This window comes from Antechinus flavipes, chromosome 4, assembly GCF_016432865.1.
Source record: "Antechinus flavipes isolate AdamAnt ecotype Samford, QLD, Australia chromosome 4, AdamAnt_v2, whole genome shotgun sequence".
NCBI classification, from domain to species: domain Eukaryota; kingdom Metazoa; phylum Chordata; class Mammalia; order Dasyuromorphia; family Dasyuridae; genus Antechinus; species Antechinus flavipes.
In genome coordinates this window covers 258194836-258266924 of record NC_067401.1, presented here as the reverse complement: position 1 = coordinate 258266924, position 72089 = coordinate 258194836, and the positions used below count along the sequence as shown (strand labels likewise).

The 72089-nt window shown below is 35.3% G+C and overlaps 1 protein-coding gene across 1 annotated transcript; it reads left to right on the top strand.

Moving 5' to 3' along the window:
* Positions 1-23414: 23414 nt before the first annotated feature.
* CGA (glycoprotein hormones, alpha polypeptide) lies at positions 23415-47908 on the top strand. Its single transcript, XM_051997360.1, has 4 exons — positions 23415-23615; positions 45240-45346; positions 46625-46809; positions 47552-47908. The coding sequence occupies exons 2-4, from the start codon at positions 45247-45249 to the stop codon at positions 47627-47629; spliced, it is 363 nt and encodes a 120-aa protein (XP_051853320.1). The 5' UTR covers positions 23415-23615; positions 45240-45246; the 3' UTR covers positions 47630-47908.
* The last annotated feature ends 24181 nt before the right edge of the window (positions 47909-72089 follow it).

Here is a 72089-nt window from a genome sequence, read left to right as displayed (position 1 = left end):
AGAATTGAGTGAAAGGTAGACACTTAAGGTGGATGAACAGCCCTGAAAAGTATTTAGCAAGCCCTTATTTCAGAGGTGCTAGTTCTCCCTGAACAACCCATACATCTCTACAACAATTCAGTGGAAAGAAATATCAGGCAAAAAATCCAAGGTTAATTTAACAAAATATAAAGATTACATATTATTCGAATAAAGAGATATGAGAAGACATCTCCAACCCATCGCTTTGTGGTGGTAGGAGGTCCTCAAATGTTGCATATTGCATCTGTTTTTAGACTTTTAAAATGTACCTCACTTGGATTATTGCAATAGTGTGCCTGCCTCAAACCTCTTTCTTCTCCAATTCTTTTTACATTAAACTTTTCCTAAAGCCCATATCATTCCATTATTCAATAAACTCCCTATTGTTTCTAGGATTAAATACAAAGTACTCTATTTGGCATTCAAACTCCTTCATAACCTAGCCCCCTCCTACCTTTCCAGTCTTCTTATATTTTATTTTACAACATGTACTCTTTGATCCAAGGACACTGGTCTCCTGGTTATTCCACAAATAAAATAGTTCATGTCTCTGCTGTGGTCATTTTCTCCGATCAGCTCCTAAACATCCCTGCCTTGGGGATCCCTGTACCCACTACTAATTATACTGCTTCCTTTAAGTTTCAAGTAAAATCACATCTTCTACAGGAAGCCTTCATTAATTCCTCTTGACTTCAGTGGCCTCCATCAATACTAGCTAACTCCATCACAAATACATCCAGGTTCAATGTATGTACTTCTTCATGTACATTCTTCTTCAATAGTGGCTGCATGTACAAATTGTGCCTGGAAACCAAATAAATTAATAATTTTATCCTCTTTTATTAGTTGGGGAATAATTAAGAATCAAAGACAGCTGTTTGTTTCATGCATTACTGTACACCCATCCATCTTTACCAGGGAAATTTCAACCATTATAACTGGTGGAGCCTGATCATTTTTCTTCCTCCTAAGGAATGATGGTCTTCCATCCAAGATTTTCTAGACTATAATGCTCTGTCCCTAGATGAAACATAACCATATGGAGTCCCTCCTCTTTGACCAAAGAAAGAGGATGTGTCTAGGTCAGAGTTCTTAACATGGGGTCCATGAACTAAATAAATCATATATTTTAAAATTTTGGTGTAATTTGTTTCCTTGGTAATTTTATATATTTTATTTTATGCATATACATGCACTTTTCTTGGAGTCCACAAACTTCAACAGGAGACCATAACACAATATAGTTAAGAACTCCTCATAGATATATCATAAATAAACTACTGTTTTCACATAATCTTCCATGTACTTGCCTTGTCCAATTCCAGAAGAAGCTCTCCTTAAGCAATCATCTGTTGAGATATATGCAGGATGGGTATGGATGGTAATCCACACAAAGCTGCTACCAGAATACTGTTTTCTGAAAGTTTTTGTGTCATCTTTGCAGTGGAATGTAGTTCTTAGGTCAATTATGACATGAGAAGCTCTGACACAGGTAAAAAAGTTTACTAAAAACTTTTGAGTAGTATCCCTTGGGCATAAGAATCTGCAAAAAACAAGAGGAACCACTTATCATTTTTGATTTTGGGAGAGTAGACCACTATAGACTACTTATAGCTAGTTTCCAGTTTTTGTATATTTATGCCTTTTCAAAGACCCAAATTAATTTGGAGCTTTGTGCCTGTACTGAGTACCCTGGTAAAAATGGTTTCATTCCATTTCATTTCATTTCATTTCATTTCAAGTATGGTCACCAAATAATTTAAAGATGCTTGAAATTATTTCTTCCTCTATTGATGGCCAGACCTTTTGAATTCATGCAAACAACTGTGTAAGGATCATTGCCTTTTCTCCTGACCATCTGACTTGATCTGGTATCCATATCCACATGCCCTTGCTTAATACTCAGTGATACCTTCTTGGACAGTTCTTAGACAAAAAAATAAGATCTCTATAAATAATTCACAATTTACTAGATCAACCTTTAAGCCATCATAAATCTATATGCATCTTCATTATATTATAGCTTGAGAGGGAGGAGAAGGAAAGCCCAGTATGTTCAAGATCAAATGGCTTTTGTTTATTACTTTTTGATGTTTTCCTACCTTATTTACTCATTTGGTACTCCAGATAATACTCTTATAATATTACTTCAGTCCTGGACTATCCAAGTCTCAATCCGACTCAGAAGTGATCCTCAATCAATCCTCTTGAAACCCAAAATTAATCTGAGCACACAGGTTATTCAAAATCCCATCTACCTGACAGTTTCCACCACTGTCTCTCTATTTGGTCTACTTAATATTTTAAATTTGCATTTTATTTTATTTTAAGATTTTGTTGATATATTTTTTATTTCAATCATTTGTAGCTATATAATACTACCATTATTAGTCCCTACTACACAGTGAGCCTTTCCTTGAAACAAAGTAAAACATTTAAGTAAAACTTATCAACACAGCTATTGCATGGCAGTATATTTTAATATTCCACATCTATAGTCTACCACTTCTCTAAGAAAAAGGAGAACCTTTCTTCATTTCCTTTTTAGGGCCAGGTTTGATAATTATTATAAAAGTAGTTCTTATCAGTTACATTACTGCAGTCATTGCATTTGTTGTTTGTCCAATGCAATGCATATATGTCTTCCCAGGTTTCTCCAAATTCTTTAAATTCATGTTTCTAAGGCACATCCTTTTTTTCATTTATAGACCATAATTTGTTCAGCCATTCCCCAATTGCTGAGTGACTCAACAAACATGTTAGTAGAAAATGCAAATTTTATTATTAGGCAGCAGATACTTATTCTTTATCTTTCTTTCCAGACCCCCAATTTATTGCCTCAACTACATTGCATTTTAATATCAAATGTGTAGAGTGTACATGCAATAATTGTTCCATGTCTGTATTCTCCAAATTGATTGTCTGGAAAGCTTCTTCAAAGAATGCCTAAAAATTCAGTGTTGACCTCCTCTGCATAGGTAAGACTCTTTCTTTTCCACCAAGGACACCTACCAAATGTTCCCCTGATAATTGGTTTCATGATGAAACCACATTAATAAGCCCAATGCTTATCTCATTATACTTTGTAATTCTCTAAGTACAAATTCAACCAAATTTAGTCTGTAAAGAAATACAATTAAAGACAAAATGTAAAATATAAAATAAAGATTAAAACAGCATTTTACCATTTACCAAACTTTCCTATCATCAGAAAAAGAAAGTTCAGGTATGTCTTATTTTCCCATACTATAAAGAGAAATGCTCCCCACAGATAAACATTATGACATTCAAATTTGCTTAATCCATGGAGCCTTTGACTTCTTTTAATTTAGGGTCTGAAATAGAATACTATATGAATCAGACATAAGAAGGCAAATTGACTAAAACTTTATAATTAAAAGCTAATTCCATCATAACTAAATTCACAGGAATCACGAATTTCAATTTAAATCAATGGTCATTTTCATCTCTCCATTCGAACTAAACCTGGTGGAATTTCATGATGGATTTTGTTTTCCTCCTGTTTCGTGAAAGTGTCAACATTACTCACTCTCCTCTATCCCCCACAGAGAGCCTGATGTGATTTCTAACTCCCCTAAATTCACTCCTACTTTGTCATTGCTAAAGAAAAACAAAATGCTGTCTCCAAACCACATTAACCCCAGATATACCAGTTTATGTATAAACATTTAAGCATATACACATACAGCACATATACACACAAAGGAGATTTACCACTTAACCACATAAAACTTTCAGAATAACCATTTTGCTTAAGGAAAGAATCAAATTCCATAGTTATAGTTTGAGATGAATTTAATCAATTTTTCCAAATCTTTATCAGGAAGTATGGAGTAATGGTTAGAGCTCGAGCCTTAGAACTGGAAGTACCTGAGGTCAAGATTCTGACACACATTGGCTATGTTATCCTGAACAAGTCATTTAACTTCTCAGGTTTTTGGCTTCTCAAAAATCTAGAAGTGGCAGAGAAAATTCTAACTTCAATTGGTGGAGAGTAGGGAGCTCTTTCCATTAATGAAGTCTGGATCCTCAGTCTCCTCTACTCTATGAGATAGAGTTCACAGGTTCACACAGCCATCACTACCAATCCTATTATCAACATCATTTAATAGTAATTTAATTTAATACTAATAATTACTGACATTTATGTAACACTTTAGTCAGTCAGTCAGCAAACATCCACTGAGAATTTACTATGTGTCAGGCATTGGTCTAAACACTTTACAATTTACAAAGTACTTTACCTATATTATCTTAAAAACTAGAATTATTAATTAAGAATTAGGTACTTCCCTTTTTCAGGGATGTGCTAACCTCTGGAAGCCAAGATATATTCATCAGAATTTTTCCTTAGGGATCTTACCATCATCCCAGTTATGTCTTTTTAGATTAAGGACAGACTGCAGGTTTCCAAGATTTCTCTCACTACTTTATACCTCTGTTTTTTAGTTAGCTGTATGAATTTTATAGCATATTATACAAGACTTTCTGGGTGTCACTCAGAATGTAAGGGTGCCAGCCTTACCAAACTCTAGTTCATTTTCCTCTTCTACCTGGATCAGTTTCTGATAGTACCCAGAGTTCACTGTGATCTCTTCAATCTAATGATATATGAGAATATGTTGTTGCTCCCCTGTATCTTCCAGCCTATGACTATACTCTCAGAGATTTAACCAGGATCTCTTGCCACAAAGCACTGTCTTCTTCTACTCCTTTCACCTCTTATTGCTGGTAAGAAAATCCCTTTTTTCTTCCCTTTGGGTAAGATTTCCTCCATCCATTCTTTAGTCCTCTAGCTTATACCTGCAGTTCTCATGGAAAAAACAATTATTCCCTACTAGGATCTCTAATGAGATTCTCTTCTTTTTCCCCTTTGGGGTTTGCTCTCACCTATATGAAAGGTTTATAAAATCTCTCTACCTCTTTTCTAAGATACAACAGCCTATTATACTTGTGCTCTCAGAGATGGGTGAATGAATGATAAAGAAATAGATCACTGTTTTGAAGTATAATACTCCTGTCCCTGATAGAACCTATAAAACAATTCAATTATCCTCCTTTGGGATTGCATATTAGGTTTGTAGACAACCCCTTTGTCCATTTCCTAATATTCTTGCTATCAACACCCTTACCATACATGCCTTCTAGATAGTTCTTGCAACCTCTGAATTTCAAAATAACTGCTCATACTCATCCATCTCACTGATTCCGATAACCAGAATACTTTTCCTTTTCTCTTTGAGGTTTCTTGTTATAGTAGCAAGCCTACATAACCCATTCTCTAAGATCTTCCAGACAATTCTTTTGACTTTGAGATCAAAGGTCTCCAAAGACAAAACATTAGCCTGGCAACCAGGCCCCTTTCTCTTCCTTTTGGAGTATTCCTCCCCTTAGGGAAGCAAAAATTCTCTGTCTATTCTTTAAGAACCTTTCATGTCAGGCCAAAACCCCAAAATGGGCTCCTCTATCTTTTCATTTCTTACCAAGATCAGCATGTATTTGCCTACATATTCCCTAGGACATCCTTTCAGAGAATGGAGACTGGATCTTCTCTTTTTTTTATACTGTTCACCATACTAAAATGTTATAAAGTCTATAAACTGCAACTGAACAGCTTTGTCTATCATGAGACAGAGGCAGACTATTAGATTCAAGTCGGGGGTTCAGAATTAATAAAATTTTATATCTATCTATATCTATATCTATATCTATGACTGGCAAGCTCACTATCCTGACTGGCCAATAGCAGCAATGGCAACTGAATCAGATGCAGAATCCAGAGAAACCCTGACAGCCTTTCTAACCCCTCTTTCTCTATAATGAACACAAACATCTTCTCATTCAGATTTTCTTCACAGCATTATTCTGTTTTGGTTTAGAAGCCCCCTGTGTTAGTAAGATACCAAAGGTTGTATTGGACAGCACTGTTACTACATAAGAACTTAATCCACAGGTTTATTATAGTGCATTTCAAACTGGATCTCAAATTTCCACTTATTTCTTAGCAATAGCTCCCCCCCATTCTCTTTGCAAAATAATTTTTTTTCTTAAAGCTTTTTATTTTCAAAACACATGTATAGATAATTGTCAACATTCACTCTTGCAAGACCTTGTGCTCCAAAAATTTTTCCCTCCCTTCTCCCTACCACTTTTCTTGGATGACAAGTAATGCAATATATGTTAAACATGTGCAATTCTTCTAAACATATTTCCACAATTATTGTTCTGCATAAAAAAAACAGATAAAAAGGGAAAAAAGGAGAAAGAAAACAAAATGCAAGCAAATAACAAAAAAAGTGAAAATATTATATTGTTATCCACACTCAGTTCCCAAAGTTCTCTCTCTGGGTGCAGATGGCTCTCCATATCTCTCAGAATTGATCATCATATAATCTTGAATAGCTTTCATTCTTAATTGTCACAATCTTTTTCTAAGGCTTCTTTCAACACTTTGTTAAGTCAGTTCATTTTAGTCCTAGGAAATCAGTAATCTATATCTGGGATTCTATACAAAGCACAAAGAAAGGAAGAAACAGAACAATCTTCCCTTAAGCCTATCTAATATGTCTTTCTTTCCTTGAGTCTTCTTCATCACTTTCTTAGGTCTACCTTGCTCATCCCAACCTTTCATCTGATTTTATTTTGTAGCCACCATAATATGAGCAACCTATAGAGTTGTATTTCCATATAAGGACAAGGACTTAGAAAAAGGTCATGTCAGCTGATTAAGTTAGTTGTACAAAACAAGATATTGAGACATTGAACTGATAAAAATAATTTTAAAACAAGAAATGGATTAAAGGGAAGTGCAAGCACTGAGTGTACATGCTTAATGAGTTAATTAATATTAACTTTCCCCCAGAGGAGGAGTTTTCAGTCATTTTTGAACGTGGGTTGTATGGTAAAGGAAGAGAAACATGTCAAAGAGGAACATTTAATGGTAGGACCACGAATCTGTTAATTTTATCATTCCCAGCTAATTGAAGGGACAAAGAAAGGACTTTGCACTTTAGGATAGGAAATAAAAGGCTCATTCCTCTGTCTACAGGTACAATTCTACCCAGGGCCTGGGTGGAGTGCTCCTTTTTTGTAAGAACTGTAAATAAATGCATTTATTTTATGCATCTCTGAGTTCTTTTTATCTCTGTAGCATATTTATCACACATAATATAGAAGAGAATAATTTCTAAGTGTTAGACACAGTATGATAAACAATAGCAAAACTCTAGTAAAGGGGTCAGAGGATCTGGGTTTGAATCCTGGAGCTAGTAGGCAAGTTACTTAAATTTTTTAGATCTCATCACTATGATCATTATCAATAAGCTTCTGTTGTGTTTATTATGGGCCATATACTGTGCTAAGTACAAAACCACAGGCATTGCACTCAAGGAGCTCACACTTCAGTGAAAGAAAAAAATATATAAATAGCTATGTACCTTACCTATGTACAGGGTAAATGGGAGATAATCTCAGAGGGAAGGCATTAGCAGTTAGGATTTGGAAGGAACTAGAAGGAGATCCTTGCAGAAGAAAGTCTTTTGTTATTTTTCCTTCATTTTTGAAGAGGAACAATGATATCACCGGTGATATCCTGATTTGTATGTGAATTGGATTTAATTGAACTAGAATTGCACAGTCATCAGTCTCACTCTCTCTTCCTGAGTCCAGTGGCAAGCTAAAAGCCAAGACAATTGATGATGACCTGGGAGACTGGGGGTTGCCTTAAGGTCTTTAATACCTGACTAACCTCTAAGAGTTCTACTGTACCTATTTCAACTACCTTTATGGCTTTTGGAATAAATTATTCTCATCTACCCTTTTCACCAGGTCTTCACCTGCTTTGGCTAAACATCCCCTTAACTCATCAATGGATTTGAGGCCTTTTGGTTACCCTCAACCTTAGGGGAATTAACCTGTCTGTCAAGGTGATTTACCAGGGTATGGCCACTGCTCATGCTGTTACAACAAGATGAAAGTTGAGTGCCAGATTGTCCCCAAAGGTGGATGAACAGCCCTGAAAAGGGCTTGGCAAGCCCTCATACCAGAGGTACTAATCCTCCCTGAACACTTCATATGCCTCAAGGGCTTTAAAATCCAATTGGATCCTGGAAGTAATAGGAAACCATGGGAAGTGTGTGTGTGTGTGTGTGTGTGTGAAAGAGACAGAGAGAGAGAGAGAGACAGAGAAACAGAGAGAGAGATACACAGAGAGAGAGAAAAACAGAGAGAAGAAAGAGAGAGAAAGAGAAAAGAGAGAGAGAAAAGAGAGATAGAGAGAAAAGAGAGAGAAGAGAGAAAAGAGAAAAGAGAAAAGAGAGAGAGAAAAAGAAAAGAGAGAGAGAGAAGAGAGAGACAGAGAGAGACAGAGATAGAGACAGAGATGGGGGGTGGAGAGGGAGACAGACAGAGACAAAGAGACAGAGACAGAGACACACAGAGACAGAGAGAATTAGACCAATGCTTTAGGAAAATCACTTTGACAGCTGAATGCAGTTGATCTTTGTAGTTAAACTATAAGATCCCTTCTAGATCTAAATTCTGTGAAAAAAATAATATGAATATGCATAAGATATGCAATGAAAATAATGATACACAGTATAATAATAGTTCACATTTCTATAGCTCTTTGAAGTTTGCACAGCATTTTTGGTATATCCTCTCATACAATTTTCACAAATGCCTTGGGACATGAGTGCTGTTATCACTGAGGAAAAGGAAACGCAGAGATATTAAGAGCATTACTGTATTTTTACATTAGGAATAGGGTTTGGGATTTATTCAGGGATTGTAAATCATACCATCTTCATAATACTGGGAAAGGGTTGGTGGTATCTTTGTGAAGGGTGGGGTCTCCCCACTATATAAACAACAAATAGAATATTGAGAACTGGAGATCAGGGAATATGGCTCCTCATTAAGGGAATCTATAAAAACATAGCTCTAAAAGTAGAAAAAAATCTGAGGTCATTTAGTTCCCTATGCTTCATTTCTACAGATAAGGAAATTGAAGTCCAGAGATATTAAATGTTTTACCCTGAGGTGGCAAAGATAGTATTGTAGATAGAATTTGAATTCAGATTCTTTGACTCCAGAGCTGGTATTCTTTCCACAGTACAAGGCATATTACAAAGTCAAATCTATATTCAGACATGTATTAACTGTGTGACTCTGGGCAAATCACTTAACTCCTGTCTTCCTCAATTTACTCATCTAAAAAATGAGGGTAGCATTGTTGTGAAGATAAAATAAGCTAATATTTGTAAAGAACCTTGCAAATTTTAATGCTTTATGCAATTGTTAGCTATTATATTCAGAATTATTTCTCTCCCTTCATAACAAGGTATATTTGAGAAGTCCTTGAAGGTCAATGGAGGACACTAGGAGTGAGAAGAAAAGATACCTGCAAAAATCAAGAAGAAAAAGAAAGAGGAAGTGAATTCTTTTATAAATCTTGAGAAGTAGTGGAGTTACTGTTGAAATTTTGTGATGATGAAAATTTTTATGAAATTGAAAATCATAACCCTTTATACTACAGCCCAGATAAGATGTTTGTATACCCTGGGTAAAGATAGAAAATGGTAGCTCCTTCTGCATTTGAAAATTGTGCTTCTGGCCATATGGGAGGATTTGGATTGTCACTGTAACACATGCAAATTGTTACAAAATAAATACCCACATGCCTTGGGAAATAGAATTTTCTGGTATTAAAAATATGTACAGATATAAAATATAGTATTAAAAACCATTCCTTGTTTAACTTCTCCTCTCCCTCCCCCAGGCAGCTGCCTAACTTTCACACTTCTAGTCCCATCTTTTCACTATGTAGACATAAAGGGAAAATACATGGAGTCTCCTTATGATAGCATCTTTACTTGCCTCTTCAAAGTGACCAGCCATTCCCCTTTTAGAAAGGAGAGACATTTGATAAATCTACCCCTGGGAGACTTCTAACTTCTCACAGCTCTTTTTTTAACTACACTGGAGGTGAGATCATCTTTGTCTCCTTTTATGTAGTACTACACATAGGAATTATTCCATCTATGAGCTTGCTTCCCTTTTTGTTTTTTTCCAGAAAACCCATTTCTTCTGTGAAGCCATTCATTGAGATTCCATTACTGAAGACTTTATGAAGTGGAAGTAGGAAGAACTTTGTATGTACATTGAGGGAAAAAAAAGAAACTGAAAAAGGCTAAGCAAATTATTTTTAACTCAAGAATTTTCTTTGTCTTCTCCTAGTCTTATTTGCTTAGGCTACTGACATTTTAGACTGCAGGCAGATTATATATAATTGGAACAGCAGTTCCTCTCTTTGTGTGGGTTAAAGTGACAGAGATTGTTAGCCTGAAAAACAGGATGTTTGCAGGATTTATCAGGATTTACTGTTTTGACTGAAATGACAGAAAAATCTCTGGACTGATTTACATGTCACTCTGTTCCCCTTCATATTCATGAGTTTTTCATTAAAGATATTAAGTTTGTGAGAATAATTAAGTTGATGTCTTGGAAAAACATTGTCTTGGAGCCTTCTTCTATGATTAACCTTCTTACCTGGTGATGCTGATTAAAATGATATCTCTAGGATGAAGAGGTAATTATATACTTTAGGTGTTGTGGCCATAGTGTAATTGAGTGTTCCAGATGATCTTAACAATAGATACAGATTTCCATGTGGCTGATTTATTTGTGCTGAAGCTGACTATTATTATAACTACAGAGAAAAACAACTATCACAATTTGGTTGGGCCACAGAGGTGTCTTAAGATGAAAATATTGTACATTCTCCCTTGATTATTTCTTTCCTCCCTCTTTCCCTCCTTTCCTTTCTCCCTTCCTCCCTCCCTCCCTCCTTCCTTCCTCCCTCCTTCCCTCCTTCCCTTCCCTCCTTCCTTCCTTCCTTCCTTCCTTCCTTCCTTCCTTCCTTCCTTCCTTCCTTCCTTCCCTCTTTCTTTTCTTCCTTCCTTCTTTCCCTCCTTCCTTTCTTCCCTCTCTCCTTCCCTCCCTCCCTCCTTTCCTCCTTCCTTCCCTCCCTCCTTCCTTCCTTCCCCCCTCCCTCCTTCCTTCCTTCTTTTCTTCCTTCCTTCCTTTCTTCCTTCCTTCCTTCCTTCCTTCCAAGGATTTTATTTTCATTCCCTTTAATTTGACTTAATTGTTGCAAGGAATTCTCCAGTAAGGAGATTTTCCTTTTCAATGCAAATGAGTAACTATTCTGCAATATTTTTAGTCTTAGTGAGCTGCTTATGAGCGAGTGAGAGGTTAAATGACTTACCTAGGGTCACGCAACCATATATGTCAAAGACAGGACAAGAACTTAAATTTGTCTTGATTCTGAGAGCAGCTCTATATCTACTATATTATGCTACCTCTTTCTTCTTAAAATAGCTTTAAAATAATTTTTAATATCAATGTTATGTTCAAATGCCTTGCTTATAATGCAGAAGTATAAGTGAGCAAAAAAGAAATCCAAATACATTCACCATATCTGACTATATACACTACATCACATATCCACAGTTTATTTCTGCATATAATTCTTGTCATTCCTTTGAGTTTGACTGGACATTGCATTGATTAATTCTGATATCTTTCAGTATTATTGTCCTCTGAATTATGTAAATTGTTCTAGTTCTGTTTGTTCCACTCTGTATCAGTCCATATCTCTTCCAAAGTTTCTTTATATTCATTTTTTTACATTCCAGTGATAGTCTGTTACATTCATATATAACAATTTGTTCAGCTATTACCTAATATATGGCAATATGGTACATTGGAAAGAGTGTTGTCCAAACAGGGTCAGGAGATCATTATATACTTCAATAACAATACTATATGATGACCAATTCTGATGGACCTGGCCATCCTCAGCAATGAGATGAACCAAATCAGTTCCAATGGAGCAGTAATGAACTGAACCAGTCACAGCCAGCGAAAGAACTCTGGGAGATGACTAAGAACCATTACATTAAATTCCCAATCCCTATATTTTTGCACACCTGCATTTTTTGATTTCCTTCACAGGCTAATTGTACAATATTTCAGAGTCCGATTCTTTTTTGTACAGTAAAATAACAGTTTGGTCATGTATACTTATTGTGTATCTAATTTATATTTTAATATATTTAACATCTACTAGTCATCCTGCCATCTGGGGGAGGGGGATGGGGGAAGGAGGGGAAAAATTGGAACAAGAGGTTTGGCAATTGTCAATGCTGTAAAATTACCCATACATATAACCTGTAAATAAAAGGCTATTAAAATAAAATTTAAAAAAAAAAGGAAAAAGTGTTGTCTGGAATCAGGTTCAAAATCCACTTATAATGCTTACTAGACATGTCATTTTGAACTACTCATTTAAGCTCCTAAGTTTCAGTTTCCACATATGTGAAAGGAGGAAACTGAACTGGGTGGCTTTGAGGCCACTTTAAGTTTTTCTTCTTTATTACCAATTTTTTTCCTACCACAAAGGATGTGCCATAAATGTTTTTATTTTTATGGTATCTTTTTAACCTGTGACTTCTTTGGGATATTTACCCAAGTAGTAATATTGTTAGAAGCAAATGGTATGTATAGTTTAGGAACTTTTCCATAGAGTCTTTGAGAAGAAACCCTTTAAAAAATATCCATTTGCATTTCTTCTAAAGTTACTCTTTTACTTATCTGAGGTTGTTCCTCAAGGTTCTGTTCAATAGAACAGAATGCTATTTTCTCTTCTCCTCTTCTCCATCTTCTCTCTGTTTCTGTTTTTGTTTTTTTTCTGTCTATCTCTGACTCTTTATGACTGTCTCTCTCTGTTTCTGTCTGTCTGTCTCTCTACTCACTAGCTTAACTCTCACTTAACTAGTTTATCATTTCTATAGGGATAATTATAATATAATATAGCATGATATGATATGTGGCACAGTATAATATAATATGATATGATATCTGATATGAGATACTACAACATGATATGATAGATTAGAATATAATAAATGACATGATGTACAATATAGTAGAATATAAATAAATAAAATATAATATAACATAAACAACTATATCATACTATACCATTCTATTCTATACTGTATTATACTATACTATACTCTCTCTCTATACATACCTATATATATATATATACACACACATATATACAAATACATATATGTATTCATATCTATATATATATACATATACACAAACACACATATTGTCTTTCCCTGAACTTTAATTTTGCATGATCAATTACCTGTTAGATATTTCAAATGCAATGTCCCAGAGACATTTAAAATGCAATATGTTCATTATCCTCCAAAGTATCCCATTTTCAAATTTTTCTATTTCTGTCAAATTTATTACTATTCTATTCAGCTGTATTCATAATTTTAGCATTATCCTTGATTCTTTACCTTATTTTATATACACACATATATATGTATGTATATATATATATATATATATATATATATATATATATATATATATATATATATATATAGTGATTCTTCACCTTATATATCTGATCAATTGTTGTTTCTAGATATTCAGATGGCTACCACCTTAGTTCAAACCTTCATAATCTCTTGCCTAGATTATTTTAATAGGCTCAATTTATCTCTCTACCTCAAATCTCTCCCCATTACAATCTATACTATCTTTTAAAAATTTATTATTATTATTATTATTTTTGCTAAGGCAATTGGAGTTAAGTGACTTGCCCAAGGTCACACAGCTAGGAAATGTTAAGTGTCTGAGTCTAGATTTGAACTCAGGTCCTCCTCACTTCAGGGCTGGTGCTCTGTCCACTTCACCACCTAGCTGCCCCCCATCCTATCTAATAGAATACTTTTCCTTAGAAGTAGAAATGACTTTGTTAACTCTCTTAATCAACCAACTTCAGTGATTTCCTATTCCCTTTAAGATTAATTATGCTGTTTACCTTTTTCATAATCTAGCCTAAATTTATTTTTATAGCATCTTTGCTCCTCTTTCTTCCTCTATTCTCAATTCAACCAAATTGGAATTCTCTCTTATTTATATCCAATTTTTTTCTTTCTCATTTCCTTGCCTTTGAAAGGGCTTTTCTTCATCCCAGGAATGCTCTTCCTTTTCATCTCTATCTTATCTCTACTTAAGAGGCACTTTAAGTATTTTTCTTCCTAACATGCCCTGGGTTTAACTATTTTGTTTCTATTGGTATTTCTTTATATACTTGTATACCTACTTGTGGTCTTCCCTTTTCTTTGGATGAGTATCCCCAATAACAATATAATTGTTAATTACTTCTTGTTGATTCTTTTGGTTTTCTTTGCCTTCTCTTAATACATAGTATTTCTTCATTATGTTATTTTTCTTCTGCTTATCCAACCTCATTTCCTGGATTTAGACTTTGGGCTTAGGTCAGTCTCTGGTTCCTATCCCTACTGAAATTTAGATGCTGTGGCCAGCTTGCTACCACTGTTTTGAATGAAATGACTGGGTACTGGACCAACCCTGATCAGGAACATGAAGCTATGCCTTGAACCGAGTCTAGTAAAATTCTCTGCCTCAATCTTTGGCTTCTGCCTGCCTCCCTCTGTCTTTTGGTGGACCATTGTGGTTCCAGTTTTGTTCAGTCTTATGGTCTTGCAAGGCTCTGACTGAATTTACCAAATTATATTGGATTCACTTTTGGAAGCCCACTGGGTGTCTCTTTTATCTCTGTTCCTTTGAACAGTCTCCTACTAGGAGGTGGCTGTCACTGGTACAGTCTTGGCAAGATATTAGAACACTTGCTGGTTTTAGTCGTTCTGAAAGACCTGGAAGAATGGGCTGCCCAGGTGCCTTTGCTTAATGTTTCTCTTTGAATAATTACTGGGAGTCAGTTTTGTGTTCTACTATAATCTAGACAGACTAAGATTCCACTTGTTTCAATCTCAATTTAATGGAAATTACAATGGCTTTAGGTCCTACCCTGTTGCACTTTGGCTGCAACTTAAAAGCCTCTAATGGTCTTCTGGTATAAGTATTAGACTATATGGAGAAAGTTTTTGGTTTTCCTTTCTCATCCATCAATCAATGCTGAATTTGGCACCCTTTCTTGCCTCTGCTTAGGCATTTCTTATAGATCTATACTTGCTAAAACCTTTCATCTCACCATCTTTGCCAGAAATCTGAGACTTTTTCCTTAGGCACACAACTCTTTCCATTCTTCTTCTTCTTTTTTGTTATGTGTTCTTTTTAGTTAAGGTGACCGTCCACTTAGAGCTTTTTGGATTGGTGAAAATCTCATTTCTACCAAAATGTTTTTCATTCATCCCAGAAGTTCTTGTAGAACAGAAAACTTTTGTCACTCTAAATAGGCTTTTCAGAAAGCCATGCAACAACATACATTATTATGTCATTGTGTTATAATTGTGTAGTTTCTTGCCTGGGATATAGAGAAAAGAAGCTTAAAAGAAGAGAGCTGATCAAAGAGCATAGAAAAATCTAAGAAAGGCAACAAGATGAGAAGAGGCAGTTAGTTGCTCTTGTAGAGTTCAAATCATCATATACAGATAAATGAGCTGATAATAATGAGATGATAGTTCATACATATGTGACAATTAAAAGTTTATAAGTTTATTTATATATGCTGTCTCCTTTGATTCCCACAATAACCCCATAAGGTAGATGTTCTGAAAAAATCGTGAGATGTGATTGCATAACCTCCATCAGTGATGCTTGTAAGAATGCTATAAAGAAAAGGTATTGGCAAGCCTGGGAGTGTCCAGAAAAAAGGCAATAGATGGTGAGATACCTTAGGATCATATCACATAAGAATTACTTGAAAGATTTGGAAGACTTTGATAGAAATGGGGAGAATGATGATAGCTTTTTTCAGATATTTGAAATATCATTCTGTTTCACTCTAGAGGGCATCACTAGAAGCAATTAACTATTCACATTGTTTTAAAGAAAGAAAAGAGAAAGAGGAGAAGGGAAAGCACAAAATATAAAAAGGAAAGATGGAATGAAAAAGGAAAGGAAAGAAAATGAAGAAAGGTGGGAAAAGGGAAAACTTTCCAAGAAATTTTAAAGGTTCCAAAGAAGTATCATCAGAACAGGAGAGGAAAAAAAATTTCAGAAATAAGAAGCTTATATATATAAAAAAAAGGACACTGCCATCAGTACTTTGAACCTCAAATATAAGTGAATAAGAGTAACTAATTGATAGTCAAATGAATGTTTATTAAGCATGTACTATATAAAATTACTGTTGCATAGTGGACAAAGAATCAGTATTGGAATCAGGAAGTCTTGAATTCAAATATGATTTACACTAGCTTTATGATCCTGGAAAAAACACAACTCTCTCAATGGCCCCCAAACTTGCTAAGATTGTAAACTGCAGAACAAGTTGCCAGTCTTCATGGGTAAAAGGAATTTCTTCATCAGGACTTCCCTGACAGAATAACCAGTCCAGACCAAAATGAAACAAAGCAACAAAATCCATACTAGGTTCCAGGGAATACAAAAACTATAAAGTCCTTTCATTCAAAGCTCTACTAGTAAAGTGGAGATTAAGATGGATATATAGATAAATATGGTATTGGGTAGAGTGTGATAGGAATAAAAGAGATCTAGGCAATAGAGTTTTCAAAAAATAAGAAATTTTGAAAAGTAGAAATCAAAGTTAATAGAAAATGAAGGAAGACTTCTTGAAGGAATTAGAAATTGAAACAAGCCTTGAAAAGAGAAGGATTTGAATAAGTAGAGATGAGAATGACCCATATTTCTGGAATAGCAAGGATGAAAGAACCTGAAGGCACAATTCTGGGGAACATGTGTCATAGATCTACTAAAACCTTCGGGGGACTTCAAAAACATGGTGAATCATTCCTTAACTGTTTGATAGTGATGAATTTGCTGTCTGTTCCTGGCCTTGTGGTGTCCCAGGACTGAAAGGATTTGTATTTTGATATGAAATGAAAGACCTTGAAGAGTTTCTCACTCATTCCTGTATTTTCTTCCCACTTCCCATCTTACTCACTTTCTTCCTCCCCCAAAACCCAAATGATTTTCTGCCCTGAGTCTTCAATGTTAGCTTTAAAACTGATTGTCATTGTAGTTATAAGCTACTTGAATAGCATTCTAATTATTAATACCATGATTATAGATAGCATCATGGAAACAATGAACATGAACTTGGACACAATTGAGTGACTGAACAACAGCCATGATTATTTTATCCTTCCATTCCTCTTTCTGTATAGAAATAAACATCTCATTACATACCAGATTCATGCTGTGCACTGAGCACCTTTTAGGTCCTAAATTTGAACCATAAGTAAAACCATCTCCCTAGTAGCCAGATGCAAAGTTTGAATCTGAGGATGGTAAATTTACTCCCTTTAATGAAAAAAAATTAAACCTGAAACATGAAGTGACTCCAGTCTTTTTGGGATCAGCTGCAGAGGCTCTATATTGGACTTGTATGAGGAGGGACTACCTGTGAGAATCTAAGGAGACAGGAGAATGAAGTACAAAGTTGGGAACAGCAAGTAGTAGTAATTTTAATGTGAAAAAAGGCTAGTATGAAATAAGATTGGTAATAAGTGGTATTAGATTTTGGAGTCTCTTAACAAAGTCTGCATTTTATCCTATCAACAATAAAGGTTTTGCAGATAGGAAGTAACATAGTCAACTTTTATCAAGAAGGAAATTTGTGTGTAGTGGAAAGAACACTGGGTTTGGATCAAACTTGGGTCTGAATCCTTGCTTTGCTACTTATTATTTGCATTATTTATAGAAAATTAATAATCCTTGATTTCTTTTTCAGTAGAAGGAGGGGATTTTCCCAGATGAGGTATAGTGGAAAGCACAAAAGATTTGGAAACAGAGGACCTTGGTTATAATCCTGGTTTCATGTTATTTCAGTTATAATACTGATTTCATGACCTTGGGCACTTAACTTACTTCTCTGGATCTGAGTTTTCTGTAAGATTAGGTGGTTAGATTTGATGACCTCCAATTTTCCTTATTTATAGTTCTAAATCCACGGTAATATGATCTCTAAAGTCCCTTCAAGCTCAATCTTATGATTATTATGTGGATCTGTACCCATACAAAGGGAGAGAGAATAAAGTCAGAAAAACTAGTTTGGAGGCTATTAAATTAGTCTAAGTGATAGAGGGTAGATTGAGCTAATATAATAAAAATGATAATTCTACCTAAATTACCCTATTTATTCAGTACTATACCAATCAAATTGTCAAACATTATTTTATGGAGAGAAAAAATAGCAAAATTAATCTGTAAGAACCACCCTAATTCCAAATGTCTAGCTGTACCAGACCTAAAACTATATTATAAAATGGCAATCATCAGAGCCATTTGGTACTGGCTAAGAAAGGGAGTAGTGGATCAGTGGAGTAGATTAGGTACTTAAGACACAATGATCAATGACTATATTAATCTACTGTTTGATAAATCCAGACTCCAGCTTCTGGGATAAGAACTTACTGTTTAACCAATACTGGGAAAACTGGAAAAAGAAGCAAAGCATAAACCAATATCTCACACCCTTTACCAAGATAAGGTAGAAAAAGATCTATCATTTAGACATAAAGGATCATACTATAAGCAAATTAGGAGAGCAAAAGATAGTTTACCTTTGGAGAATCTTAGGATCTTTGGAGAAGGGAGAAATTTATGATCAAACAAGAAATAGGGTAATTCTGATTATGTTAAACTAAGAAAAGTTTTGACACAAACAAAACTAATACAACCAGGATTAGAAGGGAATCAGAAAGCTGGGAAACAATTTTTACAGCCAGTCTTTCCAATAAAGGCTTCATTTCTAAAATATTTTGAGAACTGAGTCAAATTTATAAGAATACAAATAATTCCCCAATTGATAAATGTTCAGAGACTATGAACAAATAATTTTCAGATGAAGAAATTAAAGCCATTTATAATCATATGAATAAATACTCTAAATCACTATTGATTAGAGAAATGCAAATTAAAATAACTCTGAGGTACCACCTCACACTTGTAAGATTGACTAAGATGATTGGAAAAGATAATGATAAATGTTGGAGGGGATATGGGAAAACTGGGACACTAATGCATTGTTGGTGAAGTTGTGAACTGATCCAGATACTCTAGAGAACATTTTGGAACTATGCCAAAGGCTATAAAACTGTGCATACCTTTTGATTCAGCAGTGTTACTACTGGATCTATATTCCAAAGAGATCATAAAAGAAGGGGAAAAACTCATGTGCAAAAATATTTGTAGCAGCTCTTTTTGTAGTGTAAAGGATTGGAAATTGAGTAGAGAACTATCAATTGAGGAATGGCTGAATAAATTATGGTGTAATAATGTAATGGAATATTATTGTTCTATAAGAAATGATGAACAGGCTGATTTCAGCAAAGCAGGGCAAAACTTGCATGAGCTGATACTAGGAGAACATTGTATATCATAGCAGCAAAATTATGTCATGAGCAACTATGATAGACTTAGCTCTTCTCAGCAATGTGGTGATCCAAGAGTTTTCCAATGAACTTGAGAGGGAAAATATCATCCACATATAGAGGTAGAACTATGGAGACTGAATGTGGATCACCTCATTTTTTTAAAAAAAAATTTCCCTCTTGTGTTTTCCCCCTTCTGTTCTGAGTTTTCTTTCACAATATGACAAATATGGAAATATTTTAAAAATTATTATACACATATAACCTATATCAGATTGCTTGCTAGTGTAGGGAGTGGAAAGGTAAGGGAATGAAGAAGAAAAAAAATTGGAACTCAAAATCTTATAAAAAAGAATGTTGAAAATTATCTTTACATGTAATTGGACAATTAAACTACTATTGCAAAATAAATAATAGTCTAAATGAGAGGTGAGGGTATAGGGGCAATGTGAATAGAGAAGATGTTTGGGACAGATATTGGAGAAATAGGATGTGGACCATTGAAAAAGAGTGGAGTAAAAATATATAAGTTCCTTGTGAATAGGGATAGTTTTTTTTTTTTTGAGGGGGTATTTGCAGTCTCAATGCTGAGCAGAGAGACTGGCACATAAATACTATTGATTAACTGATGATTGAAACGTGAACTTGGATGGTGCCATCAACAGAAACTAGAAATCTAGGAAAAGAGACAGGTTTTTGAAGGATAGATATTAAGTTCAATTTCAGAAGTGTTAACTTTCAGGTCTTTGTGTAGATAGGGATGTTCATTAGACAGTTGGAAATACAAGACTGGTGATGAGAGTTGGGTAGAGAACATCTGCATAGAAATGATCATAGAAGCCACAGGGAATGAATAAGATCACCCAGAGAGAGAGTGTAGAGATAGAAAAATTGTAGGGGTCACCCACACTTAGGAACCTAAAAGAAGAACAGGAAAAGAAATCAAGAGTGAATTGCAAAAGGTACAGACCTAGAACCAGGAGAGAGAAGGATTGTAGAAGTTAGGGTCGCAGAGAGCATCAAGAATAAATAGTGGCAAATATTGTCAAACACTGCAAAAAGATCCAGGTGCTGAGGTTTAGAAAAGGGATTTGGTGATAAGGAAATATCTAGTGACTTTGGAAAGATTTGTTTCATGAAATTATGGCAATAGATGATAAAAGACTGAAGAGTTGATGGGTAGTGAGAAAATAGAGGCAGAAAATATTAATGGGGGTAAGTACCTACTCTACATACTTAGTAACTAAGAGGAGGATCCATAGATGATGTTATACCTGGAAGCAGTCATGGAAAAAAGAATGTGAGAAGAAATAGGCAAAAACATTAGACTTGGGAGTCAGAAGAACTGAGTTCAGAACTCTGGCTCTGTTACTTCCTGCTTATGTGATCTAGAGTAAATCATTTATATTCCTGGGTTACAATTTCCTCATTTGAAAAATGAAGTAATTGAGTTAGGTGATTTTTAAGATCCCTTCTAATTTTGACATTTGTGTCTTTATGATCCCATGATATAAAAAGATTTCAGAAGAGGAGAAGGGAAAAACAAATAGGAATCAAAAGTATCAGTGGAGAGTTTAGCCTTGGCTAAGAGGAGATTTACTTCATCCTCTGAGAGAGGCAGGTAAAGAAGAAAGAATGGGTTAAGAGGTTTTGCATTATGGAGAAATGGAGATGAGAGATCTTAGGACAGGTAATTTTAGTCTTTTCAGCAAAGCAGAAGGCCATGCCATTTGCTGAGAGACACCATGGATGAGGTTGGTTTTGGATACTTTAAAAGGGAGGGGAAAGCTTGGAGTAGTCACTCACAAGAGGAGTTGTGATAGAGCGTCAAGCAGAAATGAATAAAAGAATTGCCTTGCACTGGTGAGGGCCTAGTTGCAGTTAGGAAGCATGCCCTTCCTTCCTTCCTTCCTTTCTTCCTTCCCTCCTTCCTTCCCTCCTTCCTTCCTTCTTTCCTTCCTTCTTTCCTTCCTTCCTTCCTTTCTGTCTTCCTTCCTTCCTTCCTGCCTTCCTTCCTTCCTGCCTTCCTTCCTTCCTTTCTTCCTTCCTTCTTCCTTCCTTCCTTCCTTCCTTCCTTCCTTCCTTCCTTCCTTCCTTCCTTCCTTCCTTTCTTCCTTCCTTTCTTCCTTCCTGCCTTCCTTCCTTCCTTCCTTCCTTCCTTCCTTCCTTCCTTCCTTCCTTCCTGCCTTCCTTCCTTCCTTCCTTTCTTCCTTCCTTCCTTCCTTCCTTCCTTCCTTCCTGCCTACCTTTCTGCCTTCCTGCCTTCCTTCCTTCCTCTTTCCCTTCTTCCTTCCTCTTTCCCTTCTCCCTTCCTTCCTCTCTCCTTCCTTCCTTCCTTCCTTCCTTCCTTCCTTCCTTCCTTCCTTCCTTCCTTTCTTCCTTCCTTCCTTCCTTCTTCTTTCTTCCTTCCTTTACTTTCCTTTCTACAGGCACAGTCAGTAAGGTATCATGACTTTTTCCAATCGCTTTTACTGGCTTGGGAGTGCAATCACTGAAAACAGATGTTTAAAGATGATACAAGGTTAGGGATTAGCAGCACAGGAACATTGAAAGGGCAAGAGGATGAAGCACTTAGAGGTGGAGGACAGGATATGGTTGTTATGACATCAATTTTCATAATGCTCAAAATCAATTTGGTGAAGTATGAGGGGTGGGCAGAGTGGATAGTAATCTCTACAATAGATAGAAGAAAAAGAAACTAAGTCAATAATTTGAATAGGAAGGAAATGGATAGCTAGGACAGATAATCATTTTATTTTCTATCCTGGCCTCTAGATCATTGGATCTCAAAGCTTCAGAGGGAAGTTTTGCAAAGGATGGATTGAGATTTGGAAACATCATACTTATTCTTTCAAAACAGATGAAGAAAATCTCCAACAACTCAAACTACTGCAAAGTGGGTTTAGGATTTTAGAATCTGTGATCCTTAATCATATGCATGGTTCTTGAACAAATGTATTGGTTTGAGTTTGAAAATGACCAAATATCTCTATAAATACAAAAAAAAAGAAAAGAAAAAAAGAAAAAACAGCCATAAACAAACCTTCAGTCAAATTTGTACCATGATCTTTCCATGTCCCTCTAGGTATCTGAGAGAGAATTTAATTGATTTGTGATTCTCAAAGTAGGAGTGTCTCCTTCAATATCTACAATTAATAATGTTTTCCCCTGTTTTTCAGTGTTAGATGTCAGGGAGTGAATCCAATTGAACCCTGCTGGTATGGATCCACAGGCATTTCTCTTAAAAATAAAAACAAATTCTTCTACCTTATCAAAACACAAATAAAAATGGACTATTTGGGGATCTTGGGGTCATAGTTTTAAGAGTTAGAGGAGATTTTGTAGACCATCTACTTCAGCTTTCTCAGCTTATAGATGAAGAAACTGAGCCCAGGAAGGTTAGATGATTTGTTTGCCAGAGAGGTCTACTAAGCATCAAAGGTAATATTTCATTTGAGTAAGGTTTCCACTTCAAATGAGATAATGGAATAACAAACTTTGTGAACTTTAAAATACCATATAAATGTGTACTGTTATCATTGTCACCATTACCACTACCACCATCAAAACCTTTCAAACTTTTATGTTTGTACTTTTTTGATTCTCTATTAGAATAATATCAGGATTCAGGAAGTATTTTAAATTTAATTGTTTGAAATTTACAAGCTTCCTATTGCTTTAAGTAAGTAGAATATATTTAATTAAGCTAGATGCTTTTAGGACCTTGTTTATAGGAAAATATCCAATTTCCACATGCTCCACGTAAGTTTTGATAAAATGGGGATCAGATGGTGGAGGTTAAAGGATAGAGAACAGCAGCATTCATAAACTGACCTTGATGTCATGGCCACCTTAACAAACGTCAAAACAAAAAATGATTTGAGCCCCAAACAAGAGATAAGGCCAAATTGATATGCCAGTGATTATATCAAGGACCATTCAATCACCGGGCAGACTTTACAGTTGATCCTAGGGCTTAGATTAGGTGGGCATATGGGATTGAACACTGCTTGTATAAAAGGTAGGAAAGAACTTTATTAACTATGGATACTGAAGGGAAAGCTTTTGCTTTCAGAATCCCAGGCAGAAATCTAAACTGCTTTTTCAAATTCTGAATCAACTGTCCTGTCTTCATCCTGCAGAAAAGACCAAAGGAAGGTAACATAAATGAAATGTCTTTTAAAATTCTCATTGAATTGGGGGGTGGTAGAGGTGAAAAGCTTGAGACTAGAAGCAAAATAGGATTTTTTTTCTTCTCTGAAAACTGTCAGGGCAAGATAAATGGAATGAGGAAAGGAGTTAGGTTGAAGCATTTACTCAGACTCTCTAATGCACTTACAGTTGAACTCCCAAGTGAAGTCTGGAAAGCTGGGATCTGTGATCATAGGCAAAGATGACATTATGTCACAGAGTCTAACATGGAGGAAGCCAGCAGTTTAGTTTCCCTTTCTGCTGGGATGTAAGTGTGTTCTTTGGTCTCAGAATTCATTCCTAGAAGAGTCTTTGATGTCAACTAGAAGGCCTTTGTTAAGTCACAGCTTCTAAGGGTCAAGCAGAAGAGAAAGAATTAAATGGAAGCTTCAGAGCTTTGTAGATTGTCAGGCTTCAAACTAGTGAAAGGCCTTAGAACTGACCAGAGGAAGAAAATTTCATAATTTCAGCATTGAGAACAGGAGCTCCTGATAATTTATGATCCAGAATTCCAGACTGGACTTAATGAATGAGTAGAGGAGGAAGTTTCTGGATAACATCTCTCTGATTATTTTGCTAGTTTTATGAAATTATTAAAATATTTCTGAGTGACCAATATTTCCTTAGGGGATAGTGACTATTACTGACATAGAACCTTTCCCTGATAAATTACTTTGGTCACCAACAGAAGCAAATTTAAGATTACTGGCATGTCGAAGAAATTCAGTTTCAGGGTGAGATGATGTTGGATTAGTGGTAGCACAAGTATGGCCTTAGAGGAGAGAGCTAGAAACAATCCAGTTGAATGGAGAGAGGGAACATTCTTTCACCCATTTTTCACCCATTTCTACTGGCCTATGACCAGATTCCCTCATTCTCTTTCTGCATCTGTCCATGGAAATTTGAACTCCAATAGGAATTTGAATGTTTTAAGGCATAAAGACAGTCTGTTAATCAATAAGTATTGATTAAGCACCTACTATTATGTCAGGCTCTGTAGGTGGGATGGGAAACTTTTTCCCAATCCTGTGCCAGATATTAGCACTTAGAGAAAATCTCTGCCTGTTCTGCCCTACTTATGCTCTGGTCATCAGGGATTAAATAGTTAGTTGGTCTATGGTTTGAAGTTAAAGCTGGTCTCATTTAAATTTTTACTAAATAACTGTTCTCATTTAAAAAAAATCACTATTACATCTCTATAACCTTGGTTGAAAAAATCCCTTTAGAGAGCTAGGGATTTGAAAGCAGATATTCAAAAGTTCTCTTTTCCCCTATCTAATTAGTTTTGAAGAACATGAGAAGGGAACATGCAAAATATTGTGAACTGCACATACATTTTGTTTCTGGCAAGTGCAGAAAATGTGCTTCAATTGTGATATATTTCCTGTGTCAATTTTAAAAAGCCCTTTACAAATTCCAAAGGAAAATGCTTTACAGTGAAATACATATTATTCCTTAACAGAGAATATGCCTTTTAAACATCTGTAGATGGTTTTAAAAAAGAATTAAAGATAATTTATTTTAGTGCATCTCAGAGTCAATTATTCAAAATACTGCAGTACATTGTACTTAGCTGTCACCATAATATATTTTAAGAAATGTGTCTTTTTTCATTATCAAAAACTTACTAATTTTTATTTTAACTTCAGGCTTAAATCTTCTGAAATTTATTTTTATCCAGTAATCAAATAGGTTTTGAGTGAATAATATTTCCTGTTTCTTCCTACTTTAGCAGCAGCATGGCGTAGTGGACAGAGGACTGGGTTTAGAGTCAAGCAAGTCCTCAACTCACATCTAATGTTAGGTACTTGCTATCTATGTGACCTCGGGCAAGTCCGTTAAGTTGGAGTCTCTGTTTCCTTATGTGTAAAATTATGTTTACCTTACAGAGTTGTTATGAATATTAAACAATACTAGGTGATGCACTTTGAAAACCTAAAAGTGAAATACAAATGCTAGCTACTAGTATTATTATTTTAAAAGATCAGATCTCAAACATTTTAGGAAAGGAATTGATTACATTTTAGAATAAATTCTCAATTATATATATATATACTCACACATATTAGTGTGGAACTCTAATTTACAAGAAAATTCTGAGAGAAAGAAAAATATGCATCTTGTTCAGGAAGAAATACAAGAAATCCTAAACTCCATATTACAACAAAAAGCTTCACAGTTGGAAACTTTAATATTAATCAATTAATATTTCCATTTGCAACAGTATGACATAGCCTATTAAGTTGTAGTTATTCCTAATAATAGGTCTTAGGCTATTTTCACTATATAATCTATGCATAAAATTTTTTACTTTTGTTTTTGGGAGTTTCATTTCAGAGCCATTGTTCTGTTTCACAAGAGTAATCCCTTTGTAAAAATCTTTGAATTCCTCAGCTGAGTGACACACAATTCAGTTGTCTCTGAGGCTTATATAGATTCAACTCAAGGGTAAGACCTATAGGGATCAGACAGAAATGATTTTACCTCCTGAATTCTGATCTACTTTCAGTCACTCATTACTTGTATGACTTCATTTTACTCATTGAGGAATTTTAGTTAGATGGCTTTTGACTAAAAACTCTGTCAGTTTTAAATCCATGATCTTATAAATGAAACTCTTGTAAGATGAAATCAGGCTAATGGAAAGGCTGATTATTACAGAAACCAATAAAACCCAATAAAAAAACCTGATATTTATATAGCATCTTGCTCTTTGCAAAATACTTAGAATAAATTATCTTATTTGAGCCTTACAGGAGCCCTGTGAGGTAGGTGTTACTATTATTATCTTCATTTTATAGATGAGAAAATTGAGGTTTAGAAGATTAAACAACTTGTTTAGTAACACAAGGTTGGACTCAAATATAAATCTCTCTTGACTCCAAGTTCAATGACTGTTCCACAATACCACACTGTTCCCAGGGAATTGTACAAAGTATGTATCCTTAGGAAAGTTTCCCCAGAGCATAGGAAAAAGCATTGCAACCTAAGAGGCTAACTGAGCATATATGTTATTGACAACATCAAAGAGAACAGAAGAAAAGTAGAGAGCAAAGGTGGGAGACCCAAGGACCCCTATCATTATAGATTTGAAGCTAGAAGTAACCTCGAAGATCACCTAATCCAAGCCCCTTCAGTTTACAAGTGAAGAAATTGAGATCCAGAAAAGTCAAGAACCGTGTCCATGTTTAAACAAGGAGTAAAAAGTAGAAATAGGATTTGAACTACGTGAAGTAGCACAAAGTGGCTCAATGGAAAGAACTCTTGAGTGTTCTTTGAGTCAGAAAATTTGATTTCAGATCTCAACTCTATTACTTGCTCTATATGTAATTTCAGAAATGAGGGGTTTGGACTAATGATTTCCAAGGCCCCTCCCAACTCTAAATCTGTGATTCTCTGTCCCCAAACCCAGTGTTCCTTTTCCTTTAGTAAACTGAGAAATCCAACTTATTGGGAGATAACAATTAAAAGTTACCAGTGACAAAATCAGGGAACTTTCACATTGGGACGATCATGCTTTGATTTTATCATGGAAATAATAATTCCCTGGAAATGTGAATATACCTCTATTCATAATATAATTTCAGCTACTTGATTGGTAAGTGACCTTGGACAAATATGTAACCTTTTCTATGATTCAGTTTTTTAAACTACTCATTTGCTTTAGGAAAGCTAAAATCATAATAAACCACCAGGCAAGTATAAAAATGGGAAGAAGGCTGCTTATCATTAATAATAATAATAATAATAATAATGCCTGCATGTGACTTTTGACTCATATAGATGGTAGTGGGCTACACTGAAACCATATCATAATTTATTGCCAGAAGCACTTAGTTCATTAGGTTTACCTGTTCACTGGGTATTCTGGAACAACAGACATTGTAAATGTTCATTAATGAGGACTGAGAACTGTGCTTTATAATGCATGGTTTTTTCTTTCCCATCAACATTTCTCATTGATTTTTAGCTCTTAGATGCATTGTTCACAGACTTTATAAGAACGGCTGTAAAATCAGGAGAGTAATGAAAGAGCTAGTCTTCTAATTATATAATTATATCAGCATCACAAAGTAGTTTTAACTAATAATTAAAGTAGCAGTAGTAATGGGATCCCCCTGAATGGAGTCAAATTAGGAAAAAACAAACTGATAAACATTTGTGATCTTTATAACAACAATCAGAAGAAGCATTTTAAATCATCCTTGCCTTCTACAACCCCTTTAGTTTCCTGCTAGTCATTGTTAAAATTTTTCTTTTTTTCTTCTTTCCCTGTGTAATTGTCAAAACTCTAGTCCTCAGGATCTTACCGATTTAACAATTTAGCAATAGAAAGAACACTGAAATTGACATTATATGGACTGAATCTCAATCTTGGTTATGCATTTACTACTTTTAGGACCTTGGGAAAAATCATCCAGTCTCTCTGGGTCTCAGTTACTTTATCTGAAAAATGAGGGGGTTGGATTTGATGACCTCAGCTCTAGATCTATGATGTTGCTATGGTTTCATCATACTTTAACTCCAGTCCAGTTGAAGATAACAAACACAAAACAAAATTCCGAATACTTTTAAGTATGTAAGACAAAAAGCCTGCTTCCATAAATCAAGAAATGTGACTTTTATTCCTGGTATGGTCACTATGATTTATGATCCCCTTTCCTTATCTAGCTATCTGTTTTAGGGATGATGATGAAGGGGGACTTCAAAATATTTTGGAGTAGTTAGAAGGGATTTCAGAAATTGTTTATACTAATGGCAAACTCTAATAGTCATTAAACCACACATATAAATCCCAAAGTGACTTAGAAAACCACGTATTGTTATCTATGTTATGTAGTATTTTTATTTATTTTATTAAATATTTCCCAATCACATTTTAATCTGCTTCAGTCTAAACTCAGGAGTATTGCATCCCACAATACCGCAGGTGGTTGAGTGTATAGACCTCTAGTCTAGAGCACATTCTCTTTTTTCTAGAGATGAGGCAACTGAGGTCCAGAGAGATTAAGGAAACTTTTCAAGGTCATCCAGGTAGAGCTGAGAATTGAACACAGATCTTTTGACTCCAGATTCAACATTCTCTGGGGAAGTTGTGAGTTAATGGACATTTGGAGCTCTTTGGATAAATATCATTTCATTCATATATCATTTCACATTTGTGTTCATTATTCCATTCAATTCTTTATTTCTTTAAATCATCTTCTTCATTTTAGTCCCTACTGGACTGATGAAAACAGTAATTCGTCAAACAATAGAAATAATGGTTTTGCGCACCTCACTTCCATATTAATCCAAATGATTAGGCTATTGATTTATCCTCAAGTTTTTGGTCTCCGTGCCAGCTGTTTCTGTCCACTTTTAAAGTTGAAACCATCTATTTTTAGTTTTGTCTTCTTTATTGCTATTTCCTTCATTTTGTTGCACTACCAGCCTACCCTGTTAAGGATCTGTTATTTCAACTCTAACCTCCTACACAAAGATCTGATTCTAATCTCCCCAGTCATGCCAGCAACATGCTGTTCTCTGCGCTTTTTATTTAGTGAAGGTTTTCTGAATTCCAGAGACCCAGGAAGCAATGAAAATTAGAACCATACAGCTGAATTAGAATGGATTTTAAAATTACTCTTTTTGGAATGGGAGGAGTGGTAGGAGAAGTCATTGACCTAACCTGATATTGGAGCCAGTGGTCTAGCATTACAAAATACTTTAAGCAAAACTCTCTTTACTCTCATTCATTGATGCTGTCATTGGCACAGTCATCTCTTCTCATATCTCTAGCCAGAAGCCAAGAAGAACCCTGTTAGAGAAGAGTCAAGTGTATAAACTTTTGAGGTAGGGATGGAGTTTGCAGGTGAGCAGCTAAGGTGAAGAAGGAAGGAGAAAGGGAGACAAAGAGAAGGAAAAATAGAAAACATAGGTGCAGGAAAGAAAGATAGAAGTTCCTAAAAGAAGTGAAGAAAAAATGTGGACAAAAATGAGCCAAAGAGAGGTTCACCTCCAGGACTAGTGCAAAGTCCCATCTTTAGGAGTTGAACTCAGTCTTTGAAATTCCTTTCGCTTCTATGCAAGATACTAGTGGGAAAGAAGGAAGGAAAAGTTCCTCAGGGTGGGTTCCTAGTGTGAGTCATTATGGGGAGAGGCCCTGGGAAAATGGTAGAACAGCAAAAAGAGATGGACATCAGGCTAAATCTGCTGCTAATTAGGCTTTGGCCCTAACTTGGAAAGGTTGATGAGTCTTAAGCCAAATCCATGAAATTCCAAATCTGTTATTCATTAGGAAAAAATTAAAAATAAAATAAATCCTACGCTTCTTCATTTAACATTTGCAAAGAATTCCAAGAATAGCATAGTAGAGTGGTGAGAGTTTTTGGAGTAAAAAAATCTGGATTGGAGCCATAGTTATTGAACTGTGCTAGCTGTGTGATCCTAAGCAAGATGTTTCATCATTTTACTCTCATTTTCTCATCTGTAAAATGGAGACAGTCATGCTTCTACTTTTTCAGAGTTGTTGTGAGAAGAATAGCTTATAAATCCTAAAAGTGATGGGTATATTGAGATATTATTGTGCTCAACTGGCTTCAAAGGTGAGAAGTTTGACTAAAAGGCAGAAGGTAAGAAGAAAGAAAAACAAAGGCTGACTGTAAGAAAACATCAAAAGACTCTTGGTGTATTTGTTTGTATGAAAAGGGATGAAATTGTATCTGTTTTTTAGCAGATTTTCCATGACAGGATTCTCTTTAAATATTGGGTATATAGCTGCACAGCTGGAATGGATTATGTGTGTTTTACTATCATTTGTGGTTTCATGCCTTTAGACTTTCCATTAGATGAAAAAGGCCAACTAAGTTGAGGACCCAATATTTCTTTCTTCTGTTTATCCAGACCTACTTCCTCTCAAAGTGAGTCTAATCAAAGTATGGCAAGGATAAGGCAATCAGTGCTGAAATTTATAGGAAGCATTGATAGTAATTTCAAATTTTTTATTTCATTTTTGAAAAACTTATTTAAAAATATTTTCCCCCAGTTACATTCAAAACAAAAAATTTACATTTGTATTTAAAATTTTTGAGTTTTAGGTTCTCTCTCTTATTCCTACTCATAAATAAAAAAGACACTTTTGAAGTTATGCAAAATATTTCCATAAAGGTTGTGAAAAAATAGATTTCCCACCTTAATGAAAATAAGCCCCCCCCTAAGAAAAATTCAGTTAAAAAGAGAGAGAGAAAGAGAAAAGGCTTTAATCTATATTTGGACACAACCAGTTACTTCTTTGGGCATGGATAGGATTTTTCATCATAAATCCTTCAGAGAAGTCACAGATGATTGTATTACTGAGAATAGCAGTCATTAACAGTTGGTCATCCCAGAACATTGCTATTATTTTGTATAAAGTATATTTCACTTTGCTTTTCAGGGTTTTTTTTCTTCAAAGCATCCTCCTCATTGTTTCTCATAGAAAAATAATATTCCATCACAAACATATACCACTGTTTATTGAGCCATTCCCCAAATGATGGGCATCCTCTCAATTTCTAATTTTTTTTGCCTGAGAAGAGAGGTTCTAGGAATATATTTTTGTACATATGGATCATTTTCCCTTTTAAAGAAAAATTTCTTTTGGTATTCATGCCAAGTAGTGGTGTTGTTAGGTCAAAAGATGTGCATGAATTTATAGCCCTTTAAGCATAAATCATATCTTTTGACCATTTATCAATTGGGGCATAACTTTTTTTTTCTACAAATTTGACTCAGTGTTCTCTATGTTTGAGAAATGAGGGCTTAGAGAAACTTGCTTCAAAATTCATTTTACAATTATGATTGCTAACTATATTTCCTCCCTCTCCCATTTAGTCTCTCCTTTCACCCTGTCCTTCCTCAAAAGTATTTTAGTACTGACCACTCCCTTCCCCATTATGCCCTCCCTCCCTTCCTATGTACCATTCCCCTCCTATTTTCTTGCAGGGTAAGATAGATTTCTATACTCATATTGGTTATGCATGTTATTTTTTCTTTGAGCCAGTTCTGATGAGAATAAACTTTACCCTCTTCCCCTTTCTTCCTCCTTTCTCTCCACTGCAAAAGCTTTTTTCTTGCCTCTTTTTTATGGCAGATAATTTGCACCATTCCACTTCTTCCTTTCCCTTTCTCCCAGTACATTCCTCTCTCACCCCTTAATTTGATCATTTTAACAAAAGATATTTGTTCATTTTCAACTCACATATTCAACTCACACCTGTGCCCTCTGTCTACATAAATTCCTCTTAACTGGCATAATAATGAGAAAGTTTTAATGAGTTAGAAGTATCATCTTCCCATGTAGGGATATAAACAGATAAACCTTATTAAGTTCCTTATGCTATCATTTTTCTGATTATCTCCTTATGCTTCTCCAGAGTCCAGTATTTGGAAATCAAATTTTCCATTCAGCTCTGGTCTTTTAATCACAAATCCTTGAAAATCCTTTATTTCATTGAATAGTCATCTTTCCCCTTGAAGGATTATAGTCAGTTTTGCTGGGTAGGTGATTCTTAGTTGTAATCCTAAGTAATCTAAGCTCCATTTTCTCTGGATTATCATATTTCTAGTCCTCCAGATCTTTAACGTAAAAATGCTAAATCTTGTGTTATCAGACTATGGCTCCATTATACTTAAATTGTTTCTTTCTGGATGCTTGATTATTTTCTCCTTGACCTGAGAGTTCTAGAATTTGGCTATAATATTCTTGGGAGTTTTCATTTTGGGATCTCTTTCAGGAATTGATCAGTACATTCTTTTAATTTCTATTTTACTCTCTGGTTCTAGAATATCAGAACAGTTTTCCTTGGTAATTTCTTGAAAGATGATGTCCAGTCTCTTTTTTTTTGATCATGACTTTCAGGTAGACCAATAATGTTTAAATTATCTCTCCTGGATTTATTTTCCAAATCAGTTGTTTTTTCAATGAGATATTTCTCATTTTTTCTATTTTTTTCATTTTTTAGTTTTGTTTTGTTGTATCTTGATTTCTCATAAAGTCAGCTTTCATTTACTCAATTCAATTTTTTAAAAATTATTTTTCTCACTGAACTTTTGTGTCTTCTTTCTCAATTGGCCAATTTTGCTTTTTAAGGCAATCTTCTCCTCATTAGCTCTTTGCATTTCCTTTTGTATCACTCTCAGTTCTTTTCCTAATTTTTCCTCTATGTCTCTTACTTGATTATCACAATTCTTTTTGAGTCCTTCCATGGTCTGAGCCCAATTCTTATTTTTCTTGGAAGCTTTGGATGAAGGAGCTTTGACTATTATCATCTTCTGAGTGTGTTTTTTGATCTTCCTTGTCATCATAATAACTTTCAATGATCAGAAATTTTTTTTTGTTATCTGCTCATTTTCCTAACTTATTATTCAGCTTTTAACTCTTTGTTAAAATAGGGCTCTGTTTCCAGCATAGAAATTTCAGAGGTTTTGTGCAGCTGTTTTCAGAAATCCTTCCAGGAATCTGACCACAAGCAATCTTCTACCCTGGAGCTTTTAGATGTGTCCCTGCCCCATTTTAGCTGTAAAATCCAGTGTGTTGGCCAGGGACTGAGCTGCTGATCTGAGCTGAGCTGAAGTGGACAGTGCTAGGATTGCCCAGCTGGGTTTCCATCCCATTGTCACAGACCATCTCCACTGACCTTCCAAGTCCTTCCTGATATTTTTGGGCTTGAGGTCCAGAAACTTCTAGCACTGCTGCTGTTTCAGAGGTCCTATCTTACTGACACTGGGGTCCAGACTAGGGTAGATCCAGTCCAGGCTGGGGCTGGGACTGGGGCTGCATTGGCGCACATTGCACTGAGAATACATGCTACGTTTTTCACCCTGGTTCCACAGACCTTTTCTGCTGATCTTCTAAGTCTTCTTTTCTATTTCAGTTCAATGATAGAGAAATGATCATGCTGAGTACCTAGTTAACAAAGATAATTTATCCAAACAGGAAGCTGCTTTGTAGTTGCACCCTGGATGAACCCCTCTTTTATCCTAGTTATGACTTACCTTCTATTCCTAGCAATGTTTGTATAATATTTGGGGGGTCTCTACCCCTCCCAAGTAGGGGTATTTTGGGGTTCCTTTTGCCTTGGGTACAAAATTGATAATGATCATTCTCTTATTAATCGTGTTAATCCTTAACATTTATACAACATCCTTAAGTTTGCCAAATACTTTACTTAATTAAGTATTCTATTTATGGTTAATATTCGGTGATGCTGGCAAACTTCAAAGCTGGTAAAATTGAATATAAGATTTTTCATTTTTTATATTAACAGAGGCTGCATGCTATTTGAATATAGCATTTTATGGTTATCTCATAAAAATCACACTAAACATTGCAAAGTAGGGAGGGAGGAAGAGTAAAAGAAAAAAAGATGCTAAATAAGACAAAGGCTACATGTCTTCTAAAGTAGTCATTCTTCTATTCAAAACTTGAGTGCCTTAAGATAACAGGAGATAATTTGTTCCTCTGTAGAGTTTAGCTTATAGAATGGAATGGGGATTTGAAGCCTCGTCTATTCAAGTATTGGTGAAAATGGATTGTGAACTCCTAAAAAGCAGAGAATATATTTTTTCATTTTTGTATTCTTGTACACTTTTCTCTCACCCATGAAGCAGTTAGCTCATTTTTTTTTGTCCATTGTTGTTTGATTGTTTCAGTCATGTCCAACTCTTCATGACCTCATTTGGGGTTTTCTTGACAGGTACTGGAGTGGTTTGCCAATTTTTTTGCCGGCTCATTTTACAGATGAGAAAACCAAGGCAAGCAGGGTTAAGTAACTTCTCCAGTCACACATCTAGTAAGTGTCTGAGGCTAGATTTGAATTCAGATCTACCTGACTCTAGACCCAGAGCTTTATCCACTGTGCCACCTAGTTGGTAACAAGTAAATGAAGCTGAAGGAATGAGTGAAATTGTTCAATATGCTCCCTGCAATTTGATCAAAGTTGGGCTTATGTATGGTAACCTCTTATAGTCATAAAAATATCTGATAATGCTTACTCAGTGAGGATTTTTTTCTCCTACCTGTTGAGTTAGTAACAATAGCTAGCAGAAGTGGCTCTGACCTCAACTCACCATAGCTGTTATTGGGCAGAGAAGTCCTGGAAGTTGCCAAAAGAGTTGATATTTTAGCTGAGTAAAGAATTTATTTTGCCTAATGTTGTCTGCTCCAGCACTAGGTTTTTGCTTCTATTCTTCTGTTCAATCAACTCAATTATTTGAGTTTCTTTTTGATAATTCAAAATCTCAAAATTGAACATCAAAAAGACATATTATCCATGTGCCTGTACCTCAAGCCCTGGACTTAGAGAGACTAGTTCTGATCTTGGGTGGAGGCAGGGGATGGTGGGATGTTGAAGTGGGGGAGAAGAGGGGAAAAGATATAACATAAATATTGTTCTCTCTTTGGCTCATTATGCTTCCATTCAGAATTTACTGTGGGAAAATCACTGAATATAGTTTGTGTTTAGATTTTCACATATGTGGGTAAAAAGGATCCACAGCTTGAGTACTCAAGGCTAACTTGAATGTAAATATCATGAACAAGAAAGCCTTATTTTACTCCAAAAACATGTAAAAGACTCATAACAGTTCACAAAAGAATTTAGAATACTACAACAAAAGGCATTTGCAATAGCTTATAAACAAGTAGCATCTCCATCCCTCTCCATTGGGTCTCACTTTTCCATCAAAATCTTAAAATCTTCCTGCCTCAACATTAGAGTTAGTGCTGTCTAGGAAATCCCTTATCTTTGAATTTAGATACTATAGATGACATTATCTAGGCACTCCTTTCTTGGGACACATGGGTAAGCATGTGCTCATGCCACAAGGTATCCACTAATAATTGTGTATGTGTGTGTGCGCTGGTGTTCTTCAATATTAAGAGTTTTGCAGGGGAATCCTCCCTATCTATTATGATTTCAATACTTTTCCAGAAGAAAGGTGGAAAACCAAAGAATTAAGATAGAATAGGTCTGTTAATTAATTCCCTTTTATAGTCCAGCAAATACTATACTACTTGTTGAGTCCTACAAGACACCATTCTCTTGAGTCTGGGCTAACCAATTCATTGTGAAGACTGTACAGCCACAGAATCTTAATTAAGGAAAGTCTTTTGACCTTTCAACAAGATGCCTTATGGGCATATTCACATGCTCCATAAGGAAACACTTTCAAAAAGTTCCAAAGTCACCTCACTTATAAGATCACTAAACTAATCAAGGAAGTCTCTTTTTCAACCATTATCTGATGGGAAGACTTGTAAAAGATTAGAAAAAAAGATATTTTAAGTAATATGGCATTTGGAATCTTGTGTAATTTCAAAATTATTTCAAATTTTTCTTAATGACTAAATTTTATTTTTCTGTCTAAATGATTTTCACTTCTTTTTTTTCTCTTCATTCAGCCAAAATCTTTTAACTACCTACTATGTATGCTGCCCTGTGCTAGTTCATTAGAGATAAAGAAATAAGTCTTGGTCCCTGCTCTCAAGCAGATTAGAAGCTAGTAGGTGGAGATACAGCACACAGATAAATAACACATAGATGAGAATATCAATTCAGGGGAGATATGTAAATATTTACTAATCTGATGAATCTTATTCATTTCTATTTCTCTACCTCCTTTGGTCTCTGTTAATATTCCCATTAGTCTTCCTATCTTTCAGACAATCAAGTTGGATATTAAATTTCACTCCTTTCACATTGGAACCAGAGCTAAATCATGCTAGTACAGCACATTTAAAATGCTTGCTTTTCCATTTCAACAATTCAAGTCTTTGAAGACCTTTGCAAAAATTGGATATACATAAAAATTTGTCTTTGACAAGCCTTTTCTTCCTTTTCAAATCATAGGCCTTTTTGTCCATTACTCTGTAAGGTCAGCTCTTTCCTGAAGTGTTTCCTCCTCTCTTTCCTAAACCTATTTTTTTCTTCTGATATTAGTAAGGTATTAGAAAGAAAGTTCCTAAAATGAATATATTAAGTCATAAATGACTGTTAGCTTCCTTAACTTTAGTGGAATATTTGAATTTCAAAAGAGGATTAAAAAAAGAATATATTTCTAATTTATGGAATTTCAGGCAATATATGGTTATATTTTTGGGTGAAGGGTCTTGCTGAGTATATCTCCCAATATTATCTACCATGTAGGTAATTATTTGGTCTGTGAGTGTCTTCCTTTCCTAAATGGTTATCTTCAATCCCTAAGACTGCTTCTGGATTACCATCTCTGTTTAACTCTATATGATGATCATTGGTGGTTAAGATGCTGATATCTTTGATATCTTTCCTTTTGTTAGGAAAGTTATTTACTGAAGTCCAATCCACTCCTTATCCTCTTACTGATATGTTAATCATTTAAATAAAGATAATGCTACAGGCTCAATTCCCATGGAACTTTTTGGTCATTTCATCCCTTTACTATCACATATTACTGAAAAGGGTTCTGAGGTCAGATGGGTCACCAAATGGTTCAAGTATGGCTATCACAGCTGCTAGAAAAAATACTCTGTGAATGCCTCACCTATTGGGTAAATTGGCATCATTCAGAAAACATTGTTTGTTATTTAAAATAATTTAACATTATTTAACATGTATATTACATTCACTAAGATAAGACCTAGCCCTATGTCTAATGCTAATGTTTTATATGCATTTACCTTTATTGTATTTCAGTATATGTTTAATAAAAGCAGATCATTAGAACTCCAAAATCCTCAGTACTTTGGCATTTTAAAAACAATTTTACTCTGAATAAGTTTTCTTCCCCTCCTCCATTTACCTACATATTATATTGAAGGAAGTAAATAGACACAGATCTCTATTTGTGCACAAATATATTCTACTATATATTAGGAAATACACAGCTCAAATCCTGTAACTCACTTATGTAATTCCTTTGTGTGTGTTCTTTGTAATTTGTAGTGTATGAGTTTTATAGTCAACACAGGAATGGCTCCTGCCTATGGCACATTTAACACTTGTAAATTCCCATGGCAGCCAGCTAAGACTCCTGTAGCTGAACGGATTGAGAAATCATCTCCTGGTGAATTATAATCTTAGGAGATTTTGTTCTATTTTGGGTTTTACAGTCTTTTCCTTTTCCCTTTCCCCTATCAGTTTTTTTGCAGTATAAAATACAGTTCTCTATTTGTACTTTTATTTTTGATCTTTTCTTTATTATTATTTCAAATTTGGGGTTTTAGCATAAATACTCAATTCAAACCAGAAATAGCACAAAACAAATACATTCCAGCTGATTTATTATGTTTTCCTACTTTATCTTTCCTTTCCCCTTCTGCTTGTATTATCTTTCTAATAAATTCATAGATATTTACAACTTATTAGGAAATTCAGAACTCATATCCCCAAGCAGTCTCTTCTCTGATCCCTGAACCTCCCTCCCCTTCCCTCTAATATTGACAAAACTCAACTTGCTTTGAGGACTTGCATTGAATTTAGGTGAAAAATACCTGGAACATGTATACTATTTAATCCAAATTCCCCCCAAAAAGAAAAAAAGAAAATGAGAAATCCTTTTGAAAGTCCATAACATCTGAGGAAGACCTCATTTCTCTCATTCTCCTCAGTCTCTTCCTCACCTTTAAAAAATTTAAAAAATGAATGACAAATGAACCTATAGAGATATAATATAGTAGAACAAAGAACATATCTGAAGTCTGAGGATCTGGGTTTGAATCCCATCTCTGTGTCTTACTATTTATTCCAACATGGATGAGCCATTTATCCTTTCTGAGTCACAATTTCCTCATCTGTCAAGTGCAAGGGCAAAATAGATGATCTCCAAGATTCCTTCCAGCTCTAATTCCTAGGATCACTCTGGATTTTCTGCTCATTTAATACATCATGAGATGTATTTTAAAATTTGCATTGAATTGTTCCTCTCCAACCCTGCAAACCTGTTATGAATAGTCTCTCTCTGAATTAATCTCTAAGTAATGGGTCTCTGAATAATGTGTGAATTTTCATAATATATGGGCTGTGAAGTCAAGGCACAAAAACAATACAAGCTAAAAAGGAAAACCAGTTTCAACTATGAATTTTTTTCATGATTTTATGTGCTACTTGGGACATCAATTCATATGGGATTTGGGACATTAATTATGTATGAACATAAAAACCAAATTAGCTATGCATGAATATATGCATTAAGTAAAAATCATGACCTATATATTTATTTTAGCTGTAGCTATGCTTATAAATTCTCTACTTTGCCGGGTTTTCAACCTGTTAGTTGTACTAATCAATTAAATCACTTATAAGGGTCATGGTATATGCTAGCATATTCCTATGCACATTTTACTGTTAGTCTAGATGAAAAATGAACATCAGTTTTGAGCCATGAGTATTTTAAACTCAGCTCTGGATTGCCTTTTGGTGGGGAAAGGCAGCACAGCTATGGTGGAAAAGATATTGAACTTGGAGTCAGGTATTCTGCTTTCAAATTATGGCTCTGACATTTGCCATCTATGTGACCATGGACATATCATGTGTCCTCTCAGTTCCTTATTAAATGGGATTAATAATACTTTCTTTGCAATCCTGATAGAAATAGTGGAAATAAAGATCTTTACAAACATTACAACATTTTTTATAAGTGTTATTAGGCAGGACTTTTACATAATTTTTAAATCTTGTTCTTCTAACCCAGGATGTTAAGGATGCTCTTAGGATTTAAATGTAAGTAATCGACTTGATTCCTTATCCTCAAAATTCTCAATGACTTTTGGACTGCTTTTCAGTTGCATCTAACAAGTTCTAGTGGAAAGAAAGATGGATTTGAAATTAGAAGACTTATATTTGAATCCCAACTTTAGAATTTGAAAAGTTATATTAATCTGGGCAAGTCATTAACCCCTCTGGTCCCCAGTTTCCTCCTCTGTAAAATGAGGCCCAATAATGTATAACCTCTTATGACTGTTGTCAGATGAAATTTTTTTTTTTGTCGAGGCAAGTCACTTGCCCAGATTACGCAGATAGTAAATATTAGTGTCTGAGGTCTTATATGAACTCAGGTCTTCTTGATTCCAGGGCCAATGCTTTATCACAGCGCTATCTAGCTGCCCCCAGATATTATTATGAGTTATTATTACCCAAGTGATAGCCAAGTATCCTAGGTTCCTATGAACACAAGAAGTACATTTAGGTCGTATGTAGGCAAAGTACTCTGGTGTCAGGGTATTCCATTATACTTATAAGGATCATGCTTTATGTAAGCGTGCAGAAAAAATGTTTTATCCTCTCAGACAGATACATAAGTAAAATATGCAAATGATTTGTGATTTCAGCAGTATGAAGAAATTCCATTGTGGGAACTTCTTCCTCTAAAAATGATCTCAACTTAGAAGAAAAATCCTAATGAGTTTTCTGAGACGCATTGAGGTTAAGTGACTTGCTCAGTCACATAGTCAGAGGTATGGTTTGAATTCAAATCATGTTGATTCTATTGTATTCCTTGGCCATGCATTTTCATATGTATGACCTTTAAAATTTGGAGGATTCTTAGCCTAAGGTCCACTCTCCTAACTCAAGTTAGATTCCTGAGCAAGTTGTATTTCCCCCTTTGTTCTCTAGAAGTACTCTAAGGGATGAGTTCTGTCCTTTTCTATTGTCATCAGTCTAAATCTCTATTTCAATATATTCTCCTTAATATCATCAGTGATGAAGGCCCGTTTCTCCTTCCCATTTAAAACAAATAAGTTTTTTACAAGGGATATTTACTAAGAAGATAGATCAAGAACAAAAGAACAAATACTTCCAACATCTAGGGAAATATTATCCCTTATATTCCCACAGAGAGAAGATTCAAACTCAATAGCAGTTACTATAAAACTTCCCCACTAGACACCGCCCCCCCTCTTTCTCTGTCTCTGTCTCTTTCTCTCTCTCTCTCTCTCTCTCTCTCTCTCTCTCTCTCTCTCTCTCTCTCTCTGTGTTTGTGTGTGTGTGTATCGGTCTTTTGGTCTGTCATCTCTCTTTTTCTCTCACAGGACTCAGTGTCTTGGCCTCTGAGACTATTCCTTGCTGCTTTGGATCCCAACAGATCCTTGGTACTGCTTTAAACTGGGGTTCTCAGACCTTGGACAGCTCTGTCTCTCTCTCTGTCTCTCTGTCTGTGATTCTCTGTCTTTCTGTGTCTGTATGTTTCTCTCTCTCTTTCTCTCTCTGATCCTTTGTCTCTCTATATGTTTCTCTCTGTTTCTGTCTTTGCCTCTCTGTCTCTGTCTCTTTGCTTCTCTGTCTCTCTGTTTTTATCTTTCTCTCTCTTTCTCTGTCTCTGCCTTTCTCTGTCTGTCTTTGTCTTTCTTTGACTCTGTATCTGTCTTTGTCTTTGTCTGTCTCTCTCTCTCACAGGACTCAGTATCTTGGCCTTTGGGGTTATTCCTTGCTTCTCTGGTTCCTAGCAGATCCTTGGTACTGCATTCAACTATGGTTCTCAGACCTTGGACAGCTCTGGCTCTGTATCTGTGTCTGTGACTCTGTGTCTCTGTGTTTGTGTGTTTCTCTCTCTGATCCTCTATCTCTCTCTGTATCTCTTTGTTTCTTCCTGTCTCTCTCTCTCTCTGTTTCTGTCTTTCTGTCTTCCTCCCTCTCTCTGTCACTCTGTCTCTGTCTCTGTCCCTCTCTTTCCCCTTCCCTCTCTGTCTCTCTCTGGGTATCTCTCCCTGTTTCTCTCCCTCTCTCCTTGGCTCTATGTCTCTCTCTTTCTAGCCTCCCTTTTTAAGGTTTCAAATTCATAGACTGGTCAGTTACTCTGCCACCTAAAAAACAGAAGAGATTAGAGATATAACAGAGATAACATTTATATATTTATACACAGATATAAATATGTGTAAAGATATAACAGAGATAGAGTTAGAAACAACAGAAGGGCCATGTGTTCCCAGGCCATATGGTGGAAAGATGGGCAGCTGGTATCAGGTCATTGCTGCTACTACAACCATATCTCTTAACAAGATCAGTGCCATGTGCTCTGAGTTTCATGGTAACTTCAGGTAAAGAGAACTTGAGATCTCTCTTGTATTTGGGGGATGCCCATAGTACCTCATCTTCCCTACTGTGTTCACCACCACAGAAGGAAAAGGACAGGTAGTTACCAGGCTTTTTGTATCTACTTCCAATTCTAGCTTAGCTGGCAATCCAAAGTTAATTTATTCACTATGCAGTTAACAAAATGGAAATGGAATACCTGCCCATTTTTCAAAATGCACATAAGGATAGTCTCAAGCTCAGTGGACAGTCAGGTGGTACAATGAATAGAGTGCTGGGTCTGGAGTCTGGAAGATCTGAATTCAAATCCAACTTCAGATGCTTATTAGTTGTGTGACCTTGGGCATGTCAGTTCACCTTGTTTGCCTCAGTTTCCTTATTGATGAAATGAGCTGAAGAAGGAAATGGCAAATCATTCCAGTATCTTTGCCAAGAAAATCTCAAATGGGATCATAAAGAGATGGACATGACTGAATATCAACAAGCTGAGTCCTCTGTTTATGTTCCTAAAGGCAGAACTCTTGTTGACCAGTCCCTTTTACATTATACATATACCACTTCTCATTCTATATTAAGCCCACTCTTCATCACATGTGGAGGAAACATTATTCAGGAGAAGGAAAACACAACGTGGGTACATTTTATTCTCTGATATTGAACTATGTTATCCACAACATTCTAGTTCTTTCAGATAAAGTCTAATGAGGGGCTTGTGCCAAAAAATATATCTACTTTGGGGTTCTTTTATCACAGTAGAAAAAAAGAGTGAGTAAATATAGAGTTGGTGTACTTTCAAATTCCAGATCTATTTTAAAAAAAATGTTTTTATTAAATTAATTTTCAACATTCACCCTTGCAAAACACTGTATTCCAAATTTTTTCCCCCTCCCCTCTACCTTCTCCTCTAAATGGCAAGTAATCCAATATGTTAAACATATGCAATTCTTCTATACTTATTTCCACAATTAAGCTGCACAATAAAAGTCAGATCAAAAAGGGAAAAATGAGAAAGAAAACAAAATGCAAACAAACAACAACAAAAAAGTGAAAATACTATGTTGTGGTCCTCAGTTACCACTGTCCTCTCTCTGGGTGAAGATAGCTTTCTTCATCACAAGACCATTGGAAATGGCCTGGGTATCACCTCTTGAAAAGAGCCACGTCCATAAGAATTGATCGTTGTATAATCTTGCTGTTGCTGTGTATAATGTTCTCTTGGTTCTACTTACTTCCCTTAGTATCTCTCCAGGCCTTTCTGAAATCATCCTGCTGATATTTTATTTTTATAGAACAATAATATTCCATTACCTTTATATACCACAACTTAGCCATTCTCCAAGTAAGGGTCATCCACTCAGTTTCCAGTTTCTTGCCACTACATAAAGGGCTGCTACAAACATTTTTGCACACATAGATTCTTTCCAGATCTAATTTTTTTAAAACTATCCATTTAATGTTAGGAATGTTCAGTAGCCTCTTCAAATCTAGTAGGAGTTTAATAAATGCTGATTGACTGACACTATTTCTAAAAAGATAGGCAACAATTGGTTACCTAATAAATAGATACCTATCTAACTATTAACAACTAATTAGTAATGTAAAAGTTATTTCAGAATCATTTGGCTGCATGTAAATAGTTTAGAAGAAAGTCAAATTAGAAGAAAGAATGGAAATGAGAAGATAATGATGACATTGCTAAAAAAAAGATTATAGCAACTCCAATTTGACTAAAATAAGTGAGCTATCAACTCCAAAAAAATGAGAAGTAGATCAAAGTAAAAATATTGATCCCAACTATTACCAATTCTTGAAGATGTTTAACTTTTGTAAAATCACCACTAAATGAGGAGTTAAGGAAAACTCAGAAACAATTTTAGTCAACAAACATTAAACTTTGACAAATGGAGAGAACATTCATGTACAATGGCAACTTAGTGTATAAGGACATCAACAAAATATTATATAGAAGAATGATATAAGACTAAGAGTGTTAACATCTCATATAGCAGCACAAAGTATTTGAGGTTAAAATAAGCTTGGAGTGAAGTCCAAAAAAGCCAATTCATCCTGAAAGCATTAGTAAAGGAAACTAAAAGGAGAAAATGAAATAGATATAAAATGAGATTCCTAAGCCTTTCTGTAGTAATCTATTCTTACCAACAATGATCTTGGAACAGCTAAGTCTATTCTTACCAGCAATGATCTTGGAACAGCTAAGTAGTGACTAATGATTTATGTACTATTTGAGGAAGTGACAATGGTACTTAAGACAATGGTCAAGAAGAGTTAATTGACCTGAAAAATCCATGCCAAAGGCTCCCAATACGCAACTATTCAAACGGATCTGTAGTCTCATCAAATCAGTTACTGTCTCTGATGAAATAGCAACCCCTCAATGCCTCCCCATCCTGTGTGACTCGGTTCATGTCCTTCCTTCTCACACTTCATCACAGGGAATCTACCCAATGTGCTGGAAGTTTTCTTTGATTTCTGCCAACATCCCTCTGTTTATCTGCTGGTTATCCCTTGATCTTGGCAAATTATCAGTACTATTTTTTCTTCCTGTCACACAGTTCCTTGGTGATGTAATTTTCTGTTTTTTTTTTTTTTAAGTTTGTTATTGTCTTTTGTAGCCTACTCATGTTTCTCTTTGTATAAGGAAGGGTTTTTTTTAAGATTGGGGAGAAGGAGAGTATTTGGAAATGATAATCATATGCACTTTAAAAAAATCAATACAGCCTTTTTTGATTTTTAAAGAGAGATACGATAAGAATTATATAGGGTGAAAAGGGCTGAGTTTTTTTTTGGTGCATGGAGCACCCACACTAGTTGGATTGAGTTTCATTAAAATGAGAAGCTGTGGCTAGAACAAAAATTATGGATCATGATTTTTTACTTAATGAGTCTATTCATACATAAATTCTATTTTTATTTTCATACATAATTCATACACAGAGATATTATATACTTCTGACTCAAATAATTCAAATGACTTGTGAATTTTTGGTGTGAATATTCTTTCTTCTCATATAGACCTCAATGTTTTTGTGCCTTGTTAGATGAAGTTCATGAGTTATCATAGTCAGAAACTAAATCATAACCTAGATCTAGAGCTGGAAGGCACACAGAGGCCATCTAGACCAATCCTCTCTGTGACTTATCCAAAGTTACAGAAGAAGCAAATATCAGAAACAGTATTTGAACCCAGGATTTCTGATCTCAGAGAAAGTATTCTTTCTATTGTGCAGTCATCTTGTTGTTGATGATAGTGATGATGATGATCACATTCTTATTGATCCCAGTTCTTTAATACATAAATTATATATATGTGTGTATGTGTGTTTATTTTATATATATATTTTTTTTCAACAGCAGTCATCTTTGTAGATTTGTATAGAATCCAGCCTTCTTCTGGCTTCTTTCCAATAAAAGTGACCAATATAGCTTCAGTGTATGCTCTGCTGCACTCTGTAGACTGGTAATAAATCAGGATAGTTATTATGAAAAAGATTCATTATCACTATACATGCCATATTAATCATTTATTTGTCTATCTTTGCAGGAGAGCCATGGATTACTATAGAAAGTATGCAGCTGTCATTCTGGCCACCTTGTCTATATTTCTGCATATCCTCCACTCCTTCCCAGATGGGGAGTTTATCATGCAGGGTGGGTGAGCTAACTTCAGTATTCAGCAATGGGGACAACACATTGTTAGACATACATCAATAACCACATTAATTACATTTCTACCACCTTACTTAATGTGGTCATAAATCTTTGCTCCCAGATAAATATCTAGGCACTTTGGGGGTTGTGAACATAAAATGAAAATAGCTTCAGAAAATGTAAAGCACTAGTGATATTTTACATCTCCATTTATATGCCAGCAAGGACATTTTCATCTCGAATGGAGAAGTCTGTTATTATTCTTCATTTATTTCGCAGTCTTACAAATAGAAAATTCTCCATGTTCAGTTGTCTTATTATCTTTTTTCATCTCCCAAAAGACTTGGGGAAATTGTAAAATTCTATTTGGAGAGGAATTTTCACATCAGTTATAGAGTGAGAAAAACTATTTTTGTTTCTATCCAACATTTTTATGCAATAAATTTGCTTTGCTATATTGTTTGAACAATCACATCTTGCAGCTGGTTTACTTCCATCTGCTATGAAATTGTAAACCATGATTGGACTCGATTTTTCTTCTAGATAAGTGGTTACAGTCTTACATCACGTTTTCAATAGAGCTACTTTGTTTTTTATTTGTCTGGACTTGAGTTTAATCCATGTGTGAATATCCCAGTGTCTGCAAATTCCCTGTAGTTTTGGTGAATTCCCTTGTGACATGAAGAGTTAATTACTTGTCCATGGTCATATAACCACTGTGTGTTAAGAGGATCTGAATCTAGGCTTTCCTGAGTCCAAGATCAGCATTCTCCACACTATCCTGTACTGTCTCTGATGCTGGACTTAGTATCAAACTCTTTCTCCATTCACTAAAACTTTTTAAACAACATGCATCTTGCTCTTGATGCCTTTCCCTTTAGGAAAAGTGAATAACAAACTACAAAGGAAAGAACATTTTACTTCTGGGCAAAGTTCTGTTTTTCATACCAGCATGGTATTTTCAACCCTCATTTTTTGCTCTCCCTATAGGCATCCTATTATCATCAGACTGGGGAATCCGTGCTTGTAAAGAAAGGAGCTATCACAATTGAAACTTCAACATGCACATCTGTTGGAATTGTTTTTCCCATGTGCATTATTCTAATCAGTGTTAATAGAATGTTATGTACAAGCGTGGGGATGAGACTATATCCTAAGGAGGACTGATTATCATTCTCTCAATAAAAGAAAAAGAAGCTATTAAAATCAGATACATCAGAAAAAAACAGTAGATTTTTTTTCATTATATTCTGTAATGTTCCTATGCCATTATGACAGGTTGTCCAGAATGCAAGCTGAAAGAGAACAAATACTTCTCCAGGCTAGGAGCTCCCATTTACCAGTGCATGGGATGCTGTTTTTCAAGAGCATATCCTACTCCACCAAGATCAAAGAAGACCATGTTGGTTCCAAAGAACATTACATCAGAGGCCACATGCTGTGTGGCCAAAGCATTTACAAAGGTAAGCCCTTTTAGTTTGCAGTGTTCTATAGCATTCAAATAGAAACCAAACCCCAATCACCATCTGTACAGTCAATATCTGAGTTTCTAGCTTGGTGGATATCATGGTGGTGGTAGGTCGGTCTCTCTCTCTCTTCTCTCTCTCTCTCTCTTTCTCTCTTTCTCTCTCTCTCTCTCTCGTCTCTCTCTGTGTGTCTCTCTCTGTCTCTCCCATCCTCCCCTCTCTTCTCTCCCCCCCCCTCTCCCTTCTTCTTCTCTCTCTCTCTTTCTTTCTCTCTTTCTCTCTCTGTCTCTGTCTCTTTCTCTCTCTCTCTCTCTCTCTTTCTCTCTTTCTCTCTCTGTTTTTCTGTCTCTTTCCTCCCTCCCGGTATATACATATATATGCACACATACATATATACATATACATATGCATATACATGTACATACATATACGGAGAGAGAGAGAAAAAGGGGAGAAACAGGGGGACTCAATGGAGTAACATCTTTATGTTCATACAATTCCTTAATGCATGCTCAAAAGCCCAAACCATATATATAGATATACATTTATATATCTATATATATATATCACAAATATCAAGAGAAAAGGAGACATTTTGTGTATTTGATTAGCAAACAATTATTTAATTCCTAACTTCCCCTCTTCAGAGTTTTAAACTAACACACAACTCATTCTTTCTTTAGTAAAAACAACTTGACTCATCAGCATTTATTACTTTGTGTTTTTTTTTTTTTTTAAGGCCACGGTGATGGGCAATGCAAAAGTGGAGAACCACACAGAATGCCACTGCAGTACCTGTTATTATCACAAATCTTAGCTATTTTTCCAAGAACTTTGTGGACGATTCTTGACCTCACTCTATGAAAAATCAAGTTGTCCAGCTTTTTTAGTATCGCTATGTGAAAAGTCTGGTTTTCTTTCTAGACCAGCTTAATGTATTACAATATTTGTGCCAGTTGGATTGCCTCTGTCCTTTCCCTCACAGATGAATAACATTTTAGCTCTTTTCATTTGAAGTGAAAAATAGAATTTAACTTCATAATCAAAAGTTGGTTCTATTGAAAAATAAAGTATGTATTGAATCATCATGAAATAATTGATTCATTCATCTTTCTTAAAGATTTAAAAGTATTGGCTTTGCGCAAGGTTGACTGACAGGAATCAACCAATCAATATATTTTTTATATATTTTATTGAGAGGTAGCATGGTCTTGAGCTTCAGCACCAGGTAGATCTGAGTTCAAATCCTCTGGACAACTCTCTAGAATGGTAAGTTGCAATGTAACCTGCATAGATGGAGCCAATTCCTTATTTGAAAATTCCCTAAATCAATGAAATAAGTCACAATTCTAATCCCTTTTCTGTTTGGTTATCTGACAATTCATTTTCACTTGAAGTCGGATAGGGCAGTTACTATGAAATAGTAACTTAGATGGAGAGAAATAGGATCAAGAGGAAGGGGCTGTTAATATACATTTCAAACTATATACAGAATATACTGGAATGCATATTTCATCCCAAACCTGCTATGTGAAACAACTGGACCATTAGACACAAGCTTTCATTTTGATTTTTAACTACTAAAACCCTAGCATATGTATACAATAAGATTTACACTGGAAGCAAAATTTCAAGGGGGCATTTTACATTAAGTATTAATGTGCTGTTTTAATTTAAAAATAACTTTGCTAAGTATACATCTCAACTGAGGTCTATGTATAAAATGTCCTAATAGATACAGATATTTACCTTTGGTGAGTTAAAGGCCTTTATTGTGACTTCTGTCTGAACTGTACTGCAGAATGCTAGATACATACACATGTGGAACAACTCAAGATGAGGTAATCCAAAAGATGTGTATGTGGGAGTGGAGGTACTTTGAAAGTCAAAACATAGCAGAAACAAACAAAAATTTACATTAAGAATTGCAAGCAACTTGAGTCCAATAGTAAATGGAATGCCAATATGGCAGTATTTGTTTTTAATAACAGAAATAGGAAGAAGTCTCGTACCAGCAGAATCTTGCATACACACAACATACAGGAAAAGCCACCCATTGTTTCCATAAAACAAGATCCAATTCATATTGTGAGAAAGTACGAATTACAGAAAACAAGGATCATTGGAAGCAGAAATAGATAGAATTTTGGAGAAATCTGTCCAGGAACAAAGGCCCAGAAAGTTGAATTGATTTGCCTGTAGCCATACAATTAGCAAGTCATAGAGTCAGAACTCTGAAGCTTCTGTACTTTCTATTATCCTGTGCTTTCCCCCTGATATGCTAATTTAAAATAGATTCTAATAGATCTGTAAATTTATTAAGGTGTTTTCCCTCTAGTGAAGATTGCTACTGTTCATAACTATCAGAGGGGGTCAACCCAATGTGCTGAGAAAAGGGTGTCTTCCTCAAAGTCTCTTTAAATTTACCAAAGGAGTATGTTATTATTGGTGATGTTTCACTCTGTGTTTTCATTTTCCTGATTGCACATGCCTTCTGCCCTCTATTTCCTTGCAAGATATCCCTTTTCCTAATGCGTCCCACATGCCTGACTAAAAGGAAAAGTACTTTTTAAAAAAAAAATTTTATTTAATGATTACTTTAAATTGACAACATTATTCCTTGCACTCATTTCTTTTCCGATTTTTTTCCCCTCCCTCCCTCCACCCCCTCCCCTAGATGGCAAGCAGTCCTTTATATGTTGGATATGTTGCAGTATATCCTAGATACAATATATGTTTGTAGAACCGAACAGTTCTCTTGTTGCATAGGGAGAATTGGATTCAGAAGGTATAAATAACCCGGGAAGAAAAACAAAAATGCAGATAGTTCACATTCGTTTCCCAGTGTTCTTTCTTTGGGTGTAGCTGCTTTTGTCCGTCATTTATCAATTGAAACTCAGTTAGGTCTCTTTGTCAAAGAAATCCACTTCCATCAAAATATGTCCTCATACAATATCGTTGTCGAAGTGTATAATGATCTCCTGGTTCTGCTCATTTCACTTAGCATCAGTTCATGTAAGTCTCGCCAGTCCTCTCTGTATTCATCCTGCTGGTCATTTCTTACAGAACAATAATATTCCATAACATTCATATACCACAATTTACCCAGCCATTCTCCAATTGATGGGCATCCATTCATTTTCCAGTTTCTAGCCACTACAAATAGGGCTGCTACAAACATTTTGGCACATACAGGTCCCTTTCAAAGGAAAAATACTTCATTAGTTGTTGGCAATCCCTGACATAAGTGGATGGTTTTCAGAAGAGAAGCATCCAGTTACACTCATCTTAAGTTGAAACTAGCCATAAAAGACCAGAGGTAGCAGAGGAACCAGCTACATGATTATTAAAATTATGTGTACCCTATTTTTAATTTGTTTTTCCATGAACTGCCTTTCCTGTAGACTATCAGAACTTGAGAAATACTTAGCAGTCTTAAGTATTTAAGATATCAATTTAGATGAATTCTGTCATTGATTAATTGTTCTTTATATGTTTTAATATATGGAGAAGAGAAGAGACAAGAATCTCAAAGAATAATGAAGGTTGTTGAAGGTAGCAATGGATAGCACTTTTATGCTCACATAATTCCCCAAGTCATTCTCAAAAACCTATTAGTCAACTCACTCGTCAGCAAACATTGTACATGTAACAATCAATTAAAAACCATTTGCTAAATGCCAACTATGTGCCAGGTACTGTTCTAGGTGATAAAGATATAAAGATGAAAAAAGAAGTCTTTGTCTTTGTCTATGGGCAGAACCATCATATGTACAAATAAGTACATTTTAAAAATTAAGAGGCATTTTGTGAGGGCAGGTATTAAGCAATGAGGGGAAGAATTAATAAAAACACATAGTGCTTCAATTAAGCTTTTAAGGAAGAGTTGGAGGTAAGGGGGAGGACATTGGGATTATGTTAAAACATGATTAAAATATCACTATTATTTTAAAAATATTAAAAAAAACCTAATTACCTTTTAAATAATGTGACCTAGCCACTCAGGAACTTTATAAACATGGAGATTTGAAAATAAAAAAATAAAAGATAACACAAAGTTTTATCTTTCTAAATAACACACAAGGCAAACAATACAGCTTTACATTTCAAACAATCCCAGAGTCTTTTTAGAATTCATTTCTAAATCCAATAATCCAATCCAATAAATGCTCATTTTGTGCCAGACACTGTGTTAAGTGCTGGGAATTCAATTAATAAAAAGAAACACAGTTCCTGTCTTCAAGGAACTTACAGTCTAATGGGAGGAGATGATGCACAAAAGGAGATAGGAAATGACAGCGGAGAGGGGAGAGGGGGAAGGTGGGAGACTCTGAACATCTTGTTCAATGGAGTTGAAATCAGGCAGAGCAGTAAATGTGGAATGGCATGATCTGGACTCTCCAGAGTGGAGAAGTGGCTGAAGTAGGCAGTATCAGTCAAAAGACTTGAGTTATCAGCATGGTGATAAGATCAGAGGTGATAAGTTAGGCAGCAAATGCAGAGTGCAGTGATAATTGCAAGTGATATAATTTAATTTCTTATCAGATAAATAGGCAAGACTTTCCAAAGATGATTTTGGTCTGGAAGTATCAAAAAAAAAAAAATACAACCCTTGTTGGAATCTTTGCTGTGGATGGCTGTCTTCAAACTTGAAATAGGAACGTGGGAAACCACACAGGGATTCATAGTTCTTGATGGAAAAGAGAAATAAATGTAAGATCATAGAATTTAGAGTAACAAAGAACTTTAGAGACCTTTTAATCCAACTTCTTTTACAGAAGAAAAATTGAGGTTTGGAGGATTTCAGTGACCTGCCCAAGACTGTCTGATGCCAAATACTCAGGAACTTTATAAACATGGAGATTTGAAAATAAGAAATCAAAGATAACACAAATTTTTCTCTTAAATAACACAAGACTAAGTATATATATACATACACACACACCCTAGTATATATGCATATATTTATCTTTTCACCTCATCATCCTATTTCATACTGCTTCCAGGACTTTTCTATCCCCTGTTCCCATCCTTTTCACTTTCCATTTCTAACCTTATTTTCCTCCCCTTTCTTTCTTAATTTCTCCTGCCATTTCTTTTTCCCCTCACTTTCTTAGTAGACAAATCAACAAATTATCATAAGAATTTTCTTATGTTCTGAGAACTGAGTATGGCTTAAACTAGTCCATGGTCTGGAAGAAGGAATCTGTGGTATTGATTAAAAAAATATAGCAAGGGGACCCTGGGAAAGCCTGTCACATGGGCACGTAGAGGGCACCTGGAGGATAGGGGTTAGCTTTTCTACAGGTTGCAAAGTGCTATCAAAGGAAATTTTCCTTGGCTTTTTTAGGTAAGAAACAAATGAGTTAATATTGACCCTCTCTTTGATTCAACTCATTTGGTTTATTAAGTGTTAAAGTTTATATACATCATGTATACACTTCTATTTGCAAATATATATGTATATGTATACATGATATATATGACATTGGATAAATGTAATATATTATTATTGGGATAGGACTTATGATTTCATTAGATTCATTTTTATCAGTCACTTATAAGTTGTGTGACCCTGCACAAGTCCTACCTCAAATGCCTCAATTATAAAATGGGAATGATAATAGTACTGACCTCCCAAGTTGTTGTGAGTATCAAATGATATAACATTTGTAAATTGCTTAACCTGACACACAATGAGTTTTCAATAATTGCTTATTTCATCCCTTCCTCCCTCCCTCCATCCTTTCCTTCCATCCTCCTTTCCTTCCTTTTCCCCTCCTCTCTTCATCTCTCCTTTCCTCCCTTCTTCCCTCTCTCCTTCCCTCTTTTCCTCTCTCTTTCCCTCCCTCCTTTTTTCCTTTCCTCCCTCCCTTTCTCCTGTCCTTCTTGATTTTTTCCTCCCTCCTTCCTTCTTCTTTTTCTCCCTTTCTCCCTTTCTCCTTCCTTCTCTCATTTTCCTTCATCCCTTCCTTCCTCCCTCCCTCCTTCCCTCCTTTCCTCCTTCCTTCCCTTTTTCCTTCCCTTCCTCTCTCCTTCCCTTCTTCCCTTCCTCTCTCCTTCCCTCCTTCCCTCTCTTCCTTCCTTCCTCTCTCTTCCCTCCTTCCCTTTTTCCCTTCCTCCTTCCTTCTTTCTTTTTGAATTCCTATCTTGTCAGAAGTGCTGAAATAGGTAACAAGGATAATGATTACTATACCTTATTATTATATAGCATTTTACAGTTTTCTGTATTTCTTCCATATTTCTATAAATAATTCTGTTTCTTTTCACAAGTGAAAAAAAGCACTGAATTTAGACATAAAGGACCTGTGTTTGGGTCCCAGCTCTGCTGTTTACAAATTATGTGATCTTGATCTTAAACTCTTCCGAGTTCTTCATCTATAAAATTAGTCTTGAACTTTAATATCCTTTCTAGTTCTAAATCCTTTGATTCTATTAGCCTTTGAGGCAGGGAGGAAAGGTTTTAACAGCACTACAAATAGTCTCCATCTACCAATAGGTACATCTGTGTTTCAAAAGATTGTTTGGAATTCAGGACACATTTTCCCTATAGAAATCATGTATACGGTGGTTAAATTCCTGGGTCAAGCCCACAAAATCCTAACTGACCTAGAATATACCAGTATTAGACTATCACTCTCAGAATTAGGTAATAAATAAGGTGAATATTCTCTCTGAATCTGTCTCTGTCAGTCTGTCTCTCTGTCTCTATCTCTGTTTCTCTCTCTCTCTTCCTTTCCTTTCTCCCTCTTTCCCTCCCTGTCTTTCCCTCTCTTTCTCTCTCTCTCTTCCTCTCTTTTTCTCTCTCTCTCTCTCTCTCTCTCAAACAGACATTATTTACTCATAATATATGACTACACATGCTTGTCATGATGTTCAAATATGCAGTTCTCATAGCAAATAATGTAATGTTTATGTCATTTTTGTTCATACTTATGAAACAAAATATTTTGATGATATACTTCATTCCACTCATTATTATTGTGCCAGCAGCCTGCTGACTTCCCCCACTCTCTTTCTCTCCTCTTACATCATCAGACCCCATGAATTAGCTAGAAGGTTATCTTAATGGCACTCCTATTGGCTTCTCCTTATTATTGGGTATCTTCCCAACTTTGTTTTCTTTTATCTGTCTTGCCCACATTGATAGAGTCAGTATATGGCAGAGGCAGACCTTAAATCTAGGTCTTCCTGACTCTGAACCCATCTGTCTATTCACTAGAGCAGCTTGCATCTCAAAATAGTAGATATAAATTTGACATGTTTTCTATTCCTCTCAGCTTTATGGTTCTGGGGTAAGTGAATTTCTTGCCTTGTCTTTGTTACAGTTCTATAATGGAGCCCTAAAATAGTTACAGGGCAGTTGAACTGCACCACTTTGGACATAAGGGCAGCTAGGTGGCACAGTGGATAGAGTACTGATCTGGAGTCAGGAAGACGAGTTCAAATCCAGCCTCAGACTCTTATTAGGTATCTGATCATGTTCAAGTCACTTAACCCTGTTTGTCTCAGTTTCCTCATCTGTAAAATGATCTGAAGAATGAAATGGTGAACCACTTTAGCATCTTTGCTAAGAAATCTTCACATGGGGACACAAAGAGTTGAACACAACCAAAATATGACTGAACAAAAAAAATTGGATGTCAAGTTTGATGGAGTTAGGTCTTCTAGATGGAGTATCTCCAAATAGACTAATTCCCTTCAAAAAATCCAATGGACTTGTGATTTTGCCGTCAAACCTGGTTTTCCATATAAATGTCGTAGAAAATAAGTTTTGATTTTGGCTACTTTTTTTCCTTAATTGATTTAACAACTTTGTCCAAATCTGGCCTGAGTCAGATTCACACAGAAGTAAATTTATCAGATTTTGATCTCATATTGTGATGAAATATTCCCTGCTTCATAGGGGAAAAAGTCATCCTAGCTTTTTTTCTCTACCTTTGTCAAATAACCCTCTTTACCCCTAGAACCTAACCATCAAAAATTTAATGGGAAAATTAACTCAGACTGTACTTAGATTGAGAAGATTGACCCTTTTTTCAGGTTGTAGACACTGGGAAGCTTCCTTCTTTTCTAGGGCAATTCTTTGGCCTGCTATTCCAAGGCCATAGCCCTTACAGATATATGTACTTTTGTCCTTTTACTTTCTCAACCATTATGACACATGGGCTTTTGTCTTCCCATTGGTCTCCTGGCCTGCCTATCTCTTCCTCCACTTCTTCTCCATTTTTTTACCTTTTCCAATGGAAGATCATTATATGGATTAGACTCTTTGATGCACAAGCTTCTCCCTGATACAACTAAAATTAACCAAGGCTTTTTTTATCTGAAAACTCCCCTCCTCTCAACTGATTTTTGTTTGATTGCCAGAATTACCGTTAATGACTAGTTATGGCTCTGATAGAATGGAAATGTCTTTTCTTACCAACTAGGGTCTTCCTAATCTGGCTACTCTGCTTGCCTACTCCATCATGACCCTACAATTCACCAGGAGAAGAGACTCTTTCAGCTCTGAGCCAGGAGTAGTAATATTAATATATTGGAGCTGATTTTAGAAATAGAGGAAGGGACCACCATAGATCTGGGCAAGCAGCTATGGGAAGCTGGGGTCTCAGATATTGGCTTACCTGTTCCCCTTCCATTACTGGTGCATTTTTTTGATAGAATGTGATTTCCCTTGGAGTAAGGATTGATTATTTATTGTATTTGCCTCCCCCTCCCCCAAGAGCCTAACTCAATGCCTGGCATATAGGAGTCCTTCAATAAATGCTTATTGATGGATCTATGGATGGGAAGTTCTATTTCTTGCCTTGCTATGGAAAATGATTTACATAAAACTGCTTTGAGGTTTTATTGCTAGTACCAAAAAGAAAGAAGTAGTGTTCTTGATTCCCCACTTACGTTTTTGTTGTTGTTGTTGTTTGTTTGTTTGTTTTTACTATTTATTTCAGGTATACTTAACCTTTTTTGTGTGATAGACCCTTTTAGCTTTAGCAGTCTGCTGAAACCTATAGGCCCCTTCTCAAAATATTGTTTTTAACTGTATAAAATAAAATGCATAGGATTATAAGGGAAACCAATTATATTGAAATAAAGATGCATTTTCTCCATCCAAGTTCATGAACTCCATGAAATCAATGAACTTGAAAGAGGTAAGATTAAGAACCCCCTAATTTGGCTATCTATCATCAGAGAGATAATTTATGAACTCTGAGTATAGATTAAAGCATTTTTTCATTTTCCTTATTTTTCTTGCCCCCTTTCTTAATATGGCTAATATTGAAATACAGTTTGTGCAATTTCATATCTATAATGGTCATTGTATTTGCCTTCTCAATGCGTGGGGGAGTGAATAAAGGGAGGGAGAGAACTTGAAAATGAAAATAAAAATAAAAAAATTTATAAAAATGTAATTGGGGGGCAGCTAGATAGTACAGTGGATAGAGCACCAGCCTTGAAGTCAGGAGGACCTGAGTTCAAATCTAGTCTCAGACACTTAACACTTCCTAGCTGTGAGACCCTGGGCAGGTCACTTAACCCCAATTGCCTCAGCAAATTAAAAAAAAATGTTATTGGGAAATATTTTTCAAAATAAATAAAAATACAATAGGATATAAAAAACTCTCAATTTAAACCCTTAGGAAAAATAAAGCTTTGTATAGATGCTAATGACGATTCTTCATGCACAAAAGACTGAAGCTTCTGTTTTTCATAGAAAAAATTATACTTGAATCTTACTGAGAATTTCCCTTCAGGAGTTAGGATTACAGAGTGAGGAGTAAAGTTTCTTGGAGTGATTAGCAGGATGGACCACATAGGTTGAAGGTGAAGAAATAAATTGGGGCTATAATTCCAGACCCCTACACGTAGTAAAAAAGAGTAGAGGAGAATAGAAGAGTAGAACATTGCCTTTTTTTGAGTTTCTCCCCTTCATCCTTTTAAGTCTTGCTATAGCTCACTTTATCAGTCTAACCTCCACTCTGAACCAGTTAGAGGTGACTACCAACAAAGGCAGAATGATACTTTGTTCACAGTAAGCAAGCTAGGAGTACTGAGTGACATTTCTTATCAATTATAATTTCTTTAGCTGGAAAAAGAAAATTAAAGGGATGCCTCCCATTCCCCAAATTAAAAAGAAAGCTGGATATGTAGGTTAAAACATGGGATCTAGGGCTGAAATGAAACTGAAAAATCATATAGGTTAAAGAGTTCTCTTTTTTTGTCTAAGACCCTTGTGGCAATGTGGTAAACCCTTCTTAGAATAATGTTTTAAAATGTATAAAATAAAACATGTAGGATTCCAAATAAAACCCATTATATTACAATATAGTTATCAAAATATTTTTAAAAACAAAATTTATAGATTCTAGAACCCCTGATCTAGGTGCTCACAAAATTTGCCAGTGGGGAAATCAAGGCCCAAGGAAGAAATAAAGGTCACACATACAGAAATTAGCAAGAGATTAAAACCTATGTTCTTGAATTGGGCATTCATTGCTCTTCCCACTGTATCAATCAATTGAGAAATAAAACATTAAGCACCTATAGTATTCCAGACTAGGGACTGAAGATACAAAGAGAAAAGTGAAACAGTCCCTGACCTCAAGGAGATGGCATCAGGGCATGTACAAAATATACATGATAAATTGGATATGAAAGCAAAGTAGGGTGCTGTGTGGGGAGAGGGGGCACTAATGACAGAGGTGAACAAGAAAGATTTCATGTAGGAGATAGTACAGTGACTGAACTTTAAAGGATGTTCAGGATTTGAAGAAGTGGAAGTTAGTGCATTCTAGTCATCAGGGATGGGGACAGCCTGTATAAAGGCATTATATTACCTTTCTCCATATTGCTTGAGCATCATAGAGCAAATTTGCCGCAAACACAGTTTGGTTTCTTTTCGACTCTCATCTTCTCCTAAAAATCTTTTCTCCATAGGACAGTCAAACCAAAATGACAAGTGTTACTCTCTCTGCTATTAGTAGCTTAAAGAAATCTGTTAATACCCCAAACTTCTACAGGGAATGGGAATTCAGCCCTACATAGTTGACAAAAGTTAAATCAGAAAGACAAAACAATCTTATATTTGTATAGGACTTGAAGTTAAAGAAGGCTTTAAAATCTATTATCATACTAATAATAGGTGGCATGTATGGTATTTAAAAAGACTATAAGGAGCTTTACATACATTGCCTCATTTGATCCTTACAGTCAGGCTGGAAAGCTATTAGCTGAGACAGGCATGATTAACTGATTTATCCTAGATCCTTTACCAAGAATCTTGCTTCAATGCTTTTCTCATTTTCAGTTGTGTCCAATTCTTTATGATCCCCTTTGGGGTTTTCTTGGCAAAGATACTGGAATGGTTTGCCATTTCCTTTTCCAACTCAATTTAAAGATGAGGAAATTGATGTAAGCATGGGTAAATACTTGCCCAAGATCACACAGTTATAATTGAGACCAAATTTGAATTCATGAATACACCAACTTGTTTAGTACTCTAACCATTGTGCCTTCTAGCTGTCCTGGACCCCTTGCAATATGTTCTGCTTCTCCAAATCTAATAAAACTAATTTTCAAGGTAATAAGATTCTCAGTAAGATTCAATATAGGTTCTCTAAGGGGAAGCCCAATTCTGGCAGCTCCCACCAGCTGAAAAGGCTTTGAGTATAAGCCCAGTGATGAACTGAATGCTAACTTGAGAACCAGCTGAACTTCCTGGAGAAGGAAGATTTCGACTGGCAAGTGCTGAGTGATTTTGGTCACAACAATCTATTCAAGTACAAATGGATTCTGATTCTGGATATGTTATTTTAAGAAAGATGTTGAAAAAAATTGAAGCCTATATAAAGAAGGGTCTGGAGATTATCTCAAAATGGAATGTTGAAATACACCATAAAAAAAGAACCTTCAGTTCAGACCCTTAGGAAAAGACAAAGCCTTGCATGGATGCTAAAGATGAGTCAATACACAAAAGACTGAAGTAAGCTATTTTTCAAAGAAAAAATCATATTAAATCTTACTGGGACTCATATTGTGAAACAGTTTCTGTAGAATTTGAAAAGCAGAAACCAGATTGTGAAGGGTCTCAAGAGCAACTAGGTAGCACAGTAGATAGAATGCTGGGCAGGCCAGTGTATTCCTGAATTCAAATCTGGACTTAGACACATAACTTTGTGGCCTTGAGCAAGTACTTTTTTTAAAGTTCAATGTTTCATTTTTCACAATTACATGTGGTAACAATATTAACTTACTTTTTTTAATAATTTTTAGCTCCAAATTCTCTCCCACTTCTTTCTCCTCTTCATTTATTTTTTTCTATTTCTCCTATTCATTTTCATTTTTTTTAATTAAAGCTTTTTATTTTCAAACTATATATACAGATAATTTTCAACATTCACTCTTACAAAACTTTGTGTTCTAATCTTTTTCCTTCCTTCCCTCACTCCCTCCCCTAGACAGAAAGTGATCCAATATATATTTAAAATGTACAATTCTTCTATACATATTTCTACAAATATCATGCTGCATAAGAAAAATCAGATCAAAAAGGAAAAAAATGAGAAAGAAAACAAAGTACAAGCAAACAACAACAAAAATAGTGAAAATACTGTGTTGTAGTCCACTTTTCAGTTTCCACAGTTCTGTTTCTTGGTGCAGATGGCTCTCTTAATTACAAGACCATTGGAATTTGCCTGAATCATATCATTGTTTATGAAAACTGGGCAAGCACTTAACTGCTTGCCTCAGTCTTCTTATCTGTAAAATGAGTTGGAGAACTCCACTCCAATATCTTTGCCAAGAAAACTCCAAATGGGATCACACAGAGTTGGACACAACTAAAAATGAACAAGGACAAGTAAGGCTTGAGGAAGTGGAGACAGAGAGTCTAGACTACTATTCACTCCCACTTGAGGTGCTGTATTCTGCTTTGTCCCTTCTCTCTTGGGACTGGTTAGGGTACTGGTTAGGCTTTAGGGCTGTTTGTCTGAGTTTGTTTTAGCTTCCTTGACAGAAACCTCTTTCCGACTGTCGCTTTATATAATCCTAGGCTAGACTGAAGGGGTTTTCTATTTGTTTTTCTTAATCATTATTTAGTCAAGTTAGTCAAGTACTTCTCACATCATTCCTGGAGCATATGGGGGAAAAGTCACTCTCCACTACAACTTTTCTTTCACTATCTTAATCAAAAATGATCCTCTCACTATTCCTTAATACATTTATTTTTAGACTATATCTGTGATTTCACTCCTGTAGGATAAAGAAATTCTTTACTAATACAGATTAATAATTGATCTGCAATTTAGATTTGCTTGGAGTATTGTATAGTTAAATGATTTACTCAAGGTGATACATACATTCTTTGCTGTAACTAAATAGGACTGTTTGCAACTTATAAACATATCCTGTCCATTCTTGACTTCTAGATCTCTGCTCACATCCTTTCATATGTTTAGAATGCTCCTTCTTGCCTTTGATTTTTGAAATCAAGGTCCTTAAGTTATACTTTTTCCATGAAGGCTTCCATTATCTTCCTAAGGCACTTAGGTGGTACACTGGGCTCGGTGAGGAAAGATGACTTTATGTTTCAAATTTTCCCCTCTTTTCCCCCATCTCCTCCCCTAGATGGCAGGTAACATGTTAAATATGTTAATATATATTTTAAATCCAATATATGAATACATATTTATATAGTTATCTTGCTGCACAAGAAACATTGGATCAAGAATGAGAAAAAAAAAACAAAATGCAAGTAAACAACAACAAAGTGAAAATGCTAAATTGTGGTCTATACTCATTTCCCACAATCCTCTCTCTAGGTGTAGGTGGTTCTCTTCATCACAAGATTATTGGAACTGATCTGAATCATCTCATTGTTGGAAAGAGCCACATCTATCAGAATTGATCATTGTATAATCTTGTTGTTGCCTTGTATAATGATCTCCTGGTTCTGCTCATTTCACTTAGTATTAGTTCATGTAAGTCTCTTTAGGCCTCTCTGAAATCATCCTGCTGATCGTTTCTTATAGAACAATAATTCTATAACATTCATATATATAACTTATTCAGGGTCAAAAATTACCCATACATATGTTTTGCAAATAAAAAATTTTAATTAAAAAAAAAAACGAAAAATGACTTTAAATCTTGCCTCAGACACTAATTGTATGTCCCTGAATAAGTCATTTAACCTTTCTCTTTGTTTTCTCATCTACAAAATGAGAATAATAAAAACATCTTACTTCCTAGGACAAAATGAGATATCTGTAAGGTGCTTTGAAAATTGTGAAGTATTTTATAGAAGCTAGTTGGTACAATAAATAGAGTGCTGGACCTGAAATTAGGAAGACTTCAGTTAATATTTTACCTCAGATGTTAATTATATCACTCTGGTCAAGTCACTTAATCTCTATCTGCTTCAGTTTTCAGAACAATAATATGCTAATAATAATAATAATAATAATAATAATAGCATCTACTCTCCAGATTGTTAAGAGGATTAAAAAAGGCAATATTTGTAAATTGATTAGCACAATACCCGGCACATAGCTGATGCATAGTAAATGCTTATTTCCTTACTCCCTCTTTTCTTTCCCTTTCCCTCCTTCCTTCCTTTTTTCTTCCCTTTCTTTTTCTTCCCTCTCTCTCTCCTTTACTCCCTTTCTCATTTCCTTTCTTCTTCCTTCCCTTCTACTTTCCCTCTCTTCTCCATTTCTCTTCCCTCCTTCCATATTTCTGTTGGTTTTGATTATATACAGCAGGTAAAGTTTTCAGGTAGTAGAATTTTGGTTATATTTTCCCATCTCCCTGTATAGATTAAAAAAAAAAACACCAATCCAAACCAACCAAACCTAATTCCTAAATACACTCCCTTAAAAGTCTTGTTACTATTTCTTTCCACAAATATACATATGTGGATAACACTTTCTTTCAACCGTACTAAGCACAAATTTCACACTTAAAAAAAAACAAACATTTGCTATCATCTTGAATCTGTTTTGTACCAGTAGTACAATTCTCTTTTGAACCGCATCCTAAGTCATCAGGTAGTGAGTTCGAGACAATAGAGTGAGAAGTCATAAGCACCTTCTTGGTAATGAGTTTAATATAGATTCACAGAATATTGGAATATAATATTTTTTCAAAGGAACCTGAATAGGCATCCTACCTGTGACCAGCCATACAACCTTCATTTGAAGATCTCTAAGAAAGAGAAAATTTCTATTTCCCAAAGGAGTCTATTCCTTTTTTGGGTCATTCTAAATATTAGGGAATTTTTCCTTTCGTATACTTCAGATCTACCTCTCTGCAGTTTTTTTACCTTTTTCTCCAAATAGGACCAAGATGAAATAGTCAAGACAACTCTTCAAATATTTGAAAAAAGCTTTTATATACTCTTTGTATTCTCTAATCAAGGCTTACTATTTTAATTTCTGTCAATCTCCTTATTGGTATGGTTTCAAGGTCTCTCATCATCCTGATTGCCCTTCTGTGGTCATGTTCCAGATAGTAAATATCTTCCCTAAAATGTGATGCCAAGAAATAAGCATAACACTCCTAATGTAGCTGACTTGAGAGCTATCATCTCCCTAATCTGAAATAATATGATTCCTTTAATTTGTTGTCCAAGACTATATTGACTTTCTTGAATGCTGTCACATAGATCTCATGTTGAGTTTGCAATCTACTAAAACTTCAATTTTTTTTCAAATAATTTTTTTCAATGCAAGTATAGGGAGGTGGCATGGCATAATAGAAAGAAAATTGTCAAAGGAAGCTGAGGATCTGTATTAAATCTTTTCTTTTGACTTTTACATACTTCTTCAATGACCTTTTCAAGTCATTAACTCCTTGGAATTCAGTTTCCTCATTTATAAAATAGCCTCTGAAGTTATTTCTAAGTCTAGATACATGGTATTACAAAGTGATATTCATTTATTGTTATTTTTAATAGTTATATGTCTTGCCTAACTACTACTTATTTTGTGTATATTTTTATTATTTCTTTAGAATAATTATTGTGTCTTAAAATTTAACTTTTTTATATCCTCTACAGTGTCTATGTCATACATAGTAAGCACTTAATTGTTTATTGGAGAAATTAATGAATGAATGAACAGATGGATAAATGGATGGATGACAGATATGTATCCTGGGGCCCAGAAAAGTTAGTGGCCTGGCTAACTTTCTACAGTGAATTAACTTCAGATAGAGAATGCAAATTCTTAGCCCTTTATACCTCCCAAATTTTCTTGGATAGAGTAAATATCTTTACTTTTCTCCACAGAAGCAGAATCAAGAAATTTTTCCTCAAAAGCTATATAAGATAAAAGGGGCAGCCAGGTGGTACAGTGGATAGCTCACTAGACCTGGATTCAGGAAGATCTGAGTTCAAATCTCACTTCAAACACTTTCTAAGAATATATGAAGTATTCAGGGTGGACTGGTAACTCTAGTGTAAGGGCTTGCCAAGTTCTTTTCAGGGCTATTCATCCCCTATGGGTGTCTATCTCTCATCTAGTTCTTACTTATGGTTCTAAAAACTGTGTAGCATGAGCAGTGGACATACTCTAGTAACCATTTTATCAGATGGGCTAAAACAAATTGAGGATAACCAACAGTATTCAAATTTGTCAGTGAATTAGGGGGATGTCTACTCTAAACAAGTGAAGACTTCCTCTAGTGAAATGGGTAGATGAAAACAATTTATTCCAATAGCCATGAGGTAGTTTAAAGCTTGGTCAGGCATTGAAGATATCATGGTCATCCACTGTTTCCTGAGTCATTGCTAGTTATCCTGATTTTTGTCCAGCTGTTGGACTTTGATAATTCTGGAAGAGAGAGTGAGGCTGATGACATTGTACAAGTCTACTTCACTTAATCCAGTTTACAAGTAAGTTAAGACAACCCTGTGATGTTGTGGTCCTCTTTGAAATGGAGGAACAACAGCTGTATGACCTTTATTAACTGACAATCCTTATCTCAGTTCTTCATCTATAAGATGGGGACATACTGAGGAAGGAAATAGCAAACCACTCCAGTAATTTTGCCAACAAAACCCCGTGGATAAGTCTATATAATCATCAAGAGTTGGACATGATTGAACCATCACCACAATAGTGGACGAAAACTTGGCCATTGTTTTAAAATAAAATGCATTCTGAGATGGGAAATATATGTTTTGATTTTTATGATTTCATTGTGTGGCAGCATGATAGGACTTCAGCTCTTTTGTTTAGCTTTCCTTAATTCATTCAACAATCTCATATACATTTAATTTTGGACTTAATTTGTGTAGCTTCTTCCCATCCCCCAAGCAACAAAAGAAACTCCTTTCCCTGAGTACCTTGTTTAATTTCCATATTATTATTATTATTATTATTATTTTTTTTTTTTTACAAAATAGTGCACTACATTGAACTGTAAATATTAAACGCTCTTTTTACAAAGAGCTGATGCACTTTCAGAATCTTCTCAGAGCCAAGAGGAAACTTAATTATCGCATTGGACTTCAAAACAGGAGACATGAAAAGGAAATAAGTGCTGGTGTTCTGAATACATTCCTCTTCTGAGCCCCAGAAATGCATATGTTTTGATGAATGCTAGTCTATTGAATCTGATTCCCAGGACTCACAAATCACAAGGACCTGAAAGCAGAGGTGTAGAGAGGGAGTGGAAAGAGGCAAAACAGAGGGGGAAAAAGGAGGGGTCAAATTGCTGAAGAAGCAGTCAAGATTTTCTCTAAGCAGGAAGAATAAACAATATCTTTCACATCAATGAAACTTCATATCAAAAGCTGCCTCACAAATACCTTGTTTTTGTTTGTAAGATTTATAATATGTTTGGATAAAGCTGGAGATTTAAGTGGAAGGCATGGTTTGAAATCCCAGGTAAAAGTAAAAATCTTTCACACAGTAAAATAATCATGTCTCTCAAAGATTGCTGTTTAAGACAATATTGTTTAATTTGAGGAACCTTGAGTACAATGAAAAGCATTCTGGATTTAGTGACAGAGGATATGGGTTCAAATCTTGGTTCTTCCACTTACTCCATGATTTTGGGCAAGTAACTTGTCCTCTCTAGAGCTCTGTTTTCTCATCTGTGAAATGAGTGGATAGACGAGACCTCTCTTTGAGCTTTAACTCTTTTCCTATAAATTAGATTAATTTTTTCTTTACATTTTTTGTTTCTTTTGTGGCTTGCTGAAGGCAAAAAAATGCATTATCTGGAAATGAGACTTTCCTTAATGGAAATGAGACTTTTTCATAAGCAGCACACAGAATCTGTTGTCAAAATCAAAAGCTTTTGATCTTAGTAGGTCCTGGAAGAACTTATGCCCCAATTTTAGAGACTTTAGGAATCTAGAATAATTTCTTTGTCAAATTAAGTTATCTAAATGTGTTCATTTTCAAGACTTAATTTAATGAAGCACTTAGTTTAGATTGAAAGTTTAGATTTAGAGAGGTGAACAATGATTGGCTGGTTCAGCATGTGGACAGTTCCCTAGCCCCAACTTATTATGGGAAAAAGAAGGGCAATATTTCTGATCTCTTGTACAAGAAGGAACACCAAGGAAGTATCTATACAGTTTCTGAACCCTGATAGTGGGTACTGCTTTAAAAAGAGAACACTCAAGAATTGTTAGGTGATTTTCTCCACATCTGACTGTGGGACTGAGAATCAGTGTGATGTGGTGCTATATTTTCTTTCAAGATTTAGGTTACTACTTTCATGATTATGGATGACTTTAATTCTTTGATTAGGCAACTCTCTGAAGATATTTCTAGGTTTATGCTATGATTTGTCTCAGAAAAAAGTTACAAAATAGGATGTGGTAAGGGTGAAAGATGACAGACATCCAAAGTGTCTTTAGAAAATTTGAGATGGGGGTGGAGTAGAGAAGGTTTCTGGGAGAAGATAGCATCTGATCTAATTTGTAAAGAAGAAATATTTCAGGTAGGGTAGATAAAAAGGATATATGTTCCAGGTCTAAGGTTAAATTGCATGAATATACAGGGGATAAGAGAGAATAGGAAAAGATCAGGAAAAATCTAGTTGCCTAGTTCTGGATTGGCTTAAATGTAGAAGGCAGGAAGGAGATTAGCCAATAACATTGGCATTCTAAATTAGAGTCAGACTATAGAGGGATCAGACTCAGAGGGATTTAGAAATTTACAGATCAGAATTAGGTTTAAGGACTTATAGTTTAATCTTATCCTGCTTCACCAGCTCTATTTGAAAGGAGTCTATTATTATGGATAGAGTATTGAACTTGGAAGACCCAAACTTCAATTCCTTCTCAGATGCTTGCTAAGTAATGTGACTTTGGGCAGATTACTCAGTTACTTCCAAACATAGTTTCTTCATATGTCAAAAGGAAATAATGCTGGCATATATCTTACAAAGTTTTGTGAGCCTCAAGTGAAATAAGATATATAAAGTGATTTGTAAACCTTAAAGCACTCTATAAATATTGGCTGTTGTTAGGTAAACTTTTTGAGGACAGGGGATTTTTTTAAATTTAAATATTACACAGAATATGAATCTTAGCAATACAATGATTTTAAAATATGATATTCACTTTAAATCCTGTGCATTTAACACATTTTTTCCAATACTGTGTATTCATCCACATGAATAGTAATATAAGTCACAGTCCCTACCTTATTAAAACAATGCATTGAAATATTATCTTTTAGTTAGCAAGATGACACAGTATATTTTCAACATTCCCCTTCGTTAGTGTTCAGTGCCTGAGTGTTAATTCAGAGCAATATTGCTATAGCGCTATAAATCATATTGAAATACATAGCATAAACATAGCATAAAGATACTTTGTTCTTTTTAAAAAATAATTAATTCCTCCAACTATCCCCCATTGAGCAAATTATACCTGGAAAATCCCTGCAAAGGAAAGTTCTCAATACATAACTTCATAGAGGGGCAAAACAAATTCCTGCATGGTTTATATCTGAAAATGCACTTTTTTTTGCATTTTATGTTTGTTTATTTCATCATTCTTTTGGATTCATGGTTTAATATTGAATTGTTCAGAGTTTTAAAGTCTTTCCAAGTTGTTTTTCTCTATTGTATAATTTTTTTCTTCTAATTCTGCTCTCTTTACTGCATATCAGCTAATAAAAGGTCTTCCCAGTTTTCCTATGGAACTATTAGTAATTTTTTTTTTTTTTTTGCTGAGACAATTGGAGTTAAATGACTTGCCCAGGGTCACACATCTAAAACGTATTAAGTATCTGAGGCCAGATTTGAATTCAGGTCCTTCTGACTTGCGGGTTGGTACTCTATCTACTGTGCCACCTAGCTGCTGCTAATAATTTCTTAAAACACAATTATATTCCCTTACATATTCTCTTACATCATAATTTGTTTATCTATGTCTTAATAGGTGGGTGTCCCCTTAGTTTATAAATTTTGGCTATCATGAAAAGAGCCTCTATTAACATTTTTGTACATTTAAGTTCTTTTCAGCAGGGACTGTTTTGCCATAGGAAGGACTTGAGTGAATATTTTACTTATTCACTTTGTCTACTCTAAGAGTTAAGAATTAAATCAGAAATTTAGTCCATGAAAAAACTTAATGGCACCTTTGTTCTTTGCATGAGCTCATGACTACCCTGTGCAGGGGAAAATTTCTCAGAAGTCTAGCCAAATCTATGAAGAGCTGGCTCCTATCTCTATGAGAACAGGCCCAAAGTCAGTCATGGAGTGAATAAGATTCTCTATTTCCTTTTTTCTATGTTTTGCCCTTTTAATCAATGACAGTGCTCAAAAACACCAAAGCACAGACCTGAAATTGAAGGTTAACAGATAACGCCTTTTTTTTTCCACCTTGGAAACTTCTTCACCCCCCAATCAAGGTAGTATCCCTACAACATGAGACTTTTCCTGTTCAGAAGGGAAAATTTGGGAAACCTTTTTTGGTGTTGTTCTTGCGCCATGATCCAATCTGAGCAGAGACTTAGAGAGCCACAGCCTTCCTTTATGTCTTTTATCTCTCTGAGGATTCAAGCCTATTACTGAAAATCCTTAAATAAATATCAACTGGACATGAAGATTTTGTGCATGGGTTTGTCTCCTTTTTCCTTTCCTAGAGTCAACATGAAATGACCACAGAATGATTTCAGAATTGAAAAAGATGGGGGTAATAGATCAGTTCTTCTCTTTTAAAATTCATCGAATTAACACAAATAGTCTTCATTTAAATTGTAATAGTGAGTATTCCTAATTTAGCAAGTGATACAACCAAAATTTGAATCCAAATCTTCTCCAAGTGTAAGGCTGTTTAATATATTACAACCCACCTTATCAGGACTACCTCCCTAGCCACTAAATCACAAAAGTACATACAATAGTGGTAACAGGATCTGAGATACTGTTAATTTATAGAAAATTATTATCAGGTATATTTAATCTCTTGCTCTGCACTCTACTAGAACTCCTTCCTTCCCTCTGCCAAGCCTAAGTTGGGCAAGAATATCTTGAGTTCTGGGCACTGAGTTTTGCTTCCCTTTATTTTCTCAGTCAGAAATCAGGCAGGGCATGAGAGCATGCAATAATCTTGGAAAAGGCCTGAGATGGGACCTTTGTCAATATAATTCTAGCTGTGAATTTATGGGTCAAGGGACTCAGCAATGGATTTGTCTTACCAGACTCCTAGCAGCAGAGATGCAAAAGTTTGAGATCAGAAAGACAAAGGTAGACAGTGAAATAGGCTATTGCCTGTCCTAAATCTATGGATCTTTTTTTTTTTTTTTGGGGGGGGGGGAGAGAGTATGGGCTCTGAGCTTGGTGTAGCTCATAAATAGAAATTAGTTTTCTAAACTTGGTTAATCCTTGGAAGACTTTTCTTTCACATCTTAAAACTGCCAAATGATTGGCAGTCTTTGCTTAGAGAAGCCTTGAGCTGGGGCCAGAGGGAATTGTACTGGATGCTTTGGGAGGCAGGAATAATTAGAATAACTCAGTAGAGAAGCCAATGACTTTTCTTAATACAGAACTTGAACTTCTTAAGTTTTTTAGCTTGTTTTCTGCAAGTAGCCAAGTGAATTTTAATGATATTGGATAGCAACAGAACACAGAAGGAACCAAGGAAAAGGGGGGTATTGTGTACTGTTTGCTTGTTTTTTGTATGAGCTGGCTCAAACCTGGACATCTCCTCAACTGACTAAAGTTTATCTCCTCCCTCCTACCAGGTGTAATTTCAAAATATATTTTTTTTAAACTTGAAGCATGAGTCTAAGAGATCACTTCTAATGGTATTCTGTCCAGGGAGCTTATGAACCTAACTTTCATGGATTTTCAATTACCGAATTGAGAGCTGACCCTAATATCTTCCATGCTCTCTGAATTCTGGCATCAAATCTCTAAGTTATCCTAGCTCACAAGCTAGCTGCATTAATTCCCCAAATTTTTAACCTTGATGCCAAAATTTACTTGATCTTAAAAGATCCTCTTACAATATTATAATTCTTGGTTTTTGGTGATCTTTTGAATATCTTATTCTCCAATTAGATAGCATTATAATTTTGGAAGATTTAAACTGCATCCCTGTCAATGACATTGCGATGGTTTTTGCTAAAGGAATTCTTGTACTATGTCTAGATTACTAGACTTGGAATCAGGCAGATCTAGGTTTGATCTAGAGGTTCCCACTTCTGACATGTATTACCTGTATGGCAATAATTAAATTACTTAGCCTCTCTGAGACTGAGCCTTCTCTTCTGTAAAATGATACTTATAGTACTTATTTTGAAAAGTAGTTTGGTTATAGTTGATAGAGAGTTGGCCTTAGAGCTTGGAACACCTGGTCTCTAACACATGCTGACTGGTTATTATAGGCAAGACAATTAATACCTCAATATTTTAAGCAACTTTGAGACTATAAGTTGCAGAGAAGCTGTTGACCTGAATAATCATAGATCCAGCAGTGCTACCTCTAGATCTAAATACCAAAGGGATCACAAAAGAGGGGAAAAGACCCATATGTGCAAAAAATGTTTGTAACAGCTCTTTTTGTAGTGGCAAGAAATTGTAAAGTGAGTGAATGCCCATCAATTAAGGAATGGCTGAATAAGGTATGGTATACGAATATAATAGAATATTATTGTTCTGTAAGAAATGATCAGCAGGCTGATTTCAAAAAAGCCTGGAGAGACTTATGTGAACTGATGCTGAGTGAAGTGGAAAGAACCATGAGAACATTGTACACAGTATTTGCAAGATTATGTGATGATCAATTGTGATGGACTTGACTCTTCTTATTCAGTGATTCAAGACAAATCCAATAACACTAAGATAGAAAATGCTATCTGCATCCAGAGAAAGAACAATGGAGACTGAATGGAGACTGAATGTAGATTGAATCATAGTATTTTCACCTTTGGTGGTTTTAAAAAATTTCTTGTGGTTTTCTTCCTTTTGGTCTGATTTTTCTTATACACCATGACAAGTAAGGAAATATATTTTAAAAGATTGCCCATATTTAACTTATATCAGATTACTTATTGTCTTGGGGAAGGGAAAAATTTTGGAACACAAAGTCCTACAAAAATGAATGGTGAAAATTATTTTTTACATGTGTTTGAAAAATAAAATATTATTGAGAAATAAATATATTAAGTGGAAAATACTTGGAAGACAGGGACAGAGTCAATGTGGTCAAGTAAGTGTAGGCAAACTTTGGCTCAGCTTCCCAAAATCTCTTCTACAATGACCTTGAAAATATGCCAAATAATTCTGAATAGGAAGGTCAAGGAAAAAAGTCACAGTGAGTCAGTTTTTCAATCTAAGGTAGCTTAGGAAGGGAGACAAAAGACCTGTAGACCCTTAGGTGAGGTCTAACCAGGAGCATAGTGAAAGTAGACCAGGATGTGGTGGCAGTAACAATTGCAGAGAGCAGCTTCCCACTCCTCTAGACACCTGGCAAAAAGAGATCTGAAGGGACCCCTTTACTAGAACTGGGAGTAGGAATGGATGTCATTAGCATTTCTTTCACTCATTACCTAGTGCCAGGTGATAGTTCTAGGATGTAAGTGTTCATAAGTGAGCAAGGGCCCTATCTATGTAAGGAGAATAGTGTGGATTGTAAGAGAAGTAAACAAACAAGCATTTTCCTGGATCCCTTCACTTTAAAAGTTCTGAAGATTTATAGGTCTCCTAACTCAACTGTGAAAGCAAAAAGAGATAAAAAACAAAAGCAGAAGTCAGTCATCTCCTCATCCCCACTGGTGAGCAGATCCCAAATCTAACTTATTGTTAAATGGCAGCCATTGGAATAAGTCAAGAGAGTTGGGTGAGGGAATGGGGCAAGGTTATACATTATTCTATCGCTCCTTATTTATGCAAAATTCAGTATCCTAGACTATATCAAAATGGATTATTTCTTTTCACAGTTCATTCTGACATTCAATAAGTATTTTAGACCTTGAGTCATCACACACAACACTAGAATAGGTAAGATGATCTCTCCAAATCCTTGATCAACCTCCTAAGACCCAAGGATTTTATAGAATGTAGATTACATTATATTTTAAGAGGTGCTTTCCCTTTAAGCAGATACCAATAATTAGTAAGTAGGCCAAAGTCTGCTTAATTGCATTTTTTTCTTACCTGGGAAGAGAAAGAACCAGTAATTCTATTTCTTCATTTGATAAAAATTTATTGAAATCAAAAACAAACCCATAAATCTACTTGACTTAGTGGTCAAGACATTATGGCAAATTCAAGCTAAATAACTTTTTAAGGAACAAGTCAACATAATGCCTTTGACATAGAGTGAGGAGAGGACATAGCTATAAGGCCTCTAACATAAAAGAGCTCCTCTCTGGAAGGGAAATACGAGAAAAAAAACATCATTTTGTCTACTTCTATTACTCCCTTGGGTGATTATTTCTTTGATTCTATTCTAACTTCTCTGCCTTTGGACCATTTCTAGAAATTCCACTCTCCGTCTCTCTCTCTCTCTGTTTTTCTGTGTGTCCGTCTTTTCCTCTGTCTCTGGTCTTTTCCTTCTTTGTCTCTTTCCATTTGTCTATTTCTATCTCTCTGTTTCTCCATTTGTCTTTATCTTTCTTCTTTCTTTTTTTCTCTTTTTCTCTCTGTCTCTGTCTCTCCCTCTGTCTCTCTTCATCTCTCTGTGTTTGTCTGTCTCTATTCACATTAATCAAATGCCTATGTGGCACAGTTAATAGCAAGCCAGTCTTAAAGTCATGAAGACCTGAGTTCAAATCTTTTCTGTAACATTATTATTATTAGTA

What these genes read in the sequence shown, in the direction of transcription:
- CGA (XM_051997360.1), top strand. Translation starts at nt 45,247, where the DNA reads ATGGATTACTATAGAAAGTATGCAGCTGTCATTCTGGCCACCTTGTCT. An exon ending in TGGGGAGTTTATCATGCAGG is followed by an intron (nt 45,347 to 46,624) that starts GTGGGTGAGCTA and finishes CCATTATGACAG; the next exon opens with GTTGTCCAGAATGCAAGCTG. An exon ending in TGGCCAAAGCATTTACAAAG is followed by an intron (nt 46,810 to 47,551) that starts GTAAGCCCTTTT and finishes TTTTTTTTTAAG; the next exon opens with GCCACGGTGATGGGCAATGC.